The following is a 70,248-nucleotide window of genomic DNA, read 5'->3' as shown; positions in this document are numbered from 1 at the left end:
ACATGATTGAAGGTATGAGGATGGATATCTGGAAAGCCAGATACAAGAACTTTGATGAACTCTATCTCTACTCTTATTATGTAGCTGGAACTGTTGCATTAATGACCATCCCTGTTGTGGGCATTGATCCTAAGTCACAGGCAACATTGGAGAGTGTGTATAATGCTGCCTTGGCATTAGCAATTGCAAATCAGCTAACCAACATACTCAGGGATGTTGGAGAAGAGTAAGTTTGAACTTCCACAAATATCTTTTCCTACCATAGATTATAGAATTCCAACCATATCGACATGGATTGGGTTATTCGATCGATCTGATTCTGATTCAATGACCTCAAATAATAATTCTTACAAGTCTCCTGGCTTCAGTGCAAGAAGAGGGAGAGTATATTTACCACAAGATGAGATAGCACAGGCTGGGCTTTCAGATGAGGACATATTTGCAGGGAAGGTAACAGACAAATGGAGGGATTTCATGAAAAAACAGATCAAGAGAGCACGAATGTATTTCAAAGAAGCAGAAGAAGGAGTTGCAGAGCTTAATTCTTCGGGTAGATTGCCGGTAAGAGCAAATTTATTTAAGTATACAAATCTTTAATTTCTTCAACATATATGTAATTCCTGATGAACCCAACATTATGTAGATCAGTACAGTTCTGAAAAAAAAGCTAACATCATCTTTTCATTTCATGATGACTGCTGGGTTTCAAACAAGCTTCATGATCTAAAAGAAACATTTATGAAATTGTTGCAGGTATGGTCTTCTTTGGTGTTGTACCAGAAAATACTGGATGAAATTGAAGCTAATGACTATGACAACTTCTCCAAGAAGGCATATGTTAGCACAGCTAAGAAGATACTTGCTTTGCCTTCTGCATATGTCAGATCGCTTGCTGGCCCATCAAAAGCTGCATTCACACCACCCAAAAAAAACCTCCCCCACCCCCCCCCCCCCCCCCCCCACCCCCCCCCCCACCAAAAAAAAAAAAAAAAAAAAAAAAAAAACAAACAAAAAAAAAAACCCACCCCCCCCCCACCAACAGAACCCCCCCCCCCCCCCCCCCCCCCACGAGATAATTTTTTTTTTTTTTTTTTAGAACACCCCCCCCCCCCCCCCCCCCCCCTCAGGAGAGATGCACCTCCCTCGGGCTGGTGCATCTCTTCCCTCATAAAGGGTCCCGAGTGCCTCACTCGGGCCAGATGCACCCCATTGGGTTATCTGATTTCTTCCTTGAAGAAGGTCCCGAGGGCCTCATTCGGGAGAGACACCTCCCATGTGGGATGGCTCACCTCATCCCTCAGAAGGTCCCGAGGGCCTCATTCGGGAGAGACACCTCCCTCTTGGGCGGGTTCATTTATTCGTTGGAGAAGTGCCACACTTGGGAAAAATATATATATCTATATCCAACTCTAGCATTTCTCGAAGACTCTCTTGACTAAGTCAAGAAGAGTTAGTTACGCATAAACACTCAGCATATCTATTCCGGAATTGGGGAGGTGAGTCGATAACGGCATTATCGGGTGCACAAAGAAGGAGCCGTTATTCCACTACTCCACTCACTCCTCAACTATCGATCCGGAACTTAAGGATCGCCGCCTCCGTAACCTCTATATAAACCTACCTCCTACATGGAGAAAGGTACGAGAACTTTCATCCGAGTACTTACTCATTACGTTCTTGAGAACTCTCTCAAGAACCATTATTGTTGCCTAGGCTGACTTGAGCATCGGAGGTGGTTCCCCGCCAAATCTAGGCCGGACCGTTCTTGCTTTCTTTGTGTGTGCGGGCATCCCCATTATTCTAACTTGGTTGGAGAGCTCTTAAGGTGGTCATCCCAATATCCGGCTCTCGAAGAAGTTCTAGACGCAACAATTTGGCGCCGTCTGGGAACGTCACAAAAGTCATGACGAGCGTACCACACCTCGGGTGACAAGTTCTCAAATTCTCACTCGAGCGAGAAGGGAGACAGAAACGGACATGTTGAAGAACAAACTCTCCCTTCTCTAGATCGACAAATTCCTATTCCAGAGGAAGGTCAAGAAGGAGTTCCGGAGAATCCCCCGTTAACTATTCCAACTCCATTTGGAGAAGGCGGTTTGAGTCAACCTCCAATTCCAGCGATAGTGGCCGATTTGCAGAATATGCAAAGAGAAGTCCAACAACAAATGTTGGAACTCCAAGGAGTTGTTCGAGGTTTAGTCCATCAAATCGGGGTACCATCCGGACCCCCAGAAATTCCCAAGAGGGACGAAGGCGTGAAGCCGTCCGTCGACTCGGGATAGGCAACGTCCGGTGAATGAAGAAAGGAGAAATCCCGGATACCAAGACGACCAGCCACGGTTGGAGAAGATCTCAAGGAGTGCATATTGAAGAGCCACGTCCCCGAGAGGATCGGTCGAGGGAAGTGTGTTCCACCGTTTGGCTGGGCTTAGGCAAACTCAAGATTTACCCAGAAAAGGGCGCAGAAATGAAGGAGTTCGGGAGCAAGAAGGAGAAAGCCACGGAAGAGGCCATTCTAGATCTAATAACCCGAGAGGGTCGGTTAGTCAATATGGATCTTCTCATAGACCAACTTCCCAATATTCTGATTTAGGAAGTATTCGGTCTCCGCAAGAACGTCAAGAGGCGCATGGTCTCGGGAGAAGATTAGATGCCATGGAGAGATGGCTTGAGGATCGGGACCTCGATGACGACTATGATGTGGTTGATAGAGAACCATTCTCAGAAGAAGTCATGAGAGCACCTCTTCCACCGAACTTTATCATGCCGACATTTACTCCCTATGAAGGTAAGTCCAATCCTTGAGAACATATAAGTTATTTTAAATCTGTCATGGCCGTTATTGGCCGAGAAGATGAGCTATTGTGCCGAACCTTCCCGGCATCTCTCAAAGGCCCGACGATAAAATGGTTTTCTAGCCTACCACCAAGATCCATCCAAAACTTTCGAGAACTCGGGAGAAAATTTATTGCCCAATTCCGAAGTTGCATCGGGAGTAAGAAGACAGCAGATAGCCTTTTTGCCATTAGGCAGAAACCAAATGAGTCCGTTCGGGACTATCTTCTCGGTTCGATAAAGTGGCTATTGAGGTAGAAGAGTTGGATGACACAGTAGCGTACAATGCGCTATGGAGTGGAATAACCCAAAGACGTTTGCTCGAGGTATTGCTCCAGGACAAGCCGAGGACTTATGGAGCACTTCTTAAGAAATGCCAAAAGCAAGCAACGGTCGCGGTTATTGAGCCCGAGAAGAGTCCACAAGAGGCGTAAAGGACAAGAAGAATTACGAAGAAAGAGGTCAGAATTCAAACGCTCGGGCAAGAGATGACAAAAAGGGAGGTTGGAAAGAAAGACTCGCCAATGGAGACTTTACACCTCTTAATACTAAGAGGTCGGAAATTCTATTGCGGATCGAGATAACGAAACTTGAAGTGGCCGGGCAAGATAAGAGCCCGACCCGAAGATAGGAACATGACAAAGTATTGCCGCTTTCACAAGACTACGGCCACCATACGGATGAGTGCAGAATCTAAAGATCGAGATCGAGAGCTCATCCAAGCGGGCATCTTGAAAATATCTTCGAAGGCGACAAGATCGAGAAGTCCCCACCTAGATCAACTAAAAGACTTAGATCCAAAAGTCCCGAGAGGGCAGATAAGAATCCCGAGAAGAAACCCGACACTCGGGAGTTTTCCCCCATTTACATTGTTTTGGGAAATCCGACGGAAGAATCCATTAAGAAAGCAGCAAAAGGCACGGTTCGTTGGATCATGCGTTGCCAAGAACGAAGAAATGACTTATGCCCGGATCCAATAACCTTCACCGACGAAGATCTCAAGGCGTCACTTCTCCTCACGACGATGCTATAGTTATCAAAGTGAAATTGGCAAATCGAGAAGTTCACCTAATTCTTGTGGACACGGGATCTTCCGCCGACTTACTATCTTATGAAGCATTTAAGAAATTGAAATTTGAAGACGAGATGATGACTCCATGCGGGACTCACTTATATGGGTTCGCCGGGTCGTCCGCCATATCCGAAGGACTATCCAATTGGATCTAAGGATCGGGACCTCCCCTCGGGATGCGGTCGTCCGCAACATTTATGGTGGTTCGGGACCTTTAGCTTACAACGTTTTACTCGGGAGGCCAACTCTTAATGCCTTAGGGGCGGTGGTTTCTCCAACACATATGAAGTTGAAGTTTCCAACCACAGCGGGAGTCGGGGAGTGCTCTTCGATCGCGACTCTCCGGACAATGTTATGTGAATTATCTTAAGAAAGTCAAAAAGCCGAGAGATCGGGCAATACAATGAGTATTGAAATTCGGGATGACCGGGATGAAGAAGCTATGCAAGAGCCGAACCAGTTGAAAAGCTTGAGCGAATTTAACTTCATCCGGATCTTCCCGAGAGGGACTATGATCGGGTCGGAACAACCTCGGAATTCAAGGAAGAACTCACCGAGTTTCTCCAAAACAACCTAGATGTATTCGCGTGGTCGGCCGAAGACATGCCCGGAATAGATCGAAGAGTTGCGAGAACATAGCTTATGGATCGGGGACGATGCAATTCCAATGATCCAAAAAGAAGGAATTTTTCGCTCGAGAAACATGCGCCATCATAACCGGTGGAGAAACTAGAGCAATCGGGTTTTATAAAACCCATAGAATGCCCAACTTGGTTGGCGAATGTAGTCATGGTGAAGAAAGCCAACGGCAAATGGAGAATGTGTCAGATTACACGACTTTGAATAAAGCATGCCCAAAGGATTGCTATCCACTTCCTCGGATCGACCTTTTGATCGACGCTACAGCAGGACATGAAGTATTGAGCTTCATGGACGCTTATTCGGGATATAATCAAATTATGATGAATCCCAAGGACGAAAGGACACGGCCTTCATGACGGATCGAGAAGTTACTTTTATAAAGTAATGCCATTCGGGTTGAAGAACGCTGGGGCCACTTATCGAGAATGGTAAACAAAGTCTTCAAAGACCAAATAGGAAGAAATATGGAAGTATATGTGGATGATATGTTCATAAAGAGTATCGTCCAAGAAGTCATCCGGAAGATCTTGAAGAAGTTTTTGATACTTTGAGAACATACCGAGATGAGGCTAAATCCGGAGAAATGTGCTTTCGGAGTTTCTTCCGGAAAATTCCTTGGGTTTATGGTATCCCAAAGAGGAATTGAGGCAAACCCGGAGAAAATCAAAGCCTTGCTCGAGATGGAGTCACCAAGACGGTTAGAGACATCCAATGCCTAACCGGAAGAGTAGCGCCTTAACGATTTATCTCACGATCGGGTGAGAAATGTTTGCCTTTCTTCAAATTAAAGAGCTCGGGAAGGCAAAGGATACCTTATGGACCGATGAATGTCGAAGCGTTCGAGGTTGAAGGAGAAGCTCGGACTCCACCTCTCTTAGCCCGACCTTCAACGGGAGAACAATTATTCACATACTTAGCCATTTCTCCGGGCGCGAGCGCGGTCTTAGTAAAAGAAGAGGTACTTCACAAAACCCTATCTATTTCATAAGTCATGTTTTAATAGATGCCGAGACACGATATCCGGATGTGGATAAACAAGCCTTAGCACTTGTAATCGCATCTCGAAACTCGGACCATACTTCCAAGCTCATCCAATTGTAGTCTTGACCAACTTCCCGTTGAAGAAGATACTACGAAACCAGACTTAGCCGGAAGAATGGTCACATGGGCTATTGAGTTAAGCGAATATCAAATTGAGTACAAACTCGTCCAGCCATAAAGGGACAAGTTCTGCCGACTTTATTCTTGAGAATAGCATGCCCAGTTCGGGAGTAGAAAATTCACCCGGTCCGGACTTATGGACTTTGCATGTTGACGGCTCGAGCAACTCTTCGGGGAGTGGAGCAGGTCTAATGCTAATCAGCTCGGATGGATTCACTATTCATTATGCTTTAAGATTCAACTTCAAAGCCTCTAATAATGAGGCCGAGTATGAAGCCCTACTGCGCAGGATTAAGACTTGCCCGAGCCTTAAGAGTCCGAGAGTTGGAAGTCCGGCGACTCCAGCTTGATCGTGAATCAAGTTCGTGGCGTGTTACGAGGCAAAGGAAACAAGAATGGCAAATTACTTAGCCAAAATTGATGATTGTCGCCATTATTTCGATCATCTTGAGATAAAGCAAATTCCGAGAAATGAAAATGAAGTGGCAGATGAGTTATCCAAGTTGGCTTTATCCAAATATTCGACTTTAGGCTCAGCCGTTTATATTGAACAGTTAGAAATTCCTAGCATTCGGGAGGCCAAGGCGATGGACATTGAAGAAGAGCTTAGTTGGATGAGCCCAATTATAGCATATTTGAATAATGATATCCTCCCGGAAGACGTCAAGGAAGCTAAGGCGTTAAAAATCAAGCAGAAGTTCACCATTATTGAAGAACAGCTTTATAAAAGATCACACACAGACCTCTTCTAAAGTGTGTTGGCCTTTCTCAGCCCAATATGCCTTAGCTGAGGTACACGAAGGAATATGTGGAGCGCATATGGGAGGCCGAGCTTTGGCCCATAAAATAATACGCCAGGCCTTTATTGGCCGACTATTCGAAAGATGCCGTGGAATATGTCGAAAATGCAAGCAATGTCAACTTCATGCATCTGTTCAAGACTCCGGCTGTCCCTCTTACATCTGTCTCCGTCCATTCCCTTTGCCATGTGGGGAATGGATCTGGTGGGAAAGCTCCCTAAGGCCGCCAACAATAGAGAATATTTGGTCGTGGCAATCGACTATTTCACTAAGTGGGTGGAAGCTGAACCTCTCTCATCCATTACCGAGAAACAAATGGAGAATTTCTTTCAAGAAAGAATCATCTCGATTTGGAATCCCAAAGATCCTTGTGACCACAATGGAAAGCAATTTATCGGAGCCGGCTTCAAGAATTTTTGTGAAGATATCACATCGAGCATAAACATCATCCTGCTATCCCGAGCAATGGCCAAGTTGAAATAACCAATCGACGCTGTTGGATGGAATAAAAAGCGCTTGGAGACAAGTTGAACCAAATGGGTGGAAGAATTACCAAGCGTCCTTTGGTCATATCGCACCACGGCTAGAACTCCTACGGGAGAAACACCTTTTCGCCAGCCTACGGCACACACTTGTCCCTGGAGGCATTAGCGAATCAAAGAGATATACTAACTTCAATGAAGAAGCAAACAGAAGGCTTGAAGAGTAATCTTGATCTAATTGATGAAGTACGGAGCATGTCATACCGGAATCAAAGATATCAAAACCAGTAGCTGGATACTTCAATGCTCGGGTAAAAATAGAAGACATCGTCGGTGACTTAGTGCTCCGCAGTTGCCTTCGACCCAAGAAACCAAGGCAGCTCTCACCCACGTGGGAAGGGCCTTATCTCGTCGAACAAGAGACGAAACCGAACCTACAAGCTAAAAGCTCTTACAGACAATTGATCGAACTTGAATTCCATGACCTTCGATTCTATCAATAGAATTAGTCCAAATATGTAACACTTGCGGTAGAGTCAAAGACCATTTGATTTTCAATAAATCCACGTCTTCATTGTCACATCCTTTTTCTCAAGAAGAAAGTTATAGCAAGAATATACAACCTCTTTGATTATTCATGGCGTTACACTCACCTCGCTCGGGTAGCCACTGGTTTTCCCACCTCTTTGAAAGTCCAGTAGACTCTCATGAGATGGAATTATTCAATGCGTTACACTCGACCTCCTCGGTAGCCACTGAGTTTTCCCCACCTCTTTGAAGTCCGTGAGACTCTCATGAGATTTATTCAATGCTTACACTCGACCTCGCTCGGGTAGCCACTCGGTTTTCCCCACCTCTTACGAAAATCCAGTGAGACTCTCATGAGATGGAAATTTTTCCATGAGATACATTTCTCTCAAGACCTTCATTCGGACCATATTCACCATTTGTTAGGCTCGGAAATCAAACATCTCAACCCTAAGGCATTACGCTGGGGAGAAGACACACGGACCGTCCGAAGCTTAATGCCTCGCTTTGAATAAAACAACAAGTTACTATTCAAAACATTTCCCACAAGGACCAATATTCGCCTTCATTCACATTGTTTATAAAATTCCAAAAGTTTCTAACAGGAAGAAAAGTTAGTCTTTCAATTCTAGGATTCCCAAGTTCAAGATTGTCTTCACCCCCCGCTTCTTTCTCCTCTCTCCCCCCCTTCTCTCTTCCTTTCTCTTCCCTTTTTTTCTCTCTCTCTCCTCTGCTTCTTTCTCATTGTTCTCCTCGCCTCTCTTTGTCCCGTTCTTGTGCGTGGTGTGATCTCTTCCCCTCCCTCTCCGTTTCCTCCTTCTTCTCTTCTCCATCTCACTTTCTTTCTTTCCATTTCTTCCTCTTCTTTTCCTTGCCTCTTCCCCTTTTTTCTTCTTTCTTTCACTTTCTTGCCTTTTTCTTCTTTCTCTTCCTTCCCTCTTATCTCCCTCTCCTCTTTGTGCCCCTCCGGCCCATCTCCTTTCTCCTTGCTTGGGACTGGCGTTCCCTTCTTTTCTTCCTTTCTTGTTCCTCTCCCACTCCCCTCTTCTCTTCTTTTCTCTCCCTCCTCCTTTTTCTTCTCCCCTTTCTTTTGCTTGTTTCCTTTTTCTTTTTTCTCTTGCCCGTTTCGTGAATTCTTGATTCTGGCTCCGCCCCTCGCTCTCTTTCCTTCCCCTTTCTTTCTCTCTCTTTTGTTCTTTCCTTTCTTTCGTTTCTCCCCGTCTCCTTTTTACCTTCCTTCACCCTTTTGTTCTCTCTTGATGTTGGTTCCTCCAACATTATGCACCTACAAGCAACACTTCTCAACTATTTGGTTTGGAAATTCCTTGCGTCTTTTTTATTGGAGACCTCTAAGGCTTCCCGTCTTCTCTTTTCCCGTCCTTTTTCTTTGCCGAGGACGAGAAAGGGGTGGGCGAGGCGAATAATGTCTCCGACTCACTCGGAATTTACCAGAGATTGATTAATACTATCAACCTCCCGCTCATCCGAAGAATCCACGGAAAGACCGAGGTTGACTAAGTCCGTTCCTAAATCGGAGCATAGAGGTTCTTGGTCAAGAGGGTCGTCCCTAGCTAAGTCGCGATCGCTCTCACAATACCGAGTCGAAGAACCCGAGAAAGCATCTTCACCGGAATAATGCATGGATTGGGTTCGAGAAGACACCTCGGGATTGGAGATCGCGGCAGTCGGGACCTCCAGTCGGGAGGGGGCTCGGGCTATTTCCTTGCCTTTTCTTAAATTATCCATAATACGGAAATGACAAAGGAAAGAAATGAAGAAAAGTTAGAGAAAACTTACTGGTTTGAAGATTGGAATAGCGAGTTGGAGAAAGCAAGCAACGCGATCGGGGGACTTCGGAGGGAGTTTGCAAGCAAAAAATTGAAAATGAGGATTGAACCTCTATTTATAGTGAGGAGGAGGAAGATGAAGAGACACATCCAACGGCTGTGAATCAAGCAAAGTGATGGTTGAGATCTGGCATATGAAAGGTCGCGATCCAACGACCAACAATGAACAGACACAACGGTCGAGATTAAGGGACTCAAGATCTCAATCAAACGGCCCTTGATCGAATAAATCAATGGCTGAGATAACACGACCATTCGCATATCAGAAGCAGCAATAAATGTGCATTAGTACGACGGTTGGGAATTACGAAGGCCTTGGAGAAATAATGGCTCTCATTCAAGACGACATCTTAAAGTTTCTCCAAGAAGAAAGGAAATTTTCTAAGAAGCCTGGGAGTAACATTCCATACGTTCGAGAAGTCAATCGCACGGAATGGGGGGCTCTGTTGTGGAGAACTAAGGTCCCGAGTCCCCCCCCCCCTCAGGAGAGATGCACCTCCCTCGGGCTGGTGCATCTCTTCCCTCATAAAGGGTCCCGAGTGCCTCACTCGGGACAGATGCACCCCATTGGGTTGTCTGATTTCTTCCTTGAAGAAGGTCCCGAGGGCCTCATTCGGGAGAGACACCTCCCATGTGGGATGGCTCACCTCATCCCCCAAGAAGGTCCCGAGGGCCTCATTCGGGAGAGACACCTCCCTCTGGGCGGTTCATTTATTCGTTGGAGAAGTGCCACACTTGGGAAAAATATATATATCTATATCCAACTCTAGCATTTCTCAGAAGACTCTCTTGACTAAGTCAAGAAGAGTTAGTTACGCATAAACACTCAGCATATCTATTCCGAGAATTGGGGAGGTGAGTCAGCATAACGGCATTATCAGGTGCGACAAAGAAGGAGCCGTTATTCCACTACTCCACTCACTCCTCAACTATAGATCCGGAACTTAAGGAATTGCCGCCTCCAGGTAACTTCTATATAAACCTAACTCCTACATGGAGAAAGGTAACGAGAACTTTCATCTGAGTACTTACTCATTACGTTCTTGAGAACTCTCTCAAGAACCATTATTGTTGCCTAGGCTGACTTGAGCATCGGAGGCGGTTCCCCGGCCAAATCTAGGCCGGACCGTTCTTGCTTTCTTTGTGTGTGCAGGCATCCCCATTATTCTAACTTGGTTGGAGAGCTCTTAAGGTGGTCATCCCAATATCCGGCTCTCGAAGAAGTTCTAGACGCAACAATTTTATATTGAGTAAAGAAAATTTTCTAATGTGTGGTGGAGAGGCATGAAGATAGATGAAGAACCAATATTAACTTTTCTTCCCCAAAATCATGTAAAGATTAGTTGTAGTTCCTCTTGGTTAGAGAAGTTAAAAAAAGGGGCATCAGACTTGTTGTTCATGACAATTGAGGGAAGCTAGTAGCAGGTTAATTACTGTTGGGGAATTGTTGCAATCTTGTAGATTCAGCCATTTCAGGAGAAGTTTTAGCAGTAAGAGCAGGTTTACATCATACGATAAGTTTGGGATTGGATAATATTATCATTGAATCGAATTGTTTGTAGTTTATCCATCAAATTAATCAAGGCCATGTTGATTTATTCCAACTATTTGGTGGAATACTACTCTATGGCTTTAAAATCTATGTCCAGGCAGGGTATGCATCCATACATTCAACTACGGGATGCTTTGCATTTGTACTAAGCAACCAATCCTTCTTTTTTTTTTTGGGCGTGGGGGGAAACATTATTGTATTACATGAATTTAGATCCTCTATGTCTAGGCAGGGCGTGCAGCCATACGTCCGACTATTAGATGTTTTGTCTGTGGTACTGATGTGTCCAAAATCTGCTCAACCTTTAGATCCTTGGGGAATGACTTACCAAACAGTGTTAGATGTGGCCTGACTGTGGGGTCGGGAAGCTAGCTCCGAAGGCTAAGTCAATAATGGTACTAATCCTTGGCTTGTAGATTTGATCTCTACGGCCTCGGTTTTGCCGTCTGTTGAATGAAGATGTTTTTCTACCAAAAAATAATAATGGTATTGATCATAATGCTCTGAACAATTACAAAGCTTGAATTGAATATAGTAATGAAAGGAAATGATTCAGATACCTTTAATGTACATAGATTTCTTGTTTATATAGATTTTACCTTTGATTCTCGACCGTTGGATTTGTTTGTGCTTTCTTTTGATGGTCATTCAATTTTAGGGTTTTACTCTTTTTTTAAAGATGAAGGCAAGTTACCTTTCTTGGCACAATCCTCCACTCCGTATAATGGTAGTTGCCGTTTATAACTCGATCATGTATCCGAAAATCTTCGGAATAACGTTTTATCCTTAACCATTACATTCCTTCTTCCTTGCATAACGGTTTGGTTTGAACTCCGGACCAATCCCGACTAGATTTCTGGACCCGACCATGGTTAAGCCTTATTCAACCGGAATTAATGATCGAACTGCAGGTAGACCTGGTTCGATATAATTCTTCCCTTATGGTACTCATAAGCAACTAACACGAATATATATCACAGACAAGACATCAAGCCACTAGACATTTGAACGAATACCGATATGAGTTCATGTTACCTACAACTGTAATCCGTACGCACCATTGTAGACATGGATGGACCTTGGGTTGTTAATTTTCAGAAAAGCTGCTGTTGCTACTTGCATGTTGCAACTTGCATCTATGCTTTTTCTTCCTTGAGAAAGGCGTTGCAGACATAAAGCATTAAAGCTTACCTACTTTGGGAACTTTATTTTCAACAAAAGCGATAGATTTATTTACCAAATAAGGCAGGCATTAAATGTGGAAATTAGAAATTTAGAATGTCCTTTTTTGGTTGAACAATTGAATAGCCTTTACTTACCGCGTCGACCAATCAATCATTCAGCGTCGGTGTTTTATTACATTGGCGGTGATGGTAACATCGGTGGATCCCACTTGACAACTGTATCAATAACCCGATTAGCAAATGTGTTGTTTTTTTTTTTGTTGTCAAACTCCGGTTTTCAAAGCTTTGCCCTGACTAATCTGGTGTTCGATCCAGGTTGTACACCTGGCTGTGGTGGGTGAGTCTCCCTGCGAAGATTTTTTGCATCTACAAGATTTCGATACGCTTAAACGGACCAAGCTGCTTACCACTTGAACCAACCCCGTTGATAGCAATGTGTTATTTTATCCTCTTACTTTTTCACTTTCTATGCAAGGTTGGGTGATTGGTAAAATCATACTTCCTTGTGAAGGGGGTCTTAGATTTTATTCTAGAAAGGAAATAGGAAGAGAGAAGATCTAAATTTTTACCTTTTTGAAACGTTTAAAGAAAAAAGGATTTTATTTTTAGATTTAAAAACATAATGAATTTAGTCATGTGTATTTAAAAAATTTCTCTCCCTAACAAAAGTTAGTGGTCCAGTTGTACCTGGATCTAGGCCAAAGAGGTACAAATTTGGCCCACTTAACTTTCCTTTTGCAAGTGTAAGGGACCATCAGTTTTTTTTTTTTTCTTCTATAAATCATCGATTAGTAGCCTTCCTCATCCTTCATCATGAGAAAGCCTTTGTTTCAGTGGAGCAAAGAAAAATGGGATCAAGGATTCTCCTTTTATTGGGTTTGGCGTTTGCTTTGGCTCTAATCATCTCTTTAGAGGTAGGAGCTGCTCGAAATTTAGTCAAGATTTCTACTGGGACGACAAGAAGTAAGCTTTTTAGTTTCATTATTTTTATTTTCCATTCTGTCACCTAGTACTGGCTTCTTAGGCTTCTTAGGGGTTGTATAGTAACGTTTCTACTTCTAATATCTGGTGTGTTTTTTCTTCAAAATATAAGCATCCCAAATCATATATGTTTAATCCGCCCGGTTTCTTGTATTTTGTTTTTCGTTTTTGAAATAAATCAAAACTTTGAACCTACTTTGAGACTAGTAAAAAAAAGAGCACTTCTCTTGAATTGAAACAGAGAAAACCATTTCTTACTTAAAATAGAGAAGAGAACACCCCTTAGTCTACTTTCTGATAGTGGTAATTTGAACAATGGTTCTTGGCTAGAGCTTAACACCTAAAAAGCTTGGTTTTGTGTTTTTCTGTAACTTGTTTGCTACCATCATGCAGTGCAAGAGGCCACAAAGATGGATGGAGTTGATGATGCCAAGTTCCCTAGAATCCCAGCTATAAGAGTAGCTCCACCATTCCCCAGAATCCCATCTACAAGAGGAACTCCACCAGCCATTACAGTGCCAGGTGGTTCTCCAATATTTGGCTGTGCAAAGGGTTGCTGTGCTCAAGTTGGCGCAGCTTGCCTAGATTGCTGCTAATATTCTACAGATCCTGTTGAGTGATCATCAATAAAATTGGAACTCACAACCTGTTATGTTCTACACCTATCTCAAAAATATAAATAAATAAAGGTCAATGTCCTTTGCACAAGGCTTTTATGTTTAGCTCAGCTCATAAAATAGTTTTATCTTTATTTGAATAAGAGGTATTTGAGTAAACTAGATGGCTGCCTTAATACAGATCCATCATAATATATATATTCATACACAAAAAGTGTATGTACATAATAGAATAGCTCTACGGCTAACTACAATAACATTCTTTGTTACCCAAGACCCTCCCTCATCAAAGTGAAGGGCCTTTCAAGGACCCTGAGTTTGGAATGGAGCAAAGAGAATCAAGGAGAAGAGAGACTCTTTGTCAAGATATCTGACAGCTGATCAAACGTGGAAATATACCAAACCAATGACTCCTTGGCCACACAGTCATGAACGAAGTGAAAATCAATCTCTATATGCTTTGTCCTAGCATGAAAAATCGGATTCGCAGAGAGGTAGGTCACCCCCAATATTATCACACCAGAGAACAGGTGAATAGGGTAATAAGATTCCTAACTCAAATAAAAGTGATTGAACCCTAATCAACTCAATGGTGGCGAGGGCAAGAGCACGATATTCACTCTCAGCACTAGATCGAGCAACAGTAGTCTGCTTTGGAGATTGCCAAGACACCAAACTAGATCCCAAAAAGATAACCACCATGAGACTTACGATCATCAAGACAGCTTGCCCAGTCTACATTAGAGTAAGCCTCCAAAGATAAGGTGGAAGATAAAGTAATATGCAAGCTAAAAAGAATAGTACCCTTGAGATAAGGAAGCAACCCAATGATCCTCGTTGGAGAGGAGAGGATCTGACATAATTTGTTTAGAGAAAATGCAATATCAGGTCGTGTAAGTGTTACATATTGGAGCCCACCAACAAGACTTTGATAAGGAGTGGCATCCAATAAGATTTTGCCACCGGAACATGATAAATGGTGAGTAGGTGTCATCGGGGTGGAGATTGGTTTGACATCAGTCAATCTGGCTTTATCCAAGACACTATGATATACTTTTGCCGAGAGAGAAGAATATCAATGGGCACATGAATCATCTCAACACCCAAGAAAAATCGGCGCATGGCCCAAATCCTTGGAAGTGAACTCCGAAGAGAGAGTGTAACAAGGAGTCAATGGCCGGCAAAGAGGTTCCGGACCAAAATATCAACATATATCAACACATAAAGAGGCTCAAATGAGTGATGATGACAAATGAAAAGAGACGAGTAAGTCTTAGATCCCTCAAACCTAAGAGTGACAAGATAAGAGCTAAGACGATGAAACCATGCTCTGGGTGCTTGCTTGAGCCCATAGAGAGATCTTTGTAGTTTGCATACACAGGAGGGATACCAAGTATCAACATAACCAAGTGGTTGGTGCATATAGACATCATCTGTGAGATTGCCATGTAGAAAGGCATTATTGACATTAAGTTGTCTAACATGCCAATGTTTGGAGACAACTAAGGTTGTGTCATGAAACCTAGCTTGATCCAGTTATACCCAAATACCCACGGGAGTGATACACTACAAGACCAAGATTCAATGACAAACCCATACAAACATATAATATAGCATAAATCAAGGACAAGAATAAATCAAGTTTAAATACTAAGTTATAAGATCTAAAATATTAATGTTTACAATCATCCATGTCTAAAGTTAATCAAAAAGAATATCAAAGTTTGAAAGAAAAAGATGACTTTTGTAGTGGAATAATTAAGTGTTTTGATAGAAAATGCCCTCTCCTTTCTCGAAGGATATAAGGGTATAAATGTAAAATAGCGTCATGAAAGACACTATCGAATCCCATAGCTCTACTAGATCTCTATTGGAGTCCAGTTCCATAGGAGCAGTCCTGGCACATGCACTAAAGTTTCATGCGAGTCCACTTCCTCTCCAATCGCTCCTTCGTGATAATTTGTTGTCGACGGATCCTCCATTTGAATGGAGTCTTTATAACCTACAGAATAATCTAAAATAAACATACATATAAAAGGAATAAGTTCAACATAATTCAATGAGGTCAACTCAATAATCATATCATTTATTCGTTCACAAATTCCTGTGTCTATGATGGGTGTGCACCCGTAAGTTTGGCCACTAGATGCTCTGCCATTGGTACTAAGCAACTAACCCGAATATCACGGGCATGACATCCAGTGGCTAGATATTTGAATGCATGCCGATATTAATCCATGTAACATAATATATCTTTTTTTCTTGAGAAAAAGAAACCAAAAATCACAATGATTTTGTTTTAGTCTTGTGCCATTAATCACAATGATTTTGCTTTAGTCCTATGCCATTTCCGTCGGATTAGGATTTGGTCGAAATTTTTAACCGAAATCTCGATCTCAACCATTGATTTTTAACGGCCGAGATCGAGATTTCCATCCGACGGCCGATTTAATCGACATGATCATCTAATGGTGCAAGTCTAAAGCTAAGTCCAAACCACAAGCTACAACTATAATCTCTACGCACCATTGTAATGGTTGGCGAGTCACCAACCAACATGGACCGTGGCTTGTTGTTAATTTTCTAAAAAGCTATTGCATCAATGCTTTTTCTGGAAATTGCTTGGGTCGTGAATGCGCATGACCATCAAGCCATCCGATTTCAACCATTGAAATTTAACGGTCGAGATTCAATTTTAACTGAAATTTTGGATCCAAGGATCTAAATTTTCAACTTGACGGTCATGTGCGCATGACCCAAGCAAAATTAGTGTAGCTTGATGGCGCAGGACCCAAAGATGACCCGCTTTTTCTTCGGTTAGAAAGGTGTTGCTGACGTTCAGCTTACCTACTTTGGGAACTTTTAAGTTTTAAGTTTTAACAACAGCGATAGATTTATAATTATTTACCAAATAAGGCAGCATTAAATGTGGAATGTCCGTTTTTGGGCGAACAATTGAATGCACATGCTACACAGTACACATCCTCAGTCCTCACCAGTCACCACACACGAACTAGCCTTTACTCACCACGTCGAACAATCGATCATTCAGTGTCGGTGTTTTATTACATGGCGGTGATGGTAACATCGGTGGGTCCCACCTTAAAACTCTATCACCGCCGCCCGTTTACCAAATGTGTTGTTTTATGATATCCTTTGCCTTTTCACTTTCTTTGCTAGTCCGATCTTTCTCACTACATCATTAGAATCAAAAAAATTAGGTGTCTGTCAATGTCTGTCGATTGATAAAATCATTTTGTTTGTTTTTGCAAAGAGGTGGTAGATTCAATTCTACAAAAGGGAAGGAGGAGAGAATATCATAATTTTACATTTACAAAACTTTCATAAAAGATGATATTGTTTTTAGATTTAACACGCCAAAACTTTGTGTATTGAAAAATTTTCTCTCCATTTGAATACCATTTTCAAAATTAATTTATGAAAAAATCATAGATTTCGTTCCACCCATTATATATATATATATATATATATATATATATATATATATATATATATATATAAATAAAAAAAAATAAAAATAATATATATATATATATATATATATATATATATATATATATATATATATATACGGGAAACTGAATTCATCATTAGATCCAATCTTTCTCAACAACTTCATGGGTTCAAAGCTAAAAGTTAATGGTCCGGTCGGGATCCGGGTGTAGGCCAAAAAGTTACAAATTTGGCCCACTTGACTTTCTCTTTGTAAGCACAAGGGACCGTTAGTCCGGTTTAAGCATGAATGAGCCGAAAAAAGAGGATTCAAGTCAAGTCATTGCACGAATTAGTGTATATTTTTTCTTTATAAAGCAACAATTAGTAGCCTTCCTCATCGTCCATCAAAGAACACATCTGTTTCAGTAGAGCAAAGAAAAATGGGATCAAGGATTCTCTTTTTCTTGGGTTTAGCATTTGCGTTGGTTCTAATCACCTCTTCAAAGGTGGGAGCAGCTCGGGATTTAGTCGAGATTTCCACTGGGACGACAAGAAGTAAGTTTTATAGTCTAATCATTTTTCTTTCCCATTTTGTCACCTAGTACTGGCTTCTTAGGGATTGTATAGCAACATTTTTACTTCTAATATCTTGTGTTTTGCCAACGCAGAGCTGTTTTAGTTGTGAAACCAAAACTTCTTAGCGAAGAGATTGTGGATTCAACTCTTGTTGAGGCATATTAATATCCCTATCACCCGGCATTAAGCCCATTTGTACAAAAAAAAAAAAAAAAAAAAAAAAAAAAAGTGTAATCTGCTTGGTTTCTCATATTTTATTTTTCATCTTTTGAAATAAATCAGAACTTTGGCACTACTTTGAACCTACTACAGAGACTCATAGACAAAAGGCGCTTCTCTTGATAAGACGGAGAAACATTCTTATCTTTTTTTATATAAAAACATAATTTCATATTTTAAAACCTTAAAAACTTAAAATATTTTCTTATTCCATTTCTTTTTCAGATTAGAGAATTTTTTTTTTTAAATTAATGTAGCCATACATGATTTCAACATCCATAAATAATAAAAAACAATAAAAATGTATTGAAGCAGAGAAAACTATTTCTTACTTAAAAGAACACCCCTTAATTTGCCTACTTTCTGATAGTAGCAATTTGAACAATGGCTCTTGATTAGAGCTTAACACTTAAAAAGCTTGGTGTTTTTTGTGTTCTTCCCTGACTTGTTTGCTACTATCATGCAGTGCAAGGGGCCACAAAGATGGATGGAGTTGATGATGCCAAGCTCCCTAGAATCCCAGTTATAGGAGGAGTTCCACCATTACCCAGAATCCCAGTTATAGGAGGAGTTCCACCATTCCCCAGATTCCCATCCACTCCACCACCCGTTTAATATTTTACTGTGCAAAGGGTTGCTGTGCTCAAGTTGCTACTAATATTCTACAGATCCTGTTAGAGTGATCATCAATAAAACTGGAACTCGCAACCTGTTATGTTCTACAGTTATCTTCAAAATATAAATAAATAAAGGTCAATGTTCAGTGCACAAGGCTTTTATTTGTATTTGTAGCTCGTAAAATAGTTTTTATCTTTATTTGAATAAAAAGCAGTGAGGTAACTCATGCACTTGTGTAATTAGCTTAGGCTAATATGTGTGGCCTTCTTCTAAATATATTTTGGTCCTGAAACATTCTTTTTATCGAGCGAATTTGGTGGTTTTCTATTGTCGTGTGGTTCCTTCTCTTGTCCATTCTCCATCGTTACCTTTGTTTCAATCTAAAGGTGTCAATAAAACCCTGCCAACTTGAACCAATCTCTACTTGTTTTATGGAAACTCAATTAGTTTTCTTCTCTCTCTCTTTTCTATTAAAATAAATTATATAGATAAAAACAGTGCCAGCACAACCCAAACAGAAAATTATGATTGCTGTTGGTATTACAAAAGGGTAAACCTTTTCAAGTGCTGATACACCAAACTATTAGAAGCTCACAAAACGAATGCCACTAGTATTGGTCAAGTATAACCTTTCGTGCTGCGCCAAACTACGACCACAAAACGAAGGCCAAGTATGCAGGGGCGACCTAGGATCCAATATTAGGGGGGCGAAGAATTAAAGCCAAATAACCTCCCGTTGGCCGTTGGAAAACACTAATGTTTTTCGTCACACATATTATGTGGCCCTTATAAGACCCATTGGGGGTCCCACCACGTATTTGAAATAAAAGGTAAATTATTGATAATGATATTTTTTCCGACAAAATATAGGTAAAATTAAAGCAACAATATAAAAAAACATATATACACATAACTTCAACCCTAAAAAGTTAGATGCAAGCCAAAAGTTTATTTGGTAAAGAATGTAAACCATATTTATTTTTTTTTAGGTAAGATGCAAACTAATAGTAGTTAGTTACCTACTAATATAGACATTTGATTCACAATACAAAATCAAATAACGAAAATTGAAGAAGAAATAAAGAAACACATAATATAACATCAAATAAAAAGAATAACTAAGAAAATAAGAAAAATATAAACGATAAATAAATTGAGAAAGAGAAAGAGTATCTAATTGTGGAGTAGATTTTTTTTTTCAAATTTTTTTAACCCACACTTATAGAAAGGGGAGAGAATAAATAGGAATCACAATACAAAATCAAATAACAGAAAATTGCACAAGAAATAAAGAAACACATAATATAACATCAAATAAAAAGAATAACTAAAAAAATAAGAAAAAGATAAACGATAAATAAATTGAGAAAGAGAAAGAGTACCTAATTGTGGAGTAAATTTTTTTTTCCAATTTTTTTTAACCCACACTTATAGAAAGGGGAGAGAATAAATAGAAATCACAATACAAAATCAAATAACAAAAAATTGCACAAGAAATAAAGAATCATAGAAAATAAAATCAAATAAAAAGAATAACAAAAAAAAAAAAAAGAAAAGATAAATAAATGATAAATAAATTGAGAAAGAGAAATAATACCTAATTGTGAGAGTAGATTTTTTTTCCAAATTTTTTAACCCACGCTCATAGAAAGGGAAGAGAATAGATAGGAAGAAAAGGAGAGAGAGGGATAGGAGATAGGAGATAGGAGAGAATAAATAGGGATGAAAGAGTTAGTTTCTAATTAAGAATGACATTTTGATTTTTGAATACTTAATAAAATTTACTTTAATCCATATTTATAGAAACATAAGAGAATAAATAGGAAGAAAAGATGAGAGAGAAAAGAAGGGAGAATAATTAGGGATTGAGGAGTTAGTTTTTAATTATGAATGACATTTACACCTATTATTTCACTTTAAGAAGTTGTTCTCAATATTTGGGAGGGCTAAATAGTGACATTTCACATGTGGGAAGAGAAAAAAACTGGAAAAATTAAAGAAATTAAGGGAATGGTATAAAATTTTTTAAAAATCCGGGGGGGGGGGGCCATGGCCCCCCTTGGCCCCTCTTTAGGTCTGCCCCCTGCAAGTATGGGGAACTCAATCACCTCCCAGTGTTCTTTATTGAAATTTGTTGAAAAATCTGTACAAACACTTGAACGGTTGTTGTAATCACAATACTTCTCCAGAGCTGAAACGTAGCAAATGTACTTTCTTTAAGGTATTTAGACATCCCAAATTGTGTAATACAGGTTCTAAGTGTGTCTTCACCCCAAGATCAGTCAGCCCAAACCTTTAAGGTTGCACCCCATGAAAGTTTACTTAAAGTGTAATCAGGTTATGTTCACTACTTAACATAATAACAATAGGGAGAGATAAAGAAAGAGGAGGAGGAATTTAGTGTTCAGAATAAACTCAAAAATAGGTTTATATAGAGCCCCAAAAACTATGAGTGAAAGACTAAGGTCACATCTCTTTGTGAGGGTATCTATTCAGCTTCAACTCCCTTCAAGAAGATACCTATCCAGCTGACTTCCCTAAAGAAAAGTTCCTCCTCTAATGGCATTTCTACTTTTTTACTAGTGGGCTTTCCAGAATAGGGCCCATGACAAAATGGGCCTTCCTGACAAAATGGGCCTTCTGGATCAAGGCCTATGACCCACGACCCAAGTCCCAAGTCCCAAGTCATAGAGAATTATTAATATTAATTATTAATTAGTACATATCTATATAACCATGGTTGGGTCTAACCGGGGTTTAGGCTTGATTCAAGCCACACAATGTGTGGACGTGATAAACAACACCAAGGTGTAATTTGGGTTTATACAACCCACAATAGCATTAGGGTTTAATCCAAGAAATGAAATCTCTGTTAACTTTGTCTCAAGTTTACTATAAACTTTCTGAAAGGCGCCTACCCATCTATTTTAATAGAATTTGGTTTTATTAATGAGTTTGGATCAAAAACCCACATGGAGTGAAAAAAAATTTAAATCCATATGGTTGGAAGCTTGATACATGTAGATTGAAAATTTTCTTCTCTATATGGATAGTGGATCCAGACTCTTATTAATGAGTTTGAATGAGCTCCCCTTCAAGAAAGAACACTGTGCTTTCTTGATGCCATTGAACAACAAAATAAGAGTTGGGGCTAGTGAAATTCCCATCTTATTAACTTTCTTTATTATTTAGAACAAATTGCACTGACACCCCAAAATGGAGGTTTTAAGGCATTGCCACTCCACTTTATGTTTGAAAACCACAAACGCCCCAAAAGTTATTGCCCTTGGCCCTAAGCCCTACAGGGCCAAGCCAAGTCCATTCTCGCCCTAACTGGCCCTAATTGGGCTGGGTCAGGATGGGTTGGCCCTAATTGGCCCTGGCCCTGACCTTGATTAGCCGATCAAAACATTTGGGGTTGGCTCCCGCCCCCTCCCGGCATTCCCCACGTTACCCAACGATTAGCCCTTGGTCCCTAAGCCTTGATTAGCCCTAATTGGCCTTGTCTTTGGCCCTAATTGGCCCTAACATTGATTAGCCTTGTCTTTGGACCTGATTGATCCTATCTTGGCCCTAACCTTAATTGGTCCAATCGTTGGACCTAAAATATCAAATATAAATTCACAAATAATAATAATAATAATAATAATAATAATAATAATAATAATAATAATAATAATAATAATAATAATAATAATAATAAAATATCATAAGTAAATTAAAAATAAAATTTATATAAATATAAAATAATTCAAGCTCATACAAAATGATAAAATAGTCAATAAGTTGATAGTGTTGCTTTAAACATAAATAAATTCATACTCCATAATTCTATATTGATCTCTGAAATTCTCTCATTGCTTTGATGATGGAAATTGAAAACCTCTCATATTGCTTTGGTAATGGAAATTGAAAACCCCTCTCATTGATATCCTTATTCAAAAAAAAAAAAAAAATTCAAAACTTTGTTAACAAGTAAATCAAAGATAATTTAGTATTGATATTTTGTTTATAGTTAAAGAAAATTATATTTTAGTTACAAACATAGCTATTTGTCCTTAATAAGTTATTTATTTATTTATTTATTAATTTTTTTAATTTTCTCCTAAAATATCACATTGGAGGCAAAAGAAAGATGTCAATATTCATGATGATAAGTTGTGGTTTAGATTTGTTAGATATTAATTCTCTATATACTTATATTAATCTCGCCTTAGCCCAAAAAAAAATTCAATGATTTTTTGGAATTAAAAATGACTTAGTTTGAAAAATAAAAATTATCTTAAAATATTATAAAAAGTGAATTCATAGTCTAATATGATCAAAATGACTGAAGGTTAAAGTCGAGACTTATAGTTATATCAATGTTAATGTGAAGATTAATATAAAAATCTAGCACATGATCAGGGTAAATTAACATTAAGACTATAGCCAAAATTAGAGTCAAGATCAGGCCAAAATCAAGTGGATGCTTATTACATTGGTAATGAAGATATAATTTATTTTTATTAATTTTTTACAAAACGTGATCATATTTTTAAAATTTGACACGTGTCAAATATTCACCCATGTGGATTATAATTAATTCCTCTCCATATGAGTGGAGGGTCTAAACTCAAATCAGCACCAAAATCATGGACTTAGATCAAGGCCAAGATTAGGGCCAATATCAGGGCCAAGATCAAGGCCAAGATTAGGGCCAAAATCAAGGCCAAGATCAATGTCAGAATCAGGGTCAAAATTAGGGCCAAAATCAGGACAGGGCCGAGATGGGCTGGGCGGGCCAAAGAGTAATCCCAAGCCCGCCCTTGGCCCTAATTCAAGAGCGAATATTTTTGGCCCTAACCCGCCTTTAGGGCCAAAATCTTTAGCCCAAGCCCTATTTGGGCTCAGGGTGGGTCAGGGCCACCAGGGCCGAACTTAAACCCCTACCAAGAAGTTGACGTTCTGGTTCTAGGTCTCAAGTTTCTCTTTGTGTTTTTTTTTTTTTTTCTTTCTCCAAAGTTCTCAAGTTTCTTACAAGCCAAACAAGGTGAAAAGGTGCCCGTATGTGAAAAACTATAGGCTTAGGAAACCAAGACGAATTTATTTAGATGTCCTTATAAGAACAAAAATGTCAAAGATATAAACTCGAATTTTACAATCAAACGGTTTTAACAGTAAGGGTTTTTTCGTAAAAAAGAATAAAAAAAGAACCACCGTGGAAAACGAGAATGAAAAACGCAGGACACCGAAAATCGAATGTGTTTCTCCTCGCTAAAGCTTCAACCCTAGGCGCGGTCGTTGGGAAAACGATTCTGATTCTTCTTCTTCTTCTTCTCCGTCTCTGGTGTCCCTGTTCACTCGGCAAACGCTCGCAGCCTTTCATCTTTCCTCTATCTTATCCGTTGGCGTCTCCTGGTGGTGGGTTTGAGGAGCAGAGCAGTTAAGGTCAGTTAAATGAATCTGAAAATTTGGTCTCCAGAGGAGTTGTTTTCGTGTTTTCCCTAAAATTTATCAAATGGGTGGTTTTCTCTTTTTTGGGATTCTTCTAGTTTCATATAATTCTTCATCTTTCACTGCAATAAAGAAAATTTCTTCCTGTTCCAAAGGGATTATCGAAAGTTTCTTGCTTTTCTTTTTCCCCCTTATACGATAAAGAAGAAAGAGAAAACGAGATAGACCCATTTCTTGTAATCCTGTTAGCAGCTTTCGGTTTCCTCAATCAGAGGTAGGTCTTACCTCAGTTTCTCTCTCGTTCTTGTACAGGTATTCATGGTTTTGGCTGTTCGATTCTTAGATTCACATGAAACGCATCCCGTTTTTTAAGAAATAAAATTAAGAAAAATAATAAAAACCAGCTGTTTGACAATCACAATTCATATCTCTGCTCGATAAAACATGGGCTAAATAGTGTCTGTAAATGGAAAATTTCATTCAAATGAAAAATCCTTTAGATGTAAAGATTAAATTGCAAAGAGCATAACATGTATATATGGGGAAAAAAAGATTGCTACTAGCGTCTGGTGGTCAAGTTTCCTACAATCAATCTTATCGTCTTAGTTAATAATCTCTCAGTTAGGTCAGTTCCCTGTTATATCTTCTTTTTTATCATTGCTTGCGATTTACTCTCCTATCCATGTTCTTTGCGTCGATTTTGGTTGTTTCTGCTATGGTAGTTGGATTTGTCTGAAACTTCATTGCTATATTTCTTTCGATGTTCTTTATGAATATTTGCATTTTAAGCGAGATTTTAACTTCTCTTCATCAATTTCATACTCCTTGCCCTGTTTCCTGTTAAAACCTGAGCTTGTACTGGCTCCCTCTTTTTTTTGCCCCCATCCCTGCCGAAGAGGACTAAATCATCTAGCTTGCTTGATATATTGGAAAGAAGAGAATCTGTAAGCCCTAATGATCTCTACTGCCCCCTTGTTTTCAGAAAGAATGCTTATTTTCTTAGTCAGCCCAATCTTTTCATATAAATTGAGTGATGTACATACCTGTAATTTTGGTCTCAATTTCTTTTTAATAGATAAGCCCATATTAAACCTGCATGATATTCTTACCATGTCTTTTTTATTCTGAAGTTTTTAAAAAAAGTTTTGGTGAGTTCCATGCCAGTTTATTACCCACGCATATCCAGACCTGTTTTTATCACTATACTCAATCTTGGGCTATCGTGAATGACGATGACCTGGTTGTTGGATGTCTATACTTGACTTGCTTGTCTCTGGATTAATTTGGGATCGTCAAACTTGTCTACTGATTTAAGGTTCTTGACTCTTTTTTTAACCCCAAGTTTTGGGGTAGTGTGGATGTTCTTACTTCTTATAACCATTTAATTAGCTGGTTTGGTTGGAAGCAATTTTGAGCATTCCTCACCTTCTTTTTAATTCTCCAAAATTTTGGTACATATTTCCTTAATAACATTCAATTTTTTTAATTTAATTAATGTTGTTACCTCTGAAAATGCTATACTTTCCAGGATCATGTTCTAATACAGAGTGGTTAAAATTTCAGGTTATCATCTCTTCATGATAAGCAGTATGTCTTCATTGACTGCTATTGTACCGCTGACTGTTACATCTAAGCCATCTCCAGGTATATTCATTATTCCCCTTATTGTTTTACTCGGGTGGCATGAGGAAACTAAGCCACAATTAGTTTGCTTCACCTTCTTTGCCCATGATATGACATGCCTTAATATGCTTTAAATTTTATAATCATTGTTTTACTATAATGATTGATTGCCCGTACCATAGAGAACATACATTTTGCAAACAGATAATGAGGAATCAGTGACACATCTTAGAAGCAGTAAATTACATTCTATTTGGTCAGTAAATTAGACTAAGTTACACTTGCTGATCTACTATTAAATTGGGCGGTATTAGTATGGCTTCCCATCTTGTTAAGCCAAATCCCTTTCTCGTGCTCACTTGAATAAACTGAGACCTGCCTGCTGTTAGGGGAGTACCATGGCTGTCAAGGTGTTTGGTGAAGAATGATTTTGAGGATAAAATTCAGGGCAAAACCAATTAAGGGGGAAAGGGAAAAGTTTGTTTTTTGGGGAGTCCATGGCTGTCAAGGTGTTTGGTGAAGAAAGATTTTGAGGATAAAATTCAGGGCAAAACCAATTAAGTGAGCAAAGAGTACAAGTCTGCCTAGGCGACCGAGGTCCCAGGTCCCAGGTCCCAGGTCCCAGTGTGCCTGGATGCTGAGGTTCTGCCTAGGTGATACCTTGACAACTGTCAGGGGCAAAATTCCCAGGCTTTTTTTGCCAACTAAATGATTTTTTTTTTAATAAGACCATGTTCCAGGGATGGCAGTATTACTTAAAAAATTGAGCGTAGATTTCATATAGGGAAGCCCAAGTTGCCGCTTTGTTGCTGCAGCTTAATGTTTTGATAGGAAACACTTGCTTGTGTTTATTGTAGCCTGCTTGCTGAACTTGTGTGTCAGAAATGTAAGTATAGCTTGTCATATCCCTGATCCCTTTCTCTTCCTTGCTTGTGTAATGAATTGTCGTATCCCAGGTCTCTTTTTCATCCCTTGTTTGAGTAATGCATTTGCACCTCCATAGAGATTGATATAGTTAAAGAGTTGTTAATTTTCATTTCTTCAAACACCCTTCCTCCCCCCCCCCCCCCCCAAAAAAAAAAAAAAAAAAAAAAAAAAAAAAAAGAGAAGATAAATAAGTAAAAGAGGAAAAAGATAAAGAAAGAAAGAAAATTATCATTCAAGATTGCTTGCTAATGTTGTACTTTCTCAGGCAAAACAGATGTGCATGGTGGAAAACTTCAGTTTGCTCAGTCTGGTCTAGTGAAGCCTATCACACGGTCTCCTTGTTTTCAAAGGATAAATCCCATCTTAGATGTTATTCGAATTCGGTCTGCCTCAGTAATATGTGCAGCTGCTTTGGTGAGTTGAATGCTTCTCATTCTACTTGCACTGGCTGCATTTTTATACTGCTGTCTTGAATTTTACTTATCTTCAAAAGAATGCTATACTTCAAAAGAACCCAAAATAGATGCTGTAAGAGGAAAGAGCTTAGAATCTTCGGAATGTCTTCTGTCATTTTTGAAACTTTAGTATGGGAAATCGATGAAGTTAATGTAGGCATTTGCATCGGAGAAAGATTTTTGTTGTATACACAACATTTTTGGAATTTTTGGAATTATCTGTGCTTTCTTCAATTTTTGATTCTCATGCAGTATATTATCATTTCTTTTCATGTACTGCAGTAGTGCTGTTATTTATTCCCAACAAACTTTGCCACCAAAAACACGATATTGCTCCCTGATATCTTATGTGGGCCATGATGTGTTACAAGGTCTCCTTCGTTCCTTTCAGCATATGAGTGGGTTTATTTCCAGAATATTCCTCCACTTGCATCTTTCATTCTTCATTTTTAGTGTCTTACTCTCCTTTCTTTGAAGTGCTATCAGTTTTTGTCTACCTTGTTTGAAAGGATCCACGTAGCCGATCCCATTTAGTTGGGATAAGGCAGAGCTTTTGTTGTTGTTGAAGTTTCAGCAGAAAAAATTCACACTTTGATGAACTGCTGCTGCTGCCCATACTGTCAAACTTGTGTGTCTGTTTGGAAGAGTTCAGTTAGAAAATTCTACCCCAAGAGTGCCATTTTCTTGGTTTTGGTTTCAGGTTTTTTTTCTTTTTCCCTCTCTCTCTCTCTCTCTCTCTCTTTGTGTTTGGGGGCGGGGTTATTTGTTTGGGGAATAAAATATTTGAATCACATGCTTCTCATATGGTGACTACAAAAATGAAAGATGGTTAACTAAATCGTCTCCAATCTCTATTAGACCAGAAATCTTGGTTGGACCGGTTCTCATATGGGTTGAAGTCCTAAAGCAGTCATGCTGGTCCAACCAGTGAATTGATATTGCTTTAATAACCCAGTTATAATTAGAGTTACAAGGAAGCAGAGGTGATAATGAGTTAGAATTGAAAGCATATAAAGTACATTACATACGAAGAGGTACTATATATTGAAAATAATGGTGTGTGTTTGTGTGTGTGTGTGTGAGAGAGAGAGAGGTGGAGGTTATGCTTCTTGAAAGTTTTTTTTTTGGGGGGAGTGTTCAGGTATTTTTTTGATGACTGAGTTTGCTTATTTCCTGCAGAATGCGAGGTGTGGTGCAGAACAGACCCAGACTGTCACACGCCAGGCGCCAACATCTGTAATTACCAATGCTCCCATTCAAGGTGACTGTTATCCCATGATGTCAATTTAATGGAACCAAATTTTTATTTTATATGGTGCCGCTCTGCCGCTTAGATTTTCCAGACAATGGGATTGAAATTTGTAGGATGAACTGTGATGTGAAATGTGCCCTTTTTTTGTTTGTATGACTAAATTTGTTCTAGTTCTGTAGCTTAATCTTCTTCCATGCATCTAACTGATCTTTTTGCAGATATAAATGTGATGGTTTTCTATATATTTTTGTTTCATTAAATTATTTCTACAGCACTACAGAATATATAATCATTTAACCCTGTTTCCAGCTGGGGGACATGCTGCTTAAATTACTCAGAATTGATTTGAACTTCTATCTATACTGATCTTGTTTGTATTATGGCAAGATTAGTCGGAAGTGGATGATGGATCTACTGATGGAAGAGAGGAAAATCATCAGAATGGCCTTATAAAATTAGTGGGAACCACTTCCCCGTTCCCTCTTTGTGTTCATGTCTTTGTTTTACTTCCTCTTTATCCCCACCTGGAGAGATATCTAGATGGAACATATTCTCCTTCCAAGAGAAATAACAATAGATTAAGCTGCAGCATGACTGGCATGAAGGCCATAAAGACTTTTCTTTGTGGATCAACTTGACTGTTGGACAAATGCCTTATACGTGCCTATATTTGGTTCCTATGCTTGTATCAGAATAGAACCGAACTTTTCTTTTTCAGTCTTGTTTTTTCTCTATATGCACTAAACATTTTGATGGCCTTTCAGGCAAGGAAAAATCACCAGAGCTCGATGATGGGGGGACAGGATTTCCACCTCGGGATGACGATGGTGGTGGTGGCGGCGGCGGCGGGGGTGGAGGTTGGAAGGGAGGATTTTTCTTTTTTGGCTTTCTTGCCTTCTTGGGCCTCTTGAAGGATCAAGAAAATGAGGGGCCTTATCGGGAAGACAGAAGGAGATGAATGGACTATAAAGCAGCTTTCTAATCAGTCAATGTAATATTTTTTTTTCTTTCCCACCTTCCTTGTATCACAGTATTACATTTTACAGCGCCTAAGAATAAATCAAATCATGGATTTCTTGTGCTTTCAAATGAATTTTCTTGAAAACATATTCCATGTCTGCATATAATTGGTCTTCTAAAAAAGAGCTGAGGCTGTTAGTTGTTTGCTCTGTTTTCATCTCTCTACTCGGGGACTGTTTAGGTTTCAAAGCCAACCAACAGTGATTTTTTCACCTGTTTAACATTTTTATCTTTAAAATTTGGAGATTGATTACCACCCTCATGCTACCCTCATTCTTATCTTTTCATCTTCTTTTTGCAACCTCAATGTTCTCTTTCCTTAATTTTTTCTTTTATTGTTTTTCTGGTAATCATGACAATGTATCTACTGTTGCTAAAGTAGCAAAATTCCTGGCTTAAGTGGGTGATTGCAGTTGCAGCCATTGTTGTTTTTGCAAATTCTTTCACCTTAGGCTCGCAAGCACAAGTCAAAATATCAAACGAAATTGATAAAACCAAAGAGGAGATCGGGGCAAAGATACAAGATCGTAACCAAAAGGTTGTGAAGGATTTTGATGGCCCAAGTTTCAACTTTAGAATTGATGACATGGACACTATAATAATCAATTATTTTCAATGCTCACCTTCAAATCTCCATACATAATCCTAATAAAATAAAAATATGATCGCCCATAAACTCAAATGTATTAATCTCTCTTTCCAAGGTTTCTTGTTTTCCTTTGAACACTTCAAAACATCGATCGTCTTTGTGAAGTCGAAGTGTGTGAAAATAGTGGATTCTGATGATATTAATGTGCACATTTTTCTTGCATTTACATTTCCCCATTGCTTGTGTTTGAAGACGTCCTTCAATTTCCTTGAGCTGTGATTTCCTTAATTTTTTCATTCCCTTGCTTATTTTCTGTCACGACCTTGGTTTTCACAGGCTTGGTGGGGCTCACATTACAGATATCCAACCAGGGCACGTGACAGTTCCTCCCAATATCAACCTGTCTATAGCCACTAAAAACAATATTAAACTAAACATTTCTAAGGGCGAAAACAGATAATCTGTTTGACAGCTTTTGATTCCTAAACATATGTATACAGTCCAGAGTCCTATTATGTTTACATTTGAGTTTTCAACAGTATTTAGTTAAGTACATACAACTTCAAAATAAATATATACATTCACAATCCAGTTAAGCAAACATCAGTTGTAACAACAAGAAAAAGGTTTTTCATTTTCTACTTTAAAGGCGTTGTTGAGTGGCAGCACCCTTACCATTATCATATATCAGGGGACTTGTTAACATTTACAATAGTGAGTTTTGCATTCTATTAAACAATATAGACAATCATGTAAATAAGTCAAGCAATTCATCATGTATCCATTATTACATCAAAGTCATATCACGTTATGCATTCCAATATTCTATTCATTTTCTTTTTAACTTTTTCTTTATTAAACAAGATCTAAGTGCTACCTGTAGAAAGGACACCTTCATTCTAAACCACACAAGTGGCATCAATCTCAATCTCAGTTTTAGAGGTTCTCATTAAAAGATTCTCTTTTTAGTCTTTTGGCACAAGGCTAGGTGTTCTCCACAAGAGACCATTATCGGTCTAGTCTATCTTTTCACTTTTCAGCCTTGCTTCATACCCTCCCATTTGGGTACACTAAGTACCAGGAATTATAGAAGCCATTAATATTTTATTTATTTATTTATTCTTATTATTTTCTCCCTTTTCTTTCTTATTTTTATATTCAATTTCAGCATTGCATTACTATACCTTGTCCATTTCAATATACCTCTTGCATTTTAATCATCACTTTGTCTTATCTGAATAAGACTAGACACAATTCATACAATCCAATCATTTAAATAAGAAAACATGATAATTCTAAATTTAACAAGCATAAACATCATTTCAAATTCATAATTTAATAGTTTAAGCATATTATCAACATTTTAATGCAAACATTTTAATAAAGTTCTTAAACTGTCATTCAATCCCATGCATTTTTGTTCTATTCACAAAATAATATATCATGTACCTTACATAGATTGTATAAGTGAATAAAGAAGATATATTTTATATTAATATGTGAATGCTATATATATATTAAGCGGAATCACCCATTTATAACATACATAGTTTGTTCAATATCACTTACCTATTCATGTTCCAAGTACATCTCTTGATCTTGACTTAGTGAATAAAGCCTACTGTTTCTCCTGTATTTAGGATGATTATCAGCTATTTTCGAGTACGCATAAACCAAACATGCTTTCCCTCTCTTGCTCTCTCTTTTCTCTCTTTTCTTTTCTACTTTGTCTTTTTCTCTTTGCTTTCTCTCTCTCTCTCTCTCTCTCTCTCTCTCTTCTCTCTTCTCTTCTCTTCTCTTCTCTCTCCTCTCCACTTCTCTCTCTCTCTCTCTCCTCTTGTCCTTTCCAGCTCTCTCTCTTCCTGTCTCTTTCAACTCCCTCTTTCTCCTCTTAATTTCTCTCTTCTCTCTTTCTATACTATCTCTATTTTTCTCTTTTTCTTCTCTTTCTCTCACCTCTCTTCTCTCTTCTCTCTGCTGTTGTCTCTGTTTATACAGAACCGCCTCCACATAGTTCTATCTTTTCACTTCTGTTTCTTTACCTTATCAAAGTTACCTATATAAAGTAATAATACGAGGTGAAGATACCATTTAGTTGTCACTTCCTCTCATTTTTATTAATCTCATATGTATGTGCATTAGAAGACACTTCATTGTCTTCCACGTGAGGAGTTGGGAGAGAGAGGGGGAGGTGTCATCTCCACCTTCTCTCTCTCCTTAACTTTTAATCTTTTATAAAATAAATATAGTTTAATATAACATAACATATACATATATATATATTTAACAAAATAATTAGTGGGCTTCTTAATGGGCTTGTGGGCCCACCCTATTTTCTTACGCAGAGCCCACATAGGGATGTAAATATTAATATCTCCGGGTTCATTAAATTATGCTGATCATTTCCTTGTTTATGTTTCAGTCTAATTCTTTCGTTGTGGGACTCACAAGCGATGTCAAATCTCGACCTATTAAGCTATCATTTAATTACACTTGAACCATTTAGATGAACCATCAAGTCAACCCTCTTGACACATGATCCAACTACCATGATTTTTTAATAATCTTGAAAATTGAAACATTCTAACACAATGATAAAATAATATATAAAAAGAAGTGGGACATCACATTTCAGTTCTCCCTCCATCATGTTCCGTGTGAAGAGATGTTATTTTGATTATTTGGTTACACCATTGGAGATTTTTTCCCCTTAAACTTATTACGATTTCGAGGGCATGGAAATGGTGGTGGTGGCAATAATGAGAGAGTCCAAATCACCTCCCCATCAAAGGAGAATGTGCTCCCCTAGAGCTTTTGCACCATATAATAGGTGGTGGGCCCTCTTAGAAATAGAAAGAAGAATATTGTGTTTCTATTATTATTCCAACTACAGCTATTATAGACTTTATAGTAATTATGGTTACAATTGATTTACAGCTGTTAATTACAATATCTATATCTCAACATCCCCCCTCAAACTAGGCCAAGGTACAAGACCGAGTTTGCAACATAAAGTCTGAAACTCACAAAGAGGAAGAGGTTTAGTAAAAATATTTGCCAACTGATGATTTGAAGAGACAAAACGCGTTATTAGATTTCCAAGTGCCACTTTCTCCCGAACAAAATGATAATCCAACTCAATGTGTTTAGTACGCGCGTGAAAAACGGGATTAATGGTCATATGTAAAGCACTCATATTATCAAAATAAAGAATGGCGGGTGATAATTGAAAAATCACGATGTCCCATAGTAAAAAACTTAGTCACGTAAGCTCAGCTGTAGTTGTAGCCATGGCTCGATATTCGGCTTCAATACTGGAACGAGAGACAGTTGGCTGTTTCTTGGCACTCCAAGATATACAATTGCTACCCAAGAAAATACAAAATCCCGTTGTTGACCGACGTGTAAGAGGACAACCGGCCCAGTCGGCATCTAAAAAACCATATAACTGTAAAGAGCTTCTTTGATGAATACGAAGACCATAGTTAAGAGTCCCTTTAACATAGCGAGGTATACACTTGAGCAATACAAAATCAGCTTGTGTCGGACTATGCATAACTTGACAAACGGAATTAACCGCATAAGATAAGTCCGGTCTTGTCATGGTGAGGTATTGAAGACCTCCTACTAGACTATGAAATAAAGTAACATCTGAAAAAGATGTTGTATGACTAGAAGAAGAACGAGCCACCATAGGTGTAGGCATTGGTTTTGCATCTTCTAACTGAGCTCGGTGTAACAAATCCCTTGCATATTTTTCTTGTGACAAGAAAAGCCCATGATGAGTATTAGATACTTGGATCCCAAGAAAGTAATGCAAATTACCCAAGTCTTTAATTGCAAAAGGACTTCCAAAACGAGTAATAAAATCCATAAGAAAGGCCGAGTCATTCCCTGTTAACACTATGTCATCGGCATAGAGTAAGAGTAACAAAAGTTTCCCATTTGCACGATAGATGAACAATGATGTGTCAAAAGGACAACAAACAAAACCAAAATCCAGCAAGAAGGTGCTAAATCTATCAAACCAAGCCCGTGGTGCTTGACGAAGCTCGTATAAAGATTTGTGAAGTTGACAAATAGCTTTGGGCTTTGTTGTATCAACAAACCAAGGTGGTTGGGTCATATAGACTGGTGTTGACAAAACCATGTAAAAAAGTATTTTTTACATCAAGTTGACGAATCATCTATTTTAGCATTGTCGCAATACTCAACACAAGACGAATCCAACTAGGTTTTATAATTGGGCTGAATGTCTCAAAGAAATCCATCCCTTCTTGTTGCAAAAAACGTCTTGCCACCAGGCAGGCTTTTAGCCTTTTTAGTGTGCCATCAACATTCAATTTTGATTTAAAAACCCATTTACAGCTAACAATATTCATATCAGAAGTTCTTGGAACCAAAGTCCAAATAGCATTTTGCGCTAATGCATCCATCTCCTCTTTCATTGCAGTCGACCATCCGGGATGAGCCAAAGCTTCTTTCACACTTCGTGGCTCACAAGGAATGGTGGAAACCGTTAAAGCATAGTCTGGGTTTGGTTTTAGAACACCAACCTTTCCTCTTGTGACCATGGAATGAGAAGAATCGACGGGTACAACTACAGATCCATTAGACTCATTAAGCAGCATGGGTTGAGAACCGTTGGACTCATTTAGCAATATGGACGGAGAACCATTTGATTCATTTAGCAACATGGGCTGAGAAGAAACAACAGAAAGCCCATCTAAAGTTAAAACAAAAGGCCCACCATGTTCACTAGAAACGAATGAAGTTGTAGGAGAAGACACTTCAACTAACCTAGTATTAGAAAGCCTATCATGTTCACCATGTTCACTTAACCTAGTATTTGAAAGCCTACCATGTTCACCATGTTCACTTAACCCAGTATTTGACACATCACCTGCAATTGGTGCCAAAGACATCTCAACTGAATCACTGCTATCAAACCAGACTTTTGAAGGTTCCAAAACAGAAAGTTTTTGATTATCAAAATAATCAGAAGCACCTACAGCCTCTTTATATGAAACCCAACCATCAACATACTAACAATCCATTTGTTACACACAAAACCAGAATCATCCTTATCTTCGAATGGAAAAAAAAAATTCTTCATCAAACACTACACTGCGTGAAATAAACACACTCCCAGAACCTCGATGATAACACCGGTAACCTTTGTGATGATCACTGTATCCCATACAAACACACTGCAGTGACTGTGAAGCAAATTTGTTGGCAGCATAAGGCCTCAAACAAGGAAAACATGCAGTTCCAAACACCCGAAAAATAGAGTAAACTGGTTCTTGATTAAACAACATCCTCAATGGTGTACTCATATCCAATACTTGAGATGACAAACGATTAATCAAGTAAACAGCAGTTAGAAAAGCTTCTACCCAGAAGGATGCAGGTATGGAAGCATTAAATATCATAGCAAGACCTAATTCCACCAAATGCCTATGCTTATGCTCAACAATACTATGTTGTGCAGGAGTGCCACGACATGAAACATGATGTATAATGTCAGAATCAGCCAAATGTTGCCTAAACAGACCCAAAGAAAATTCACCTCCGCCATCCGATTGAAACACTTTAATCTTAGAACTGAACTGTCGTTCAACCATAGCTTGAAACCAAAGAAAGCAATTGTAAAACTCAGATTTATGATGGAGAGGATATAACCAAGTCTAACGAGAGTAATCAGCGACAAACAATGCATAATATCTGAATTTTTGAACACTAGGAACAGGCAATTTGCCCCACAAATCACAATGCATGAATCCTCTCAAGAGGTGCCAAAGCTCGGGTAAAAGAACTAATAAAAGGAAGTTGAGCAGCCTTGCTCATCTGACAAGTATTACAAGTATTCTTTGATTTACAAGTAACTTTGATCAAATCTTGATTCTTAAAAAAATTGATAATACAAGGGTAGGGATGACCTAACCGTTGATGCCATACATCCTCTGTTGCAGCACAAAAACGAGAGGAGAAAAAGGCTTTAGAAGCAGAACCAAGAAAACCATGATACCATCTTAGAAATAGAAAGAAGAATATTGTGTTTCTATTATTATTCCAACTACAGCTATTACAGACTTTATAGCAATTACGGTTACAATTGATTTACAGCTATTAATTACAATATCTATCTCAACAGGCCCCACACGTGACCCATTGAGAGTTTTACCTTTGAATTTTTTTTTTGAGCACATTGTTCTCTCCTGACAAGGAGGTGATCCAATCTCATAATGGGATAGTGATCGAGTTTAGTGACGTACGGAAGATGAAGAGAGCAGAGATTCAATGTTGATAATGGAGCTAAGGGCAAAAATGTCAAAACAAATAACAAGATCCATGAAAAGAACCGATTTGGCTAGTTTTGTAAAATCAAACACAAGGTAGATAATGTTGTAAAATGAAACTCAATAGTAGATAATCATGTAATTTTCCGACGATTTTTTTTGGTAGAAATTTTCCCAAGATTTAATTTTTTGGGTCTTTATTGAATCAATTTGGTACAACCTTGTAGAATTGTAATTCTTCAATCTCAACATTGCAAACAGATCATTGATCAATTCAGAAAAATTTTAGCATTTTAATTTGCAAGAGAACAACACAGACTTACTAATACTGTTACATTAATCCATAAATTCCATGCTAATACATGATAATCTATCATTAAGCAACAAAAACTCAAGGAAAAATAATATTCATTACTTAGAATTTCATAGCTTACTATTATTATAATTTTTTTTGCGGGGGTGGGAGTAAAATCATAGCTTATTATGCCATAAGCCTAGTAGTGAGCAAAGAGGTTCAAGCTTCAACAGAATAGCATCCCATAAGCTTCTTGACTTCCTTCCAAGAATTCCTGTTGGAGATATCCTCCCACCATGCCATAACATTCTTCCTTCCTCTCACCAGATGGCTCATTCCAAGTTTATCCATTACCAGTTGAATACCAGGAATATGGGTCAGATCGGCGAGTGTGAAGCTCTCTCCGGCGAGGTAGCTAGACTCCGATAAACGCTTCTCATAGACATCGAACACTTTCTCCAGCTTTTTCTCACAAGCATCAACCAAGTTCATGTCCCCATGCTGTCCCAACCTTGGAAGGATGATGAGTTGCAATGCTGAAGTGAAAACTAAATCATTGAAGTTGTGTGCTTCAACTTCAATCCATTGATCAACCAAAGCTTTTTCTTCATGTGTCTTTCCCAGCAAATTAGGGCCTCGATCAGCATAGGTTGATGCAATGTACCTCATGATTGCTCTCGACTCTGCAAGGTTATAAGATAATTAAGCATAAATAAAAAGTAACTATTGCTAAGCTAGAATTAAAATTAATATCAATAAAGATTTACCTGTGTATGATCGATCCAAATACTAACACTTAAAATGGTCCCCTCCCCACCTTAAGGTATGTGGCCCTCTAGGTCTGCAAGTTTGGTCCTAGTGGTCCAAACTCAAATCTAGAAAATGAAAGCTCAATCTGGTACATGAGGTATTGTTATTGTGGGGTCTATTTGGAATTAATAGTACGAAATCTTGCCTGCTTTTTTATGTTAAGGAATCGTACGAGGTGTATTCATGATTCAAAATTTAGTACCAGTATTCGTCAACTTTCAGTGTAAATCGATTTTTTCCCCCATAAGTTGGGAATAAAATTTTGGAAATTGTTAAGAGTTAAGACTACCAGAAGTTACGTTAACCATCAAGGAGATGCATGACAGTAAACTCTTGACCTGTTTCCATGCAGTTTAAAGCGTTAAAAGCATTGGTAAATCACTTTATGAAATTATCTTAACTTTCAACTTAATAGGTACTGTTGCATGCCTCAAGCATACCCAAATGAATGAATTAATAAAGACATAAAAAGGTAAGGTGTTGGTAAATGATGATCTTACCAAAGAGCCTGAAATCTCCAACTTCTATCACGGGAGCTTGCCCAAATGGCTACAAAAAAATTCCACAAAATCAAAATCAAGATCAGGAAAAGAACTAAATAAATAAAGAACTTAATTTTTTCCATTTATGAAAGAAAAAGCCTATATTGCATTAAAGAAGTGCAATTATAAACTTCATTGTTTTAAAGTAGATGGTGATTGGGTATACTCTAAATGTTATTATTTAGGTAAACACTCCTATGGATGTTAGAGCTAGTGGGTAATGGATGTGCTTCTAATGTAGTGATGACAATTTCTTATGCAGAGGCAGTAAGACCAAGAAAGTCTTGAGTTTGAATATCCGTCCCTCTGCTCCTCTCTTCCACCTCTCCTACCCACCCACTGGATCTAGATCCTCTGCATATGGGCAAGGTGTTGATCCATGCATCCCACCGCTGGATGACCTACTCGTGGAATCTACATCCTCTACAATTCCTGCCTCGTGCAATTCCCTTTAGTTCTTATTTAGGATTGTGACACATCGTAAATAATTATCCAACGGGCACAATTAAAATCCAACTAAGAAGTAAATCTAATGAATCCCTAAAATTAAGCGCCTCAAGAAAAAAGGAGAGACGAAATTGAAAAAAGTTTTACGGATTCATTAGATTCTCTCCTTAGTTGAGTTTTAATTGTGACCCTTGAATAATTAACTACCACATAATCCATAAAAATTATTGGGAATTATAGAGGATATGAATCGCTTGCCCATGATACCCGAGATGATTGCTTGGTACCACAGGGCATTTAGAGGCTGGATGTAGAAGATCTGCGTGCCCGCTCACCCACTCGCACTTAGACATTCACAAACAATATAACAAATGCATCTCTCTGTCTACCACCCTCCATCCCTTCCCCACACATGCACACACATCCACCACACCCACAGATAATTAAACATATAACAAAGCTGAGACATCTCTCTCTGCACCACAGTAGGCCAAAGATAAAAACCTGAAGCGCAAGGAACTCCGGTCGTTTTTGCTCCAAGTTGTCAAGATCTAAAGGAACGACCTCAAACTCGACACCCTTCTCAAGAAGGCAAACTAGTACCCTCTGAGGGCAAATTGCAGCGACAGGGCCATAGACCTTCACCACCATTTTTTACTACTCGAAAGGTCTTTCAAGAAGCTTCAAGAGATTACAACAAAAAGGATCGAAAACTGTTTCTACAGAGAAGAAAACCTCACAAGACGTTGGCTATCTTCAGATATTTCCTGCAAAGCCATGAATCCTGACCCTTTTTATAAGCTAAAAGTTGACAATACATAGCCACATAAACTGTGCAGAAAGGTGGTTGCATGTAATAAGTCATCGTTCCGTCTTTATGACCACACACGTGGTTGTGTACTCTGTGTTCAACCGTTGGATAAGAATCATGTATGATCCCATGCTGAAACGTAGTGAGTGAAAATTTTACGAAACCCTAAATTTTGTAGGTTGGAAGTAAGGAATTCAATATAGATTGGAAGATGGCACGTTATAGTGATAAACTCATCGCTACCAACTGTTTTCAAGGGACAAATATGAGCCACGTAGCCAATCATTTCCACTTTTAAGTGTTCTGTCTTGTACAGACAAAGATGGGCTCGCAGAAGCAAGACAATTGAATTCCAGCTATTTTTATTTTTATATTTGCGTCTTTACAGACTGCCGTGTCGTCGTGAAGCCTGAGTTGATTGGAAAACATCATTGATTTTGTCCATTAGATTCTTCCGCCATCAAATAAGACAACTAATGGAGTAAATGCAGAGCTTCTTCCAAAAGCAACCTTCTCCCCCCCTCCTCCTTCTCATCTTTTAGGCTTATGTACCCCCAGGTCCTCCTTATACTGGACTGAAAATGATCAAAAAAATGAAATTTCGAGATGGGCTAAAAAGTATCAAAAGTTTTTATTTTCCTAACTCAATTTTTTTGCTAGTTTTTATTCAAATGTGCTATTATAGATGCCACCAACAAGGGTTGAACCCACAATCTCTCCACTGAAAAGTCATTTTCTTACCATTCTACGAATCCTCCATTGGCAAATTTGGTATATTAACTATCAAGTAAATGTACCACTTTCTTAAAAACATGTAAAATTCTCCCAATTCCTCCTTCATTCTAGGCGTAACACGAGAAAAGGAAATATTGGAATTGAATTTGGAGCTATAAGATTCACCTAAAATCAAGGTGTTTATGTGCAATAGTTTTGGGCATGATATAGCTGTAGGTGAAGAGTTGGTTCATCACAAACTTGTTGTTCTAAGGCTGTAAAAGATGTGGTTGTGAACACCATTTTTTTCTTTTCTTGTTTGGGATAAGCTGAGATTATATTAAGAGAGACAAGCAAGCTCATGTCATATTCTTATCAACTGACCTTTCTCTAAGGGAGAATTGTTTGGTTCTCTAATTGGTTTCATTCTCCCATCAAATGATACAAGTTCTCTCAATCTAATTGGGATCTTCTCTTCAAAAGTGATAAAAGGATGGCCATTAACAGATTTTCCTTGACATTTTTTTTTAATTTTTTATTTTAGGGTAAATTTGGAAGGCTATATTGCTTGGAATCCAACGAATATGGTGGACATTGAAACAAACGCTTGTGAAAATTTTATTTCAATTGCAATCACCCAAGTAATTATTTTTATTCACTTTTTTTTGGGTCAAAAGTAAATTTATGTTAACCTCTCTAAGGTAACTCTCTTAAAGACTAAAACTGTTGAATTTACAATAAATTGGGGGGGGGGGGGGGCACTCCTATTAATAGACCTCCAAGAACCAAATAATTGCAATATTGATGTCTCTAACAATCATATTTGATAGAAATACATTTCTTATATTAATGAACATAGCGAGGTATACGCTTGAGCAATACAAAATAAGTTTGTGTCGGACTATGCATAACTTGACAAACGGAATTAACCGCATAAGATAAGTCCGGTCTTGTCATGGTGAGGTATTGAAGACCTCCTACTAGACTACGAAATAAAGTAACATCTGAAAAAGATGTTGTATGACTAGAAGAAGAACGAGCCACCATAGGTGTAGGCATTGGTTTTGCATCTTCTAACTGAGCTCGGTGTAACAAATCCCTTGCATATTTTTCTTGTGACAAGAAAAGCCCATGATGAGTATTAGATACTTGGATCCCAAGAAAGTAATGCATACTACCCAAGTCTTTAATTGCAAAAGGACTTCCAAGTCGAGTAATAAAATCCATAAGAAAGACCAAGTCATTCCCTGTTAACACTATGTCATCGGCATAGAGTAAGAGTAACAAAAGTTTCCCATTTGCACGATAGATGAACAATGATGTGTCAAAAGGACAACAAACAAAACCAAAATCCAGCAAGAAGGTTCTAAATCTATCAAACCAAGCCCGTGGTGCTTGACGAAGCTCGTATAAAGATTTGTGAAGTTGACAAATAGCTTTGGGCTTTGTTGTATCAACAAATCGTGGTGGTTGGGTCATATAGACTGGTGTTGACAAAAAACCATGTAAAAAAGCATTTTTTACATCAAGTTGACGAATCGTCCATTTCAGCATTGTCGCAATACTCAACACAAGACGAATCGAAGTAGGTTTTATAACTGGGCTGAATGTCTCAAAGAAATCGATCCCTTCTTGTTGCAAAAAACCTCTTGCCACCAGGCAGGCTTTTAGCCTTTCTAGTGTGCCATCAGCATTCAATTTTGATTTAAAAGCCCATTTACAGCTAACAATATTCATATAAGAAGTTCTTGGAACCAAAGTCCAAGTAGCATTTTGCGCTAATGCATCCATCTCCTCTTTCATTGCAGTCGACCCTCCGAGATGAGCCAAAGCTTCTTTCACACTTCGTGGCTCAGAAGGAATGGTGGAAACCGTTAAAGCATACTTTGGGTTTGGTTTTAGAACACCAACCTTTGCTCTTGTGACCATGGAATGAGAAGAACCAACGGGTACAACTACAGATCCATTAGACTCATTAAGCAGCATGGGTTGAGAACCGTTGGATTCATTTAGCAATATGGGCTGAGAACCATTTGATTCAATTAGCAACATGGGCTGAGAAGAAACAACAGAAAGCCCATCTGAAGTTAAAACAAAAGGCCCACCATGTTCACTAGAAACGAATGAAGTTGTAGGAGAAGACACTTCAACTAACCTGTATTAGAAAGCCTATCATGTTCACCATGTTCACTTAACCTAGTTTTTGAAAGCCTACCATGTTCACCATGTTCACTTAACCTAGTATTTGACACATCACCTGCAATTGGTGCCAAAGACATCTCAACTGAATCACTGCTATCAAACCAGGCTTTTGAAGGTTCCAAAACAGAAAGTTTTCGATTATCAAAATAATCAGAAGCACCTACAGCCTCTTTATATGAAACCCAACCATCAACATACTAACAATCCACTTGTTACTCACAAAACTAGAATCATCCTTATCTTCGAATGGAAAAAAAATTCTTCATCAAACACTACACTGCGTGAAATAAACACACTCCCAGAACCTCGATGATAACACCGGTAACCTTTGTGATGATCACTGTATCCCATAAAAACACATTGCAGTGACCGTGAAGCAAATTTGTTGGCAGCATAAGGCCTCAAACAAGGAAAACATGCAAATCCAAACACCCGAAAAATAGAGTAAACTGGTTCTTGATTAAACAACAACTTCAATGGTGTACTCATATCCAATACTTGAGATGACAAAGAATTAATCAAGTAAATAGCAGTTAGAAAAGCTTCTACCCAGAAGGGTGCAGGTATGGAAGCATTAAATATCATAGCAAGACCTAATTCCACCAAATGCCTATGCTTATGCTCAACAATACTATGTTGTGCAGGAGTGCCACGACATGAAACATGATGTATAATGCCAGAATCAGCCAAATGTTGCCTAAACAAACCCAAAGAAAATTCACCTCCGCCATCCGATTGAAACACTTTAATCTTAGAACTGAATTGTCGTTCAACCATAGCTTGAAACCGAAGAAAGCAATTGTAAAACTCAGATTTATGACGGAGAGGATATAACCAAGTCTAACGAGAGTAATCAGCGACAAACAATGCATAATATCTGAATTTTTGAACACTAGGAACAAGCAATTTGCCCCACAAATCACAATGAATCCTCTCAAGAGGTGCCAAAGCTCGGGTAAAAGAACTAATAAAAGGAAGTTGAGCAGCCTTGCTCATCTGACAAGTATTACAAGTATTCTTTGATTTACAAGTAACTTTGATCAAATCTTGATTCTTCAAAAAATTGATAATACGAGGGTAGGGATGACCTAACCGTTGATGCCATACATCCTCTGTTGCAGCACAAAAACGAGAGGAGAAAAAGGCTTTAGAAGCAGAACCAAGAAAACCATGATACCATCTTAGAAATAGAAAGAAGAATATTGTGTTTCTATTATTATTCCAACTACAGCTATTACAGACTTTATAGCAATTACGGTTACAATTGATTTACAGCTATTAATTACAATATCTATCTCAACAGGCCCCACACGTGACCCATTGAGAGTTTTACCTTTGAATTTTTTTTTTTGAGCACATTGTTCTCTCCTGACAAGGAGGTGATCCAATCTCATAATGGGATAGTGATCGAGTTTAGTGACGTACGGAAGATGAAGAGAGCAGAGATTCAATGTTGATAATGGAGCTAAGGGCAAAAATGTCAAAACAAATAACAAGATCCATGAAAAGAACCGATTTGGCTAGTTTTGTAAAATCAAACACAAGGTAGATAATGTTGTAAAATGAAACTCAATAGTGGATAATCATGTAATTTTCCCACGATTTTTTTTTTGGTAGAAATTTTCCCAAGATTTAATTTTTTGGGTCTTTATTGAATCAATTTGGTACAACCTTGTAGAATTGTAATTCTTCAATCTCAACATTGCAAACAGATCATTGATCAATTCAGAAAATTTTTAGCATTTTAATTTGCAAGAGAACAACACAGACTTACTAATACTGTTACATTAATCCATAAATTCCATGCTAATACATGATAATCTATCATTAAGCAACAAAAACTCAAGGAAAAATAATATTCATTACTTAGAATTTCATAGCTTACTATTATTATAATTTATTATGCCATAAGCCTAGTAGCGAGCAAAGAGGTTCAAGCTTCAACAGAATAGCATCCCATAAGCTTCTTGACTTCCTTCCAAGAATTCCTGTTGGAGATATCCTCCCACCATGCCATAACATTCTTCCTTCCTCTCACCAGATGGCTCATTCCAAGTTTATCCATTACCAGTTGAATACCAGGAATATGGGTCAGATCGGCGAGTGTGAAGCTCTCTCCGGCGAGGTAGCTAGACTCCGATAAACGCTTCTCATAGACATCGAACACTTTCTCCAGCTTTTTCTCACAAGCATCAACCAAGTTCATGTCCCCATGCTGTCCCAACCTTGGAAGGATGATGAGTTGCAATGCTGAAGTGAAAACTAAATCATTGAAGTTGTGTGCTTCAACTTCAATCCATTGATCAACCAAAGCTTTTTCTTCATGTGTCTTTCCCAGCAAATTAGGGCCGCGATCAGCATAGGTTGATGCAATGTACCTCATGATTGCTCTCGACTCTGCAAGGTTATAAGATAATTAAGCATAAATTAGAAGTAACTATTGCTAAGCTAGAACTAAAATTAATATCAATAAAGATTTACCTGTGTATGATCGATCCAAATACTAACACTTAAAATGGTCCCCTCCCCACCTTAAGGTATGTGGCCCTCTAGGTCTGCAAGTTTGGTCCTAGTGGTCCAAACTCAAATCTAGAAAATGAAAGCTCAATCTGGTACATGAGGTATTGTTATTGTGGGGTCTATTTGGAATTAATAGTACGAAATCTTGCCTGCTTTTTTATGTTAAGGAATCGTACGAGGTGTATTCATGATTCAAACTTTAGTACCAGTATTCGTCAACTTTCAGTGTAAATCGATTTTTTCCCCCATAAGTTGGGAATAAAATTTTGGAAATTGTTAAGAGTTAAGACTACCAGAAGTTACGTTAACCATCAAGGAGATGCATGACAGTAAACTCTTGACCTGTTTCCATGCAGTTTAAAGCGTTAAAAGCATTGGTAAATCACTTTATGAAATTATCTTAACTTTCAACTTAATAGGTACTGTTGCATGCCTCAAGCATACCCAAATGAATGAATTAATAAAGACATAAAAAGGTAAGGTGTTGGTAAATGATGATCTTACCAAAGAGCCTGAAATCTCCAACTTCTATCACGGGAGCTTGCCCAAATGGCTACAAAAAAATTCCACAAAATCAAAATCAAGATCAGGAAAAGAACTAAATAAATAAAGAACTTAATTTTTTCCATTTATGAAAGAAAAAGCCTATATTGCATTAAAGAAGTGCAATTATAAACTTCATTGTTTTAAAGTAGATGGTGATTGGGTATACTCTAAATGTTATTATTTAGGTAAACACTCCTATGGATGTTAGAGCTAGTGGGTAATGGATGTGCTTCTAATGTAGTGATGACAATTTCTTATGCAGAGGCAGTAAGACCAAGAAAGTCTTGAGTTTGAATATCCGTCCCTCTGCTCCTCTCTTCCACCTCTCCTACCCACCCACTGGATCTAGATCCTCTGGATATGGGCAAGGTGTGCATCCATGCATCCCACCGCTGGATGACCTACTCGTGGAATCTACATCCTCTACAATTCCTGCCTCGTGCAATTCCCTTTAGTTCTTATTTAGGATTGTGACAAATCGCAAATAATTATCCAACGGTCACAATTAAAATCCAACTAAGAAGTAAATCTAATGAATCCCTAAAATTGAGCGCCTCAAGAAAAAAGGAGAGACGAAATTGAAAAAAGTTTTACGGATTCATTAGATTCACTCCTTAGTTGAGTTGTAATTGTGACCATTGAATAACTAACTACCACATAATCCATAAAAATTATTGGAAATTGTAGAGGATATGAATTGCTTGCCCATGGTACCCGGGATGATTGCTTGGTACCACAGGGCATTTAGAGGCTGGATGTAGAAGATCTGCGTGCCCGCTCACCCACCCGCACATACACATTCACAAACAATATAACAAATGCATCTCTCTAACACCCCCTCCCACCCCACACACACATCCACCACACCCACAGATAATTAAACATATAACAAAGCTGAGGCGCCTCTCTCTGCACCACAGTAGGCCAAAGATAAAAACCTGGAGCGCAAGGAACTCCGGTCGTTTTTGCTCCAAGTTGTCAAGATCTAAAGGAATGAGCTCAAACTCGACACCCTTCTCCAGAAGGCAAACTATTACCCTCTGAGGGCAAATTGCAGCGACAGGGCCATAGACCTTCACTACCATTTTTTACTACTCAAAAGGTCTTTCAAGAAGCTTCAAGAGATTACAACAGAAGGATCGAAAACTGTTTCTACAGAGAAGAAAACCTCACAAGACGTTGGCTATCTTCAGATATTTCCTGCAAAGCCATGAATCCTGACCCTTTTTATAAGCTAAAAGTTGACAATACATAGCCACATAAACTGTGCAGAAAGGTGGTTGCATGTAATAAGTCATCGTTCCGTCTTTATGACCTCACACGTGGTTGTGTACTCTGTGTTCAACCGTTGGATAAGAATCATGTATGATCCCATGCTGAAACGTAGTGAGTGAAAATTTTACGAAACCCTAAATTTTGTAGGTTGGAAGTAAGGAATTCAATATAGATTGGAAGATGGCACGTTATAGTGATAAACTCATCGCTACCAACTGTTTTCAAGGGACAAATATGAGCCACGTAGCCAATCATTTCCACTTTTAAGTGTTCTGTCTTGTACAGACAAAGATGGGCTCGCAGAAGCAAGACAATTGAATTCCAGCTATTTTTATTTTTATATTTGCGTCTTTACAGACTGCCGTGTCGTCGTGAAGCCTGAGTTGATTGGAAAACATCATTGATTTTGTCCATTAGATTCTTCCGCCATCAAATAAGACAACTAATGGAGTAAATGCAGAGCTTCTTCCAAAAGCAACCTTCTCCCCCCTCCTTCTTCTCATCTTTTAGGCTTATGTACCCCCAGGTCCTCCTTATACTGGACTGAAAATGATCAAAAAAATGAAATTTCGAGATGGGCTAAAAAGTATCAAAAGTTTTTATTTTCCTAACTCAATTTTTTTTGCTAGTTTTTATTCAAATGTGCTATTACAGATGCCACCAACAATGGTTGAACCCACAATCTCTCCACTGAAAAGTCATGTTCTTACCATTCTACTAATCCTCCATTGGCAAATTTGGTATATTCACTATCAAGTAAATGTACCACTTTCTTAAAAACATGTAAGATTCTCCCAATTCCTCCTTCATTCTCGGCGTAACACGAGAAAAGGAAATATTGGAATTGAATTTGGAGCTATAAGATTCACCTAAAATCAAGGTGTTTATGTGCAATAGTTTTGGGCATGATATAGCTGTAGGTGAAGAGTTGGTTCATCACAAACTTGTTGTTCTAAGGCTGTAAAAGATGTGGTTGTGAACACCATTTTTTTCTTTTCTTGTTTGGGATAAGCTGAGATTATATTAAGAGAGACAAGCAAGCTCATGTCATATTCTTATAAACTGACCTTTCTCTAAGGGAGTATGGTATGTTACGTTCTCTAATTGGTTTCATTCTCCCATCAAATGATACAAGTTCTCTCAATCTAATTGGGATCTTCTCTTCAAAAGTGATAAAAGGATGGCCATTAACAGATTTTCCTCGACATTTTTTTTTTAATTTTTTATTTTAGGGTAAATTTGGAAGGCTATATTGCTTGGAATCCAACGAATATGGTGGACATTGAAACAAACGCTTGTGAAAATTTTATTTCAATTGCAATCACCCAAGTAATTATTTTTATTCACTTTTTTTTTGGGGTCAGAAGTAAATTTATGTTAACCTCTCTAAGGTAACTCTCTTAAAGACTAAAACTGTTGAATTTACAATAAATTGGGGGGGGGGGGGCACTTGTTTCTTATATTAATGAACATAGCGAGGTATAAGCTTGAGCAATACAAAATCAGTTTGTGTCGGACTATGCATAACTTGACAAATGGAATTAACCGCATAAGATAAGTCCGGTCTTGTCATGGTGAGGTATTGAAGACCTCCTACTAGACTACGAAATAAAGTAACATCTGAAAAAGATGTTGTATGACTAGAAGAAGAACGAGCCACCATAGGTGTAGGCATTGGTTTTGCATCTTCTAATTGAGCTTGGTGTAACAAATCCCTTGCATATTTTTCTTGTGACAAGAAAAGCCCATGATGAGTATTAGATACTTGGATCCCAAGAAAGTAATGCAAACTACCCAAGTCTTTAATTGCAAAAGGACTTCCAAGTTGAGTAATAAAATCCATAAGAAAGATCGTGTCATTCCCTGTTAACACTATGTCATCGTCATAGAGTAAGAGTAACAAAAGTTTCCCATTTGCACGATAGATGAACAATGATGTGTCAAAACACTACAACAAAAAGGGCATATTACTGCGGAATTTTCCGCAGTAAAATGTACCGAAATCCGTAGTAATAGCCTATAGCTACAGATTACATGCGGTTTATTATCTGTCGCAATAGGCTCCGTCGCAAACGCAGTAGCTACATATAAAATACTGCATGTACAAGGTTGTCTATAGCTATGGTTTTTTAGTTACAGGTAATTCTGTAGCTATATCTATAGCTACAGATTGTTAGTTACATATATTTCCACACCCAACTTCTAGCTATACATATTGAAGTGATGGATATTTTCGTAGTTATATATCATTTAGCTACGGAAAAAATAACTGCGGATGTTTCCGCGGTTACCCTATAGCTACGAAAAATATAACCGTGGACGTTTCCGCAACTAACTTCTACCTACACATATTGTAGCGACAGATAACTCCACGATTATATATCCTCTAGCTGCGGAAAGTATAACTACATATGTTACCGCCGCTACTCTATAGCTACGAAAACTATAACTGTGGATATTCTACGGCTAACTTCTAACTACACATATTATAGCGCCAGATGTTTCCGTGGCTATTTAGCTGCGGATGTTTTTGCATCTCACTTCTTGGTATACACATTGTAGCGACTGACATTTCCGTGGCTAATCTATAGTATATTAACTACGAATGTTTCTGCTACAATGCTTTAGGTGTGGAAATTTATTTGTATGAATTTCATCCACAATGAAGATGTGGCTACAGATTTTATTCTATAAATGTATTCACAGGTCATCTAGGTACCAATATTAGTGTGGATGGTTTTATAAAGTTGATAAGTACAAACTCTTTATAGATGCTATAACATATATAGACACGAATTAGTAGATATACATTTCTTCGCAACAATTATATATTTACTGAATTCATTGTCATCTGAAATCCATACACAACTTAAAAATAAAAAGAAAGTTACTTGTCATCCAACTGACTCAAACTAGAATAACTGCAAATTAAAACTTAATTCTAGATAAAGGGTCTATGCTAAAGTTCAAAATGTACTTAAAAAAAAAAACACTAGAATCAACTAGTCGATCCAAGCCTCTGTGCTTTATGCTATGTGCAACTCTGCAGTGGTTGAATCAACTTCTTAATAAATTATCCTGCAATCAATATAAAAATAAATAAATAAATAATAATTAATAATATTGTAACAAAAATTCATGAGAAACCCATAGCTTAGAGTATCAATTACCTTCATGAGAACAAGATGCATCATTGCTCCTAGAAGAGTGATTTTCTTCATGACTATTGAAATGATTAAGCCCCTATCATAGGGATACAATATTTGCAAAATTAATAACAAGAATCATAAAATTTTAGGAATAAAATAAGCTTTAGAGATAGATATAGTTTTAGAAACATTACCTGTTCCTCAGTTGAAAAATCTTCCATCTGACAATCTGGATTTGATTGCTTAACAATCGAAAAAATCCTAGTGACTTGAGCTTCTAACATATTAACTTAATTTTTCAGAAAAGTAACTTGTTTAGGATCATCTTCTCTTATGTTTTCCTTAGAGGTAAGCTTAGCTCCCAATCCTAGCCCTTGAATGCGTCTACGTTTATCTTTCTTTAACACTTGAGAAAAGATGTCGGTGCCCCAATTATTACTCTCGCCATTACCTTGAGAGGCATCAATTTCTGCTTTCTTTTCCTTGATTTTTTCCTGCAATTAACATATAAAATATACATATCATACACATTTATTATGCTTGATTTTATTTGGAAAAAAAAATTAGCTAACTCGTATTTTGATTTAAACATAAATAAAAAATGAAGGAAAACATACAATTGTTTTTTGTGCAATCTCATCAACTGGATGTCCATCTGCATGTTCATGAGTGATTATGTACAAACCATCACGGTCTAGTTGTACTCCAGTTTCTTTCAGCTGTTTTAACATTGTAAAGATCACAGTTAAATATTTGATACTATAATATTTATAAATATATAAAATATAAGAGTTCTATAGTTAGCTTTTCAAATATTACATTTTCATGGCGAATTCGTAAACCCTTCTGACCTACAGTATGTGGTGGACCTTGATTTTTGCGATTATTCTTGTTTCTTGTACTGCGACTCTACAAGCAAAAATGATAAATAAGTAATGAATTATTATAAAAGAATCTTGAAACCTAATAAGCACCATTCCTATAGCACACTCCACCCTTACTGCCTTGTTGTCTATCTGCAATTATCTAATTCAAATTTAATGATTTAAAATATAAAATTCATAAATATATTAATGACATTTTACATAAGTCCCCCTCCATTTGGAAACAGGGCAAACCTCTTCCAAGAACATCTACTGTGATATCTTACATATGAATTGCAAGCATCTTGTGCCTAGCTAGCAAATGACAAAAACTAGAATATATAATTAGTGTGACAGCAATTCACTTGTACGGATGATTAGTGGTCCTAATTTTCAATAGGGTTGAATGAAACTCTAGTTATCTAGTACATACACCACTTACTAATCATATTAGATCTAAACTGAAAATTCGTTTCAAGTGCTTCTAATTTCCGAATCTTGTAATTCAAGATTTTGTAATGTATATATGAACTATGGATGAGGTTTGAATTGTAAAACACTTCATCTCCAACCTTCAAACTTAAATCAACAACAAAAATTGAGTTTCAAAAAAAACTGCATTAAAAAGTACAATAGACAATCAAATGTTGTACAAAACTCATGGTCACCTAGGATCCTTGAGAAAAAACAGACAAGTCAACGCCCACCTCCAGGTCAAGAGCACACCAGCATCTCTGCCTTATCCAACTGAATTGGCTGAGTTCTTTTATCTAATGCTTTCTTTTTTTTCTTGGGGGAAGGGGGTGGTTGTTAAGAATCCAACACAAATTTTAATTTGCCAATATTTCAAACAGAGAATGCATTTCCAGAGGATAAAAAGACTAATATTTAATATGACTTAAAAATAGAACATTTACTAATATGGTAGTTGAACTCACATTCCTCCTAATTCTAGTACTGGACTTGCCTAAATTGTGATGCAGGCCTGGTACACCACCCCTCTCTCCTTTGGCTCCTTGTTTCTGGTAAAATTCTGCAGAAGCTACAATTGCTGCCCTTTAAGAACAGTTTGCATATCTAATTTTCAAGTATTGCTACCGGGTTGTTGTTCTCACAAGTTAATGCATAACATTTTACAAGATGTATAAAATTAGTAAACACCCATTACCAAAAAAGTAAATCCATTTTCGTTGATCAAAATTACAAACTCTCATTCAAAGAAAAAGAGAAAAGAAACAAAGAGTTCAAAAATACATCCGATACAAACACTATCAAGCTTACAATGAGACCCACACTAAAATAAAAGCAACTAATAAAGTTCTAATGGCTTATGAAACAACTGAAGCATGGCACCTTCCCCTGTCTCTCAACCCCAGTTATTATTGACTCAAATTATAAGTCCTCAAAGCAATTAGGGGGTTTAAAGACGATGCAAGAAATCACAATCCCTAAATACAAAATCAGATTTGTGGGTCTTGAAGGAACCATGTGAAATAACACAAAGATAAGGTTTTAGAATTGTGGGTGTGTTCAAAACATAATCCAATCCCTAAATACAAAATCAGATTTGAAATCAGGGATTAAATACCACAGAGAACTACAAACCAGCAAGATATACGACCAATCAGGGTCCATAAACTGAGTCATCTAGCAGTAGAAGCCATTGGTACTCACCTTGCAAAATTTGGAATTGGTAGGAGATCAATCGTATCTACAGAAAATGGAGGAACCATCGATGAGATTCTGACTCGTGCGATCGAACATGAAATAACAAACAACACATCAGAGTTGTGTTGATTCATCAGTTCAGAAAGAGAAAAAAATGAACAGAGAACAATTCTGGATTAACCAACAACAATTATAAAAAATAAAAAAAATAATAAAAATAAAAATCATGTCGATTGAAGAGGAAATAACATATTCGATTGAAAGCAAAAAACACTTCGGTTGAAGAGGAAAAAACACTTTCGATTGAAAGCAAAAAACAATTTGAATGAAAGCAAAAGACAATTCGATTGAAGAGGAAAAAACCCCCCATTCGATTGAAGAGTCAAAAACCCTTTGATTGAAGATGTAAAAACCCCTTTCGAAGAATGCAATTGAAAACCTTCCAATATTGAAGGACCAGATGCTGTTTAATGGCGTTTATTGCTGTCTAATGGACCAGATTCAGTAAAGGCCCTGATAGATTTTCGGTTGGAAACATACCGATGGATTGAGAAGATGAGGCCCCAGCAGCGATTGAGAAGATGATGCAGCAACAGCAACAAGCTTTCTTCTTGTTCTTCCACTTCTACCGTTTCGAAGCCATGAAAGGGATCCCATCGCCAAGCCCGAACTTCCTTAAGAAAAGTGCGTGAGATGGACTTTAGCTAGGATTTCTGGGTTTAGGTTTGAGAGAGAGGATGAGTGTATATCGGAGGAGTGGGAGTGAGAGGGACTTTAGCGGGAACATCAAACCTATAGCGCGCGGGAATTCTTTTATTTAGAAATATTTTAGGATACGGATACGGAAAAGGATTATCAACTTAATAGCTACTGTTGCATGCCTCAAGCATACCCAAATGAATGAATAAATAAAGACATAAAAAGGTAAGGTGTTGGTAAATGATGATATTACCAAAGAGCCTGAAATCTCCAACTTCTATCACGGGAGCTTGCCCAAATGGCTACAATAAAATTCCACAAAATCAAAATCAAGATCAGGAAAAGAACTAAATAAATAAAGAACTTAATTTTTTCCATTTATGAAAGAAAAAGCCTATATTGCATTAAAGAAGTGCAATTATAAACTTCATTGTTTTAAAGTAGATGGTGATTGGGTATACTCTAAATGTTATTATTTAGGTAAACACTCCTGTGGATGTTAGAGCTAGTGGGTAATGGATGTGCTTCTAATATAGTGATGATAATCTCTTATGTAGAGATAGTAAGACCATGAAAGTCTTGGGTTTGAATTTTTGTCTCTTTGCTCCTCCCTCTCACCTGTTCCACCCACCCATCAGATCCAGATCCTCTGCGTCTGGACAAGGTGTGCATCCATACATCCTATGGTTGGATTCCCTACTTATGGAATCTACATCCTCTATAATTCCTGCCTCGTGCAATTCCCTTTAGTTCTTATTTAGGATTGTGACACATCGCAAATAATTATCCAACGGTCACAATTAAAATCCAACTAAAAAGTAAATCTAATGAATCCCTAAAATTAACTGCCTCAAGAAAAAAGGAGAGACGAAATTGAAAAAAGTTTTACGGATTCATTAGATTCACTCCTTAGTTGAGTTTTAATTGTGAACATTGAATAACTAACTACCACATAATCCATAAAAATTATTGGGAATTGTAGAGGATATGAATCGCTTGCCCATGGTACCCGAGATGATTGCTTGGTACCACAGGGCATTTAGAGGCTGGATGTAGAGGATCTGCGTGCCCGCTCACCCACCCGCACTTACACATTCACAAACAACATAACAAATGCATCTCTCTGTCTACCACCCTCCATCCCTTCCCCACACAGACACACACACATCCACCACACCCACAGATAATTAAACATATAACAAAGCTGAGGCGCCTCTCTGCACCACAGTAGGCCAAAGATAAAAACCTGAAGCGCAAGGAACTCCGGGTCGTTTTGCTCCAAGTTGTCAAGATCTAAAGGAATGACCTCAAACTCGACACCCTTCTCCAGAAGGCAAACTAGTACCCTCTGAGGGCAAATTGCAGCGACAGGGCCATAGACCTTCACTACCATTTTTTACTACTCGAAAGGTCTTTCAAGAAGCTTCAAGAGATTACAACAGAAGGATCGAAAACTGTTTCTACAGAGAAGAAAACCTCACAAGACGTTGGCTATCTTCAGATATTTCTTGCAAAGCCATGAATCCTGACCCTTTTATAAGCGAAAAGTTGACAATACATAGCCACACATGAACTGTGTAGAACGGTGGTTGCATGTAATATGTCATCGTTCCGTCTTTATGACCACACACGTGGTTGTGAACTCTGTGTTCAACCGTTGGATAAGAATCTTGTCTGATCCCATGCTGAAATCGTAGTGAATAAAAATTTTACGAAACCCTAAATTTTGTAGGGTGGAAGTAAGGAATTCAATCGAGACTGGGAGATGGCACGTTATACTGATAAACTCGTCGCTACCAACCGTTTTCAAGGGACAAAGATGAGCCACGTAACCAATAATTTCCACTTTTTAAGTGTTCTGTACAAGGATGGGCTCGCAGAAGCAAAAGACAAATTGAATTCCCGCTACTTTTATTTTGAGATTTGGTCTCTAAAGACGGGCAGTGTCGTCAGGCTTTGCGTCTCTACAGACGGGCAGTGTCGTCGTGAAGCCTGAGTTGATTAGAAAACAACATCATGTGTGGACTTTGGAGCTAGGTACAGAACATGAATTTTGTCCATTAGATACTTCCGCCATCAAATAAGACAACTAATAGAGAAAATGCAGAGCTTCTTCCAAAAGCAACCTAGCTTCTTTCTCTCCCGTTTAAAATGCCTCGAAATTTGAGATGCGCGTAGAGGTGTTCCTAACCCCCAGTGCGGGTTAGAATCCTCTGCGGCCATCAAAGGAGCGGCCAATGGCCATCCAGCGGCCACTCCAAATGGATGCCACTTGTCAGAATAAATATCAAAGCCTTTGAAGAATTTCTTATGTTTTTCCGTTAAACCGGCTACAAAGAATTCAGTTCGGATGAATGAACTGGTAAGTTAAACCAAGTGTTCTCCACAGGATACCATCATTGGTCTAGTCTATCTTTTCACATTTCAGTTTTGCTTCATACCCTCCCATTTGGGTACACTGAGTACCAGGACTTACAAAAACCATTAACATTTTATTTATTTCTTTATTCTTATTATTTCTTCCCTTTTCTTTCTTTCGTTTTATATTCAATTTCAGCATTGCATTACTATATCCTGTCCATTTCAATGTTTCTCTTGCATCAATCATCACTTAGCCTTATCTGAATAAGACTAGACACAATTCATACAATCCAATCATTTAAATAAAAGAACATGATAATTCTAAATTTAACAAACATAAACATCATTTCAAATTGGTAATTTAACAGTTCATGCATAGTACCAACATTTCAATTCAAACACTTAAATCAAATTCTTAAGCTGTCATTCAATCCCATGCATTTTTGTTCTATTCACAAAACAATATATCATGCACCTTTCATAGATTGCATCAATGAATAAATAAGATAGATTTTATATTAACATGTGAATGCTACCTGTCTACTAAGTAGAATCACCCACTTATAACATACATAGGTTGGTCAATATCACTTATATGTTCATGTTTCATGTACATCTCTTGATGTTGATTTAGTGAAAGCCTACCCTTTCTCCTGTATTTAGGATGATTATCGGCTATTTTCGAGTACGCGAAAACCACACAGCTTTCCCTCTCTTTCTCTCTCTTTACTTTTTCTTTCCTCTCCTCTGTCTTTTTCCCTCTGCGTTCTCTCTCTCTTCTCTCATCTCTTTCTCTTCTCTCTCCTCTCCACTTCTCCTCTCTCTGCTCTCGCTTGCTCTCTCTCCTCTTGTCCCTTTCAGCTCTCTCTCTCTTCCTGTCTCTTATAACTCCCTCTTTCTCCACTTGATTTCTCTCTTCTCTCTTTCTATACTATCTCTTTTTCTTCTCTTTCTCTCACTTCCACATAGTTCTATCTTTTCACTTCTCTATATAAAATAATAATATGAAATGAAGACACCATCTAGTTGTCACTTCCTCTCCTTTTTATAAATCTCATATGTACGTGCATTAGAAGACACTTCATTGTCTTCCACGTGAGGAGGCGGGAGAGAGGGGGAGGTGTCATCTCCACCTTCCCTCTCTCCTTAACTTTTCATATTTTATAAAATAAATATAGTATAATATAACATAACATATACGTATATATATTTAACTAAATAATTAGTGGGCTTTCTTTATGGGCTTGTAGGCCCACCCTATTTTTTTACGCAAAGCCCACATAAGGATGTAAATATTAATATCTTCGGGTTCATAAAATTATGCTGATCATTTCCTTGTTTTATGTTTTAGTTTAATTCTTTCGTTGTGGGACCCGCAAGCGATGTCAAATCTCGACCAAAATATTAATTGGGAACCAATTCCATTTAAGCTATCATTTAATTACACTCAAACCATTTAGATGAACCATCAAATCAACCCTCTTGACACATGATCCAACTACCATGATCTTTTAATAATTTTAAAATTGAAACATTCTAACACAATAATAAAATAATAATATAAAAAGAAACAGGACATCACATTTTCAGTTCTCCCTCCATCATGTTTCATGTGAAGAGATGTTACTTTGATTATTTGGTTACACCATTGGAGATTTTCCCCCCTTAAACTTATTACGAGTTCGAGGGCATGGAAATGGTGGTGGTGGTGGTGATAATGAGAGAGTCCAAATCACCTCCCCATCAAAGGAGAATGTGCTCCCTTGGAGCTTTTGCACCACATAATAGGGGGTGGGCCCCACGTGGCCCACTTCTCAGTTTTACATTTGAATTCTTTTGAGCACATTGTTCTCTCCTGACGAGGAGGTGATCCAATCTCATAATGGGATAGTGACCGAGTTTAGTGATGTATGGAAGATGAAGAGAGTAGAGATGCAGTGCTGATAATGGAACTAAGGGCAAAAATGTCAAAACAAATAGTAAGATCCATGAAACGAACTGATTTGGCTAGTTTTGTAAACACAAAACCTAAAGTATCTAGTTTTATAAAATCAAACACAAGGTAGACAATGTTGTAAAATGAAACTCAATAGTAGATAATCATGTAATTTTCCCACGATTATTTATTTATTTTTTTTTGTAGAAATTTCCCCATGATTTAATTTTTTGGGTCTTTATTGAATCAATTTGGTACAACCTTGTAGAATTGTAATTCTTCAATCTCAACATTGCAAACAGACCATTGATCAAATTCAGAGAAATTTTAGCATTTTATTTTGCAAGAGAACAACATAGACATTCCTGATACTATTACATTAATCCATAAATTCCATACTAATACATGATAATCTATCATTAAGCAACATAAACTCAAGGAAAAATAAGATTCATTACTTAGCATTTTCATAGCTTACTATTATTATTATTATTTTTCTTCCTTTCTTTTTTTCGGGGGGGGGTGGGGGGTAAAATCATAGCTTATTATGTCATAAGCCTAGTAGTGAGCAAAGATGTTCAAGCTTCAACTGAATGGCATCCTATAAGCTTCTTGACTTCCTTCCAAGAATTCCTGTTGGAGATATCCTCCCACCATGCCACAACATTCTTCCTTCCTCTCACCAGATGGCTCATTCCAAGTTTATCCATTACCAGTTGAATACCAGGAATATGGGTCAGATCGGCGAGTGTGAAGCTCTCTCCGGCGAGGTAGTTGGACTCCGATAAACGCTTCTCATAGACATCGAACACTTTCTCCAGCTTTTTCTCACAAGTATCAACCAAGTTCATGTCCCCATGCTGTCCCAACCTTGGAAGGATGATGAGTTGCAATGCTGAAGTGAAAACTAAATCATTGAAGTTGTGTGCTTCAACTTCAATCCATTGATCAACCAAAGCTTTTTCTTCATGTGTCTTTCCCAGCAAATTAGGGCCACGATCAGCATAGGTTGATGCAATGTACCTCATGATTGCTCTCGACTCTGCAAGGTTATAAGATAATTAAGCATAAATAAAAAGAACTATTGCTAAGCTAGAACTAAAATTAATATCAATAAAGATTTACCTGTATATGATCGATCCAAATACTAACACTTAAAATGGTTCCCTCCCCCACCTTTAAGGTATGTGGCCCTCTAGGGTTGCAAGTTCAATTCTAGTGATCAAACTCAAACTTAGAAAATGAAAGCTCAATCTGGTACATAAGGTGTTGTTATTGTGGGGTCTATTTGAAGTTAATAGTACGGAATCTTGCCAGCTAATTTAGGTAAAGGAATCGTACAAGGTGTATTCATGTTTCAAAATTTGGTACCCTTGTACGTCAACTTTCGGTCTAAATCGATTTGTTTTCCCCATAAGTTGGAAATAAAATTTTTTTATTTTTGGAAATTTTTAAGAATTAAGACTACCAGAAGGTACGTTAACCATCAAGGAGATGCATGACAGTACACTGTACACGACACCCTTGACCTGTTTCCATGCAGTTTAAAGCGTTAAAATCATTGGTCAATCACTTTATGAAATTATCTAAACTTTTAAGTTGCATGCCTCAAGCATACCCAAATGAATGAATAAATAAAGACATAAAAAGGTAAGGGGTTGGTAAATGATGATCTTACCAAAGAGCTTGAAATCTCCAACTTCTATCACGGGAACTTGCCCAAATGGCTGCAAAAAATTTCCACAAAATCAAAATCAGGAAAATAACTAAATAAATAAAGAACTTAATTATGAATTTTATTTTTTCCTTAAAAGAAAAAGCCTATATTGCATTAAAGAAGTGCAATTATAAACTTCATTGTTTTAAAGTAGATGGTGATTGGGTATACCGTGTTATTATTTAGGTAAACACTCTTGTGGATGTTAGAGCTAGTGGGTAATGGATGTGCGTATAATATAGTGATGATAATCTCTTATGTAAAGATAGTAAGACCAAAAAAGTCTTGAGTTTGATCTTCCACCCCTTTTACCCACCCACTGGATCCAGATCCTTTGCATCTGAGCAAGGCGTACATCCATACATCCCACCGTTGGATGACTTACTTATGGAATCTACATCCTCTATAATTCCTGCCTCGTGCAATTCCCTTTAGTTCTTATTTAGGATTGTGATACATCGCAAATAATTATCCAACAGTCACGATTAAAATCCAACTAAAAAGTAAATCAAATGAATCCTTAAAATTAACCGCCTCAAGAAAAAAGGAGAGACGAAATTGAAAAAAGTTTTACGGATTCATTAGATTCACTCCTTAGTTGAGTTTTAATTGTGAACGTTGAGTAACTAACTACCACATAATCCATAAAAATTATTGGGAATTGTAGAGGATACGAATCGCTTGCCCATGGTACCCGAGATGATTGCTTGGTACCACAGGGCATTTAGAGGCTGGATGTAGAGGATCTGCGTGCCCGCTCACCCACCCGCACTTACACATTCACAAACAACATAACAAATGCATCTCTCTCTCTACCACCCTCCATCCCTTCCCCACACAGACACACACACATCCACCACACCCACAGATAATTAAACATATAACAAAGCTGAGGCGCCTCTCTCTGCACCACAGTAGGCCAAAGATAAAAACCTGGAGCGCAAGGAACTCCGGTCGTTTTTGCTCCAAGTTGTCAAGATCTAAAGGAATGAGCTCAAACTCGACACCCTTCTCCAGAAGGCAAACTAGTACCCTCTGAGGGCAAATTGCAGCGACAGGGCCATAGACCTTCACTACCATTTTTTACTACTCGAAAGGTCTTTCAAGAAGCTTCAAGAGATTACAACAGAAGGATCGAAAACTGTTTCTACAGAGAAGAAAACCTCACAAGACGTTGGCTATCTTCAGATATTTCTTGCAAAGCCATGAATCCTGACCCTTTTATAAGCGAAAAGTTGACAATACATAGCCACACATGAACTGTGTAGAACGGTGGTTGCATGTAATATGTCATCGTTCCGTCTTTATGACCACACACGTGGTTGTGAACTCTGTGCTCAACCGTTGGATAAGAATCTTGTCTGATCCCATGCTGAAATCGTAGTGAATAAAAATTTTACGAAACCCTAAATTTTGTAGGGTGGAAGTAAGGAATTCAATCGAGACTGGGAGATGGCACGTTATAGTGATAAACTCGTCGCTACCAACCGTTTTCAAGGGACAAAGATGAGCCACGTAACCAATAATTTCCACTTTTTAAGTGTTCTGTACAAGGATGGGCTCGCAGAAGCAAAAGACAAATTGAATTCCCGCTACTTTTATTTTGAGATTTGGTCTCTAAAGACGGGCAGTGTCGTCAGGCTTTGCGTCTCTACAGACGGGCAGTGTCGTCGTGAAGCCTGAGTTGATTAGAAAACAACATCATGTGTGGACTTTGGAGCTAGGTACAGAACATGAATTTTGTCCATTAGATACTTCCGCCATCAAATAAGACAACTAATAGAGAAAATGCAGAGCTTCTTCCAAAAGCAACCTAGCTTCTTTCTCTCCCGTTTATAATGCCCCGAAATTTGAGATGCGCGTAGAGGTGTTCCTAACCCCCAGTGCGGGTTAGAATCTTCTGCGGCCATCAAAGGAGCGGCCAATGGCCATCAAGCGGCCGCTCCAGATGGATGCCACATGTCAGAATAAATGTCAAAGCCTTTGAAGAATTTCTTATGTTTTTCCGTTAAACCGGCTACAAAGAATTCAGTTCGGATGAATGAACTGGTAAGTTAAACCTAAGTGTTCTTCACAGGATACCATCATTGGTCTAGTCTATCTTTTCACATTTCAGTTTTGCTTCATACCCTCCCATTTGGGTACACTGAGTACCAGGACTTACAAAAACCATTAACATTTTATTTATTTCTTTATTCTTATTATTTCTTCCCTTTTCTTTCTTTCGTTTTATATTCAATTTCAGCATTGCATTACTATATCCTGTCCATTTCAATGTTTCTCTTGCATCAATCATCACTTAGCCTTATCTGAATAAGACTAGACACAATTCATACAATCCAATCATTTAAATAAAAGAACATGATAATTCTAAATTTAACAAACATAAACATCATTTCAAATTGGAAATTTAACAGTTCATGCATACTACCAACATTTCAATTCAAACAATTAAATCAAATTCTTAAGCTGTCATTCAATCCCATGCATTTTTGTTCTATTCACAAAACAATATATCATGCACTTTTCATAGATTGCATCAATGAATAAATAAGATAGATTTTATATTAACATGTGAATGCTACCTGTCTACTAAGTAGAATCACCCACTTATAACATACATAGGTTGGTCAATATCATTTATATGTTCATGTTCCATGTACATCTCTTGATGTTGACTTAGTGAAAGCCTACCCTTTCTCCTGTATTTAGGATGATTATCGGCTATTTTCGAGTACGCGAAAACCACACAGGCTTTCCCTCTCTTTCTCTCTCTTTACTTTTTCTTTCCTCTCCTCTGTCTTTTTCCCTCTGCGTTCTCTCTCTCTTCTCTCATCTCTTTCTCTTCTCTCTCCTCTCCACTTCTCCTCTCTCTGCTCTCGCTTGCTCTCTCTCCTCTTGTCCCTTTCAGCTCTCTCTCTCTTCCTGTCTCTTATAACTCCCTCTTTCTCCACTTGATTTCTCTCTTCTCTCTTTCTATACTATCTCTTTTTCTTCTCTTTCTCTCACTTCCACATAGTTCTATCTTTTCACTTCTCTATATAAAATAATAATATGAAATGAAGACACCATCTAGTTGTCACTTCCTCTCCTTTTTATAAATCTCATATGTACGTGCATTAGAAGACACTTCATTGTCTTCCACGTGAGGAGGCGGGAGAGAGGGGGAGGTGTCATCTCCACCTTCTCTCTCTCCTTAACTTTTCATATTTTATAAAATAAATATAGTATAATATAACATAACATATACGTTTATAGATTTAACTAAATAATTAGTGGGCTTCTTTATAGGCTTGTGGGCCCACCCTATTTTATTACGCAGAGCCCGCATAAGGATGCAAATATTAATATATCCAGGTTCATAAAATTATGCTGATCATTTCCTTATTTTATGTTTCAGTCTAATTATTTCATTGTGGGACCCACAAGAGATGTCGAATCTCGACCAAAATACTAATTGGGAACCAGTTCCATTTAAGCTATCATTTAATTACACTCGAACCATTTAGTTGAACCGTTAAGTCAACCCTCTAGACACATGATCCAACTACCATGATCCTTTAATAATTTGAAAATTGAAACATTCCAACACAATGATAAAATAATAATATAAAAAGAAGCGGGGCATCACATTTTCAGTTCTCCCTCCATCATGTTCCATGTGAAGATATGTTACTTTGATTCTTTGGTTATACCATTGGAGATTTTCTCCCCTTAAACTTATTACGAGTTCAAGGGCATGGAAATGGTGGTGGTGGCGATAATGAGAGAGTCCAAATCAGCTCCCATCAAAGGAGAATGTGTTCCCCTAGAGCTTTTGAACCACATAATAGAGGGTGGGCCACACACGTGACCCATTGAGAGTTTTACATTTATAATTTTTTTAGCACATTGTTCTCTCCTGACGAGGAGGTGATCACAATCTCAAAATGGGATAGTGACCGACTTTAGTGATGTATGGAAGATGAAGAGAGCAGAGATGCAGTGCTGATAATGGAACTAAGGGCAAAAATGTCAAAACAAATAACAAGATCTATGAAACGAACTGATTTGGCTAGTTTTGTAAACACAAAACCTAAAGTATCTAGTTTTATAAAATCAAACACAAGGTAGACAACGTGTAAAATGAAACTCAATATTAGATAATCATATAATTTTCCCACGATTTTTTTTTTTTGGGTAGAAATTTTCCCAAGATATTTTGGGTCTTTATTGACTCAATTTGGTAGAACCTTGTAGTATTGTAATTCTTCAATCTCAACATTGCAAACAGACCATTGATCAATTCAGAGAAATTTTAGCATTTTATTTTGCAAGAGAACAACACAGACTTCCTAAGTTCCTGATATTGTTACATTAATCCTTAAATTCCATGCTAATACATGATAATCTATCATTAAGCAACATAAACTCAAGGAAAAATAAGATTCATTACTTAGCATTTTCATAGCTTACTATTATTTTTTTTATTTTTCTTTCTTTCTTTTTTTTGGGGGGGGGGGGGTGGGGGTAAAATCATAGCTTATTATGTCATAAGCCTAGTAGTGAGCAAAGATGTTCAAGCTTCAACTGAATAGCATCCCATAAGCTTCTTGACTTCCTTCCAAGAATTCCTGTTGGAGATATCCTCCCACCATGCCATAACATTCTTCCTTCTTCTCACCAGATGGCTCATTCCAAGTTTATCCATTACCAGTTGAATACTAGGAATATGGGTCAGATCGGCGAGTGTGAAGCTCTCTCCGGCGAGATAGTTGGACTCCGATAAACGCTTCTCATAGACATCGAACACTTTCTCCAGCTTTTTCTCACAAGTATCAACCAAGTTCATGTCCCCATGCTGTCCCAACCTTGGAAGGATGAAGAGTTGCAATGCTGAAGTGAAAACTAAATCATTGAAGTTGTGTGCTTCAACTTCAATCCATTGATCAACCAAAGCTTGTTCTTCATGTGTCTTTCCCAGCAAATTAGGGCCACGATCAGCATAGGTTGATGCAATGTACCTCATGATTGCTCTCGACTCTGCAAGGTTATAAGATAATTAAGCATAAATAAAAAGTAACTATTGCTAAACTAGAACTAAAATTAATATCAATAAAGATTTACCCGTATATGATCGATCCAAATACTAACACTTAAAATGGTCCCCTCCCCCACCTTTAAGGTATGTGGCCCTCTAGGGTTGCAAGTTCAGTTCTAGTGATCCAAACTCAAACTTAGAAAATGAAAGCTCAATCTGGTACATGAGGGGTTGTTATTGAGTTAATAGTACGGAAGTTTGCCAGCTTTTTTAGGTAAAGGAATAGCACGTTATAATACCAAAAGGTTGATTCAAAATTTGGTACAATTTGTCGTCAACTTTCAGTCTAAATCGATTTTTTGTTTCTTTTCCGTATAAGTTGGGACAAAAATTTGGAAATTGTTAAGAGTTAAGACTACCAAAAGGTACATTAATCATCAAGGAGATGTATGACAGTACACTCTTGATCTGTTTCCATGCAGTTTAAAGCGTTGAAATTAATCGTCAAATTATCATTCCTGTTTGGTAAATCACTTTATGAAATTATCTAAACTTTCACCTTAAGAGGTACTGTTGCATGCATCAAGTAATACCCAAATGAATGAATTAATAAAGACATAAAAAGGTAAGGTGTTGGTTAATGATGATCTTACCAAAGAGCCTGAAATCTCCAACTTCTATCACGGGAACTTGCCCAAATGGCTGCAAAAAAATTTCCACAAAATCAAAATCAGGAAAATAACTAAATAAATAAAGAAATTAATTATGAACTTTTTTTCCTTTTATGAAAGAAAAAGCCTATATTGCATTAAAGAAGTGCAATTATAAACTTCATTGTTTTTAAGTATATGGTGATTGGGTATACTCTAAATGTTATTATTTAGGTAAACACTCCTGTGGATGTTAGAGCTAGTGGGTAATGGATGTGCTTCTAATATAGTGATGATAGTCTTTTATGTAGAGACAGTAAAACCAAGAAAGTCTTGGGTTTGATCTCCCACCCCTTCTACCCACCCACTGGATCCAGATCCTCTGCATCTAGGCAAGGTGTGCATCCATACATCCCACCGCTGGATGACTTACTTGTGGAATCTACATCCTCTATAATTCCTGCCTCGTACAATTCCCTTTAGTTCTTATTTAGGATTGTGACACATTGCAAATAATTATCCAACGGTCACAATTAAAATCCAACTAAAAAGTAAATCTAATGATTCCCTAAAATTAAGCTCCTCAAAAAAAAAAAAGACAAAATTGGAGAGACGTAATTGAAAAAAGTTTTATGGATTCATTAGATTCACTCTTAGTTGAGTTTTAATTGTAACCATTGAATAACTAACTACCACATAATCCATACAAAATATTGGAAATTGTAGAGGATATGAATCGCTTGCCCATGGTACCCGAGATGATTGCTTGGTACCACAGGGCATTTAGAGGCTGGATGTAGAGGATCTGCGTGCCCACTCACCCACCAGTACTTACACATTCACAAACAATATAACAAATGCATCTCTCTGTCCACCACCCCCCATCCCTTCCCACACACACACACATCCACCACACCCACGGATAAGCAATAACAAAGCTGAGACATCACTCTCTGCACCACAGTAGGCCAAAGATAAAAACCTGAAGCGCAAGGAACTCCGGTCGTTTTTGCTCCAAGTTGTCAAGATCTAAAGGAATGAGCTCAAACTCGACGCCCTTCTCAAGAAGGCAAACTAGTACCCTCTGAGGGCAAATTGCAGCGACAGGGCCATAGACCTTCACCACCATTTTTTACTACTCGAAAGGTCTTTCAAGAAGCTTCAAGAGATTACAACAAAAAGGATCGAAAACTGTTTCTACAGAGAAGAAAACCTCACAAGACGTTGGCTATCTTCAGATATTTCCTGCAAAGCCATGAATCCTGACCCTTTTTATAAGCTAAAAGTTGACAATACATAGTCACATAAACAAACTGTGTAGAACGGTGGTTGCATGTAATATGTCATCGTTCCGTCTTTATGACAACACACGTGGTTGCATGTACTACGTGTTCAACCGTTGGATAAGAATCTTGTATGATCCCCCATGCTGAAACGTAGTGAATGAAAATTTTACGAAACCCTAAATTTTATAGGGTGGAAGTGGAAGTAAGGAATTCAACGTAGATTGGGAGATGGCACGTTTTAGCGGTTAACTGGTCGCTACCAACCGTTTTCAAGGGGCAAAGATGAGCCACGTAGCCAATCATTTCCACTTTTTAAATGTTTTGTCTTGTATAGACAAAGATGGCCTCGCATAACCAAAAGACAATTGAAGTAGGACAGAAAATGAATTTTGTCCATTAGATACTTCCGCCATCAAATAAGACTACTAATAAAGAAAACCAACAGCAACCTTTTTCTCTCCCTTTGAAAATGCCCCGAGATAGATCGGGATGAGCGTGACGTGTTCTTAACACAGTGGTGGTACTTTTATATATATATATATATATATATATATATATATATATATATATATATATATATATATATATATTGAGGTCCTAATTCATGGTCTTAGGTTTGAATCTCTGTACTTCCATACCTTCTCCTCCTCCCTCTTCTCATCTCTTAGGCTTATGTACCCCCGGGCAAGGTTTAAAGTATCAGTATCGAGTATCGTATCGGTCAGGTGATTTTAAGAGACGTATCGTCCTGTATCGAGTATTATATCGCTCTGGCTAATGTATTTTAGTGTATTTAATGGAGAGACGTATCGAGATGTATCATATCGGTTGGATCAAATAAAGATACGTATCGGCTAGTATCGTATGGTATCGTGGGATACTTTAAACCTTGCCCCCGGGTCTTTATACTGGACTGATAACGATCGAATGAAGAACATTCTCCCCCTCCCTCTTCTCATCTTTTAGGCTTATTTCCCCAGGTCTTTATACTGGACTGCTAACAACCGAAACAAATGAAATTTCGAGATGGGCTAAAAGTATCAAAACTGTTTATTTCCCTAACTCAATTTCTTTGCCAACTAGATTGGAGTAAGAAGTGTTATGGATCGTGAGAGATGGCAATCAAATCTTCATTTGGGAGGATAGTTTGTTGTAAATATGTTTAAAACTTTATATAAATATTTATTTTAATTATATCTTTTATCCATGGTTTTATTTAGTCCCACATCGGGTTGAGAGGATTTGATTATATGGTTTATATATAGTAAGAGCCCACGTAATTAATTTGCTTGAACCCTATAGTGACCCTGCCATATATATATATATATTGATCCGGAAGGCCCAGTTTGTCATGGGCCCTATTCTGGAAAGCCCACTACTGGGGTGAATACATAGAGATGCCATTTGAGTGGCCATTTGAGTGGCTATTTGAGTGGCACTCTCAGGAGGTCAGCTGAAAGGTACCCTCACAGCCTTACCCTTTCACCCACATCCTTTGGGGCTCTATATAAACTCAATTTCGTGCTCATTCTTGACACACATAATTCTTCTCCCTTTCACCCACAGCCTTTGGGGCTCTATATAAACTCAATTTCGTGCTCATTCTTGACACACATAATTCCTCTCTCTCTCTCTCTCTCTCTCTCTCTCTCTCTCTCTCTCTCTCTCTCTCTCTCTCTCTCTCTCTCTCTCTCTCTCTCTCTCTCTCTCTCTCTCTCTCTCTCTCTCTCTCTCTCTCTCTGTTATTCTGTTAAGCAGTGAACATAACCTAATTATCTTGGGATGAAGACACTTTTAAAACCCGTATTGCACAATTCGGGGTGTCTAAATACCTTAAAGAAAGACACTTTTAGAGCCCGTATTGCATAATTCAGGGTGTCTAAATACCTTAAAGAAAGTACTTCTTGTACGTTTAAGCTCTAAAGGAGTATTTTGATTACAACAACAGTTCTGGTGTGCATGCAGATTCCTCAATCGTTTTCAACATAATTGGATCCCTTCGTCTTCTTCCATATTTCAAAGGTTAGTAAAGCCTCCAACTATGATCTTGACAAGGTATTTGATTTACTTGATGTTGAAAGTAGAAGGTGGAAAATGGATTTGCTTGATAATTTCTTTATTCCTTCCTGATAAAGCCTAGTTAATCCAGAGGAAAAATTTATGTGGAGTGAAATTAAAATCTGATATATTCAGTATCAAGTAAATGTACCTTACCATTTCCTTAAAAACATGCGAAATTCTCTCAATTCCTCCTTCATTCTCGGCCTAACACGAAAAGGAAATATTGGAATTGAATTTGGAGCTATAAGATTCACCTAAAATCAAGGTGTTTATGTGCAATAGTTTTGGGCACGGTATAGCTGTAGGTGAAGAGTTGGTTCATCACAAACTTGCTGTTCTAAGTCTGTAAAAGATGTGGCTGTGAACACCATTTTTTTCTTTTCTTGTTTGGGATAAGCTGAGATTATATTAAGAGAGACAAAGCAAGTTCATGTCAATATTCTTATCAACTGACTTTTCCTAAAGGTAGTACGGTTTGGTTCTCTAATTGGTTTCATTTTCCCATCAAATGATACAAGTTCTCTCTATCTAACTGGGATTTTCACTTCAAAAGTGATAAAAGGATGGCCATTAACAGATTTTCCTTGACATTTTTAATCTTAGAGTAAATTTGGAAGGCTATTGCTTGAAACACTTTTTGAAAAATTTGCTTCAATTGCAAGCATCAAAGTAATTATTTCTATTCATTTTTTTTTCTTGGTCAAAAGTAAATTTATGTTAAGCTCCTCTATAAGGTAACTCTCGTAAAGGCTAAATTTACAGTTGAATTTACAATTTTTTTTTTTTTTTTTTTTGGTGGGGGCTCCTATTAATAGACCTCAAAGAACCAAATAATTGCAACATTAATGAGCCTAACGACCATATTTGATAGCAATACATTTCTTGTATTTATGAATTGAGAAAGTGACACTTTTTTGGTGTCTGTTACATTAAAAAACTATATATATTCTCTTAACAATCACCGCATGGTAGTATAACTGTTTTTCGTTTTAGTAATTAGAATATAAAAAAGTATAAAAAAAACCCTAAAAATAAGAATATTATATTATAAAAAAAAAAAGAATAGTATAGTAACCTATCGTATATAACACTGAATTGGGGGTAGAATGTTACTCATGATCGGGCCAAACAATCATACATGGTATAATTAAAGCCTTCCTTGTCAAAGTGTTTGCCTAGCAGTTGAATACGTTCGATACATGAAAGAAAATAAAACAAAATATAAAAATAAAAAATAAAAAACCCTACAAACATTAGGTGTTTCACGTGTCATTTGTTTGCTTCACAACGTACACTACAAACTAAAGACGATGGTGGAATAAAGGTATTGGAAAATGTTATGTTAGCAATGTCACATCAGCCTCCATTAGTTTTGATCTTCATTAAACTAAAAAAAAAAAAAAAAAAAAAAAGAAAGAAAGAAAAAGAAAAGAAAAGAATAAGCAAAGAGAAAGATAGAAGCATGGAAAACACAAGGGTTGAACAGAAACATTTGAAACCAAGGAGCAAAATTTGACCAACTGTTATATATGCTATAGACAAGGTCATCCAAGTTAAGGTATGGTCAACCCCAATAAAACCTTAGAAATAAATTTGTTAATACAACAACAACTAATAAGCTCAAAAGACGCAAGAAACGCATCATCCATCACAAACTCTCAAATAGGCAAAAACACACCAGAAAGGTGGAGACTAACACGCCACATGGGCGGAGAGATAACACGCCACAAGGGCAGAGCAACTATAGTTTGAACAAATACTAGATCGAGTGGGAAGTCGGACACGCAAAGAAATTCTACCGCTTGATTTCGTGCTTTGGCAATGGTGACTTTTCCATTTCCAGATCTGTGGCCACATATTGCGGTAGAGGCTTTGGCTAAGGAAGTTGCAGGAGCTGCGATGGTGGCAACCAGTAGCAGTACAAAGGCTAGAGCATGGGCACGCAACATCAAAACTTCCAGATCCGAGGGAGTTGCTTCCAAAGCAGGCATCTACAAGAAATAAGGAAAAAGAAAAGGAAAACGGTGGAGAAAGTAGAAAGAGGAAGAAGGAGAAATAGTTCAAAAAAGTGAAGAGGAGGTAGGAGAAATGAGGAAGATAAGGAAGAAGAATGAAAAGGCAAAGAGAGGAGGAGAGGAAGAAGATGAAGAAGAGACAAAGAGACAGAGACTCTCCGCCTCAAAGCACAGCTTGGTCCTTAGGGTTTCTTAGAGCGGAGAAAGAAAGAGAGAGAGAGACGATGCAAACAGACAACTCCCTCCATTAGTTTTGATGATAACAAACTTGGAGTACTAATGTCTATATTGAGTTGTGTATGTCTAGTTTAATATGAAAGCAAGTGGACTTAATCCAACTCACCGGATGCTCAAGCCCAAAATGAAGTTCAAGCCAAGTTGAACAAGGAGTCTAAATCAAGATGAGTATGAAGATTAAAGCACAAGAAAATTCAAGAATATAAATCAAGTTCAAGCAAGAAGACTTAGAAAATTTAGGACTTAGGAC

General features: G+C 37.8%; 6 protein-coding genes and 1 long non-coding RNA gene across 12 annotated transcripts in view; 3 read left to right on the top strand and 4 right to left on the bottom strand.

Moving 5' to 3' along the window:
• The window catches only part of LOC149012920 (phytoene synthase 2, chloroplastic-like), a gene marked incomplete at its 3' end in the record, with an annotated part of 2,646 nt that extends 1,722 nt beyond the window's left edge, over positions 1-924 (top strand). Inside the window, exons 4-6 of the mRNA XM_089157679.1 lie at positions 1-226; positions 369-561; positions 754-924. The exon at positions 1-226 is cut by the window's left edge and continues 10 nt beyond it. Of these exons, the coding sequence (XP_089013805.1) occupies positions 1-226; positions 369-561; positions 754-924 (590 nt within the window). The remainder of the gene's footprint in view (positions 227-368; positions 562-753) is intronic.
• Positions 925-17,394: 16,470 nt separating this feature from the next.
• LOC149012919 (uncharacterized) lies at positions 17,395-18,723 on the top strand. The gene is made up of 2 exons (XR_016173860.1): positions 17,395-17,712; positions 18,419-18,723. It is a non-coding gene; the product is annotated as an uncharacterized LOC149012919 (long non-coding RNA).
• Positions 18,724-23,743: 5,020 nt separating this feature from the next.
• On the top strand, positions 23,744-29,563 carry LOC149012918 (uncharacterized). Of its 2 annotated transcripts, none has more exons than XM_089159831.1 (5): positions 23,744-24,000; positions 25,570-25,650; positions 26,831-26,970; positions 28,191-28,272; positions 29,028-29,563. In XM_089159831.1, exons 2-5 carry the CDS (start codon positions 25,584-25,586, stop codon positions 29,219-29,221), a joined length of 483 nt encoding a protein of 160 aa, XP_089015957.1. In that variant the 5' UTR covers positions 23,744-24,000; positions 25,570-25,583; the 3' UTR covers positions 29,222-29,563. The 2 variants fall into 2 exon arrangements, with proteins under 2 accessions (XP_089015957.1, XP_089015956.1); XM_089159830.1 differs by having other exon boundaries at positions 23,766-24,000; positions 26,822-26,970; positions 29,028-29,550.
• Positions 29,564-36,335: 6,772 nt separating this feature from the next.
• Positions 36,336-39,062, bottom strand: LOC149012917 (glutathione S-transferase F12-like). Of its 2 annotated transcripts, none has more exons than XM_089160209.1 (3): positions 39,009-39,062; positions 37,780-37,828; positions 36,336-37,152 (listed from the first exon to the last, which is right to left on the bottom strand). In XM_089160209.1, the coding sequence occupies exons 1-3, from the start codon at positions 39,045-39,047 to the stop codon at positions 36,689-36,691; spliced, it is 552 nt and encodes a 183-aa protein (XP_089016335.1). In that variant the 5' UTR covers positions 39,048-39,062; the 3' UTR covers positions 36,336-36,688. The 2 variants fall into 2 exon arrangements, with proteins under 2 accessions (XP_089016335.1, XP_089016334.1); XM_089160208.1 differs by having other exon boundaries at positions 38,773-39,047.
• Positions 39,063-43,898: 4,836 nt separating this feature from the next.
• On the bottom strand, positions 43,899-54,206 carry LOC149012916 (glutathione S-transferase F12-like). Of its 2 annotated transcripts, none has more exons than XM_089159275.1 (3): positions 53,962-54,206; positions 45,020-45,068; positions 43,899-44,392 (listed from the first exon to the last, which is right to left on the bottom strand). In XM_089159275.1, the coding sequence occupies exons 1-3, from the start codon at positions 54,106-54,108 to the stop codon at positions 43,929-43,931; spliced, it is 660 nt and encodes a 219-aa protein (XP_089015401.1). In that variant the 5' UTR covers positions 54,109-54,206; the 3' UTR covers positions 43,899-43,928. The 2 variants fall into 2 exon arrangements, with proteins under 2 accessions (XP_089015401.1, XP_089015400.1); XM_089159274.1 differs by lacking the exon at positions 53,962-54,206 and adding an exon at positions 46,000-46,279.
• Positions 49,194-59,903, bottom strand: LOC149012915 (glutathione S-transferase F12-like). Of its 3 annotated transcripts, none has more exons than XR_016174033.1 (8): positions 59,663-59,736; positions 52,557-53,017; positions 52,023-52,091; positions 50,305-50,394; positions 50,103-50,204; positions 49,680-49,979; positions 49,507-49,579; positions 49,194-49,414 (listed from the first exon to the last, which is right to left on the bottom strand). XR_016174033.1 is itself a non-coding variant. In XM_089159276.1 (3 exons), exons 1-3 carry the CDS (start codon positions 59,807-59,809, stop codon positions 57,591-57,593), a joined length of 660 nt encoding a protein of 219 aa, XP_089015402.1. In that variant the 5' UTR covers positions 59,810-59,903; the 3' UTR covers positions 57,382-57,590. The 3 variants fall into 3 exon arrangements, 1 of the variants encoding a protein (XP_089015402.1); XR_016174034.1 differs by lacking the exon at positions 59,663-59,736 and having other exon boundaries at positions 52,557-52,690; positions 52,969-53,615; XM_089159276.1 differs by lacking the exons at positions 49,194-49,414; positions 49,507-49,579; positions 49,680-49,979; ... (2 more) ...; positions 52,023-52,091; positions 52,557-53,017 and adding exons at positions 57,382-58,054; positions 58,691-58,739 and having other exon boundaries at positions 59,663-59,903.
• A 3,324-nt stretch (positions 59,904-63,227) lies between these two features.
• LOC149012914 (glutathione S-transferase F12-like) lies at positions 63,228-65,656 on the bottom strand. The gene is made up of 3 exons (XM_089159666.1): positions 65,382-65,656; positions 64,403-64,451; positions 63,228-63,751 (listed from the first exon to the last, which is right to left on the bottom strand). The coding sequence occupies exons 1-3, from the start codon at positions 65,526-65,528 to the stop codon at positions 63,288-63,290; spliced, it is 660 nt and encodes a 219-aa protein (XP_089015792.1). The 5' UTR covers positions 65,529-65,656; the 3' UTR covers positions 63,228-63,287.
• Positions 65,657-70,248: the final 4,592 nt, after the last annotated feature.

This window comes from Hakea prostrata, chromosome 6, assembly GCF_041222555.1.
Source record: "Hakea prostrata isolate BN-2017 chromosome 6, UWA_Hpros_2, whole genome shotgun sequence".
Classification (NCBI taxonomy): Eukaryota; Viridiplantae; Streptophyta; class Magnoliopsida; order Proteales; family Proteaceae; genus Hakea; species Hakea prostrata.
Note: the sequence above shows the minus strand (reverse complement) of the source record. Positions and strands in the feature narration are given on the sequence as shown.

What these genes read in the sequence shown, in the direction of transcription:
- LOC149012918 (XM_089159830.1), top strand. Translation starts at nt 25,584, where the DNA reads ATGATAAGCAGTATGTCTTCATTGACTGCTATTGTACCGCTGACTGTT. An exon ending in TAATATGTGCAGCTGCTTTG is followed by an intron (nt 26,971 to 28,190) that starts GTGAGTTGAATG and finishes TATTTCCTGCAG; the next exon opens with AATGCGAGGTGTGGTGCAGA. An exon ending in TACCAATGCTCCCATTCAAG is followed by an intron (nt 28,273 to 29,027) that starts GTGACTGTTATC and finishes ATGGCCTTTCAG; the next exon opens with GCAAGGAAAAATCACCAGAG.
- LOC149012917 (XM_089160208.1), bottom strand. Translation starts at nt 38,919, where the DNA reads ATGGTGGTGAAGGTCTATGGCCCTGTCGCTGCAATTTGCCCTCAGAGG. An exon ending in CGGAGTTCCTTGCGCTTCAG is followed by an intron (nt 37,829 to 38,772) that starts GTTTTTATCTTT and finishes ATTTTTTTGTAG; the next exon opens with CCATTTGGGCAAGCTCCCGT. An exon ending in TGGAGATTTCAGGCTCTTTG is followed by an intron (nt 37,153 to 37,779) that starts GTAAGATCATCA and finishes ATAACCTTGCAG; the next exon opens with AGTCGAGAGCAATCATGAGG.
- LOC149012916 (XM_089159275.1), bottom strand. Translation starts at nt 54,108, where the DNA reads ATGGTAGTGAAGGTCTATGGCCCTGTCGCTGCAATTTGCCCTCAGAGG. An exon ending in CGGAGTTCCTTGCGCTTCAG is followed by an intron (nt 45,069 to 53,961) that starts GTTTTTATCTTT and finishes ATTTTTTTGTAG; the next exon opens with CCATTTGGGCAAGCTCCCGT. An exon ending in TGGAGATTTCAGGCTCTTTG is followed by an intron (nt 44,393 to 45,019) that starts GTAAGATCATCA and finishes ATAACCTTGCAG; the next exon opens with AGTCGAGAGCAATCATGAGG.
- LOC149012915 (XM_089159276.1), bottom strand. Translation starts at nt 59,809, where the DNA reads ATGGTAGTGAAGGTCTATGGCCCTGTCGCTGCAATTTGCCCTCAGAGG. An exon ending in CGGAGTTCCTTGCGCTCCAG is followed by an intron (nt 58,740 to 59,662) that starts GTTTTTATCTTT and finishes AATTTTTTGCAG; the next exon opens with CCATTTGGGCAAGTTCCCGT. An exon ending in TGGAGATTTCAAGCTCTTTG is followed by an intron (nt 58,055 to 58,690) that starts GTAAGATCATCA and finishes ATAACCTTGCAG; the next exon opens with AGTCGAGAGCAATCATGAGG.
- LOC149012914 (XM_089159666.1), bottom strand. Translation starts at nt 65,528, where the DNA reads ATGGTGGTGAAGGTCTATGGCCCTGTCGCTGCAATTTGCCCTCAGAGG. An exon ending in CGGAGTTCCTTGCGCTTCAG is followed by an intron (nt 64,452 to 65,381) that starts GTTTTTATCTTT and finishes ATTTTTTTGCAG; the next exon opens with CCATTTGGGCAAGTTCCCGT. An exon ending in TGGAGATTTCAGGCTCTTTG is followed by an intron (nt 63,752 to 64,402) that starts GTAAGATCATCA and finishes ATAACCTTGCAG; the next exon opens with AGTCGAGAGCAATCATGAGG.